A 72,089-nucleotide genomic window follows, 5' to 3' on the forward strand; every position below is an offset into this window, starting at 1 on the left:
ATTTAATAAGGAGTAAAGTTTGAATGTTATAGGGTCAGTCAGCAGCTTTGAATACGTTGAGGGCTTAGTCAAGGCTGTTTACTCCATTCAAACTTAGCTAAAAATGTGTAATTTCGTGTTTAATTATTCAGCGTGTGCCGATATATCGCAGCTATAGGGGGCGATATATCGCAGCATGTAAATACGAAAAACACGAAATGATGCACGGTCGCCTCGGGCATACTGGCCCAGGCGATATATCGCCTATAGGGGGCGATATATCGCCTCCTCCAGTATGTTTTCAAACGTTTTTGAATTCATTTCCTTTCAGCCATTCAAACTCCTTCAACAGTCCAGCATCTTTTGAATGAGTCTTCAGCCTCTGCTGAACGATTATTCAAATGATTTTCACCTAAAAAGCCATTATTTTTATTCAAGTAAAATCAAGATACTTTCATTCCCAAACTCTATAAATAGGACCTAGTACCCAGCCATTATTCACCTTTTGCTCTAAGTTCAGAAGCTGCTAGTGTTAAGTGAGTGTGAGAGTGTAAACACCTGGTTTGGGAAAACTATAAGCTTAAACATCATAAGCTTATCAAACACTTTGGGAAGTGAGTTCTATAGTATTTCGGTGGAGGTGTAGATTGGTCTTTCAAGTCTTTGAGGTAACCAAAACTCTAGTTCCTTTCTGTATTATGTTATTTTCTTTCTCATAGTCTTCTACTCAATCTCTAACCTTAATCTTCATTTTGGTTAGGGAATCTAAGTTCTTGAGCACATAAGTTCGGTAAGCGTGTTTCTCAAATGGTTTAGTCTTTCCATCTCTTTCATTTCATCTCCTTTCTTTAGACTCACTCTTTCTTATGGTTTTAGGAGTGTTCCAAAAAGTCCCAACTCAGTCCATTATATCCCGATAACTTTGGTAAGGAAAATAGGCTAGAATCAATATGTTATGTGCTTATGTTATCTATATGTTTTATGTTATTAATGTGTTATGATATGTATGTATGTTTGTAGGCTTGGGCATATGACCCATATGACTAACAAGACCCCAAATGGATTATGGGCATATGACCTACTTAGCTTGTAGGACCCCACTAATTCCATGGGCATATGCTTGTTTAGTCTATGGGACCCCAAGTAATAATGGCCATTATAATAAGTGTATGTTATATGTATTATGTTAAGTCTTTATGTTTCTTATGAAATTATGTATATGAATATGTGTTAGATTTTCCTTGCTGGGCATTAGGCTCATTCCTTTCTGTTTTATGTGCAGGAAAATAAGCTTTAGAGGCGGTAAGATTCGTGACGCTTAGAGGATGTGTATCGATGGTGAATGGAGTCAAGGGGCCGAGCGTTATTCGATTCGAGGATGTAGTCTCATTTTATGTTTTTATGGTTTTATGTGTATTTTCCGCTCCAATTATGTAATGTCTTTTATTTAAAATCATCTTTTGTTTTTAAAGACAATGGGATCCCATATCCTTATTAGAATTTTATTTATTTGTAAGTAACTCTTATTTTACAAGTTACTAAATAAAATTGTGGTATTTTCGTAAAAATGTAAGTTTATGTATAGTTTTGTTAATGGTCCAAATAGTCTAGATTAGTGGGTCATTACATAGGCTTAAATGGCTATGCCATGTGCCCAAGCAGATGCCGAGTGTGCCGAAGCAGACCCGCTCGCGCATCCGAAGGATGTGTCCGAGCAGTCGGGGGGCAGCATCCGAGCAGCTGGAGCTGCGTGTCCGAGCAATGGGGCTGCGTGTCCGAGCAGTGGGGCTGCATGTCAAGCAGTGAGGCTGCGTCTGACCAGGTTTGCGCTGCGTCCGAGGGGTGGCGTGCTGCGTCCGACCGGGTGTGCGCTGCATCCGAGGGGTGGAGTGTTGCGTCCGACCGGGTGGGGTGCTACGTCCGAGGGGTGGCGTGCTGTGTCCGATCGATTGACTGTGTGTCCAAGGCAGGGATGTGTCTAAGCGGCTAGAGCTGGCATGTCCGATCGGGTAGCGCAAGTGACCGAGTGGATTGGGCATGACCGAGTGGCTTAGGCATGCATCTAAAAAAATTGGTGGTGACCATCCGAGCAGCTTGGGCCATACCCATTGTCCAAATGGTTAGAAAAAGTAATGACCAATTAACTATAAGGTCCAGAAGGACAATAAATCTCAAGGACATGGGGCACAAACATATTTTCTTACTCATGGGATACTACCACAAGATCAAAAAATAGAATTTGAAGAAATCAAAAGACAAGTTCACTCGTGGGATTACGTGAAAGTTATCGACCAAATGGAAGCTTTTGGATGACCTCAAAAGCATTTTGCTAAAAGAAAAGTTTATTATGTGAGTATATCATATAATAAACTTGGGGGGCAAATGTTATCCCCAAAAATTGGAGTTCGATGACGTGGCAATAGAAATGACAAATGGTAAGGAATGGTTGGGTGATCTGGCTTAGGAGTGACCTGGTAGACCAATGAAGAATTTTGACTGGCCTGAGAAGTGTCATGACTGACCAAGCATGACCTTGTCCACCCAGTCACATGTTTGTCTGCCCAGGCATGACCTTGGCCGACCAGACATGACCTTGGCTGACCAGGCATGACCATGTCCGACCATCCAAGTGCATGTCTGCCCAGTCAAGTGCATGTCTGCCCAGCCAAGTACATGTCTGCCCAGTCAAGTGCATGTCTGCCCAGTCAAGTGCATGACTGTCCAGTCAAGTGCATGTCTGCCCAATCAAGTGCATGACTGCCCAGCCAAGTACATGTCTACCCAGTGAAGGTGTGGTCGACTAGCTTGAATGAGATATGGATCGATAGATAGAGCAAAGCTACGCAAGAGATCCCAAAAACAACTTCAACAAGAATTGGTCTTGGCTTGCGCGAGAATCTCTCATTTATCCCACGAATATAGTGTACTGTTATATTTTGAATATTATTGTAAATTAAATATAATGAGAATAACAAAATATTCCGATTATGGGGGGATATCATCTGTACGATCCTAAGCCTATAAATAGAAGGCTTATGGCATCATAAAGGGGACTTTTGGAACTTTTGATTCAAATTCTGAATTTTCTAGAGAGAGAGAGAGTACTTGTATTTGAGAGAATTCTTGTATTCTTGTAATCTGCACTGAAGAAACTCAGTTGACTCAAGTTCATCTGATCTTGATTGCAGATCTATAATCACAACTCTAAGTTTATTAGGCTATTACCAACACATTGGGGCTGAACCACTATAAAAATCGTCTGTGTCGTTTATTTCTCTTGAAGGTTTTTGTCGTTTTTGACGTCTACACGTCGTTGGCCAAAAACGCGGTCAACACAAATGATAACTCAAATGTACAAACAAACCAAATTCCTCAAGTGTTAAAATGCTAACAAAACTAAGATTTGAATGTTATTTCGATGAGTGTGTGAACAGTTTTTTCCAATCAACCCCAAATCCCTAGATCAAGTTAAATAACAATCCTAAGGTTCAATTCATACTTTCATATGTTGAACTCGGTAACCCCTCTCCACTAATATAGTTAGCTTAGCAATCTAGATCAATAGGTCTATATTTTTTGTTGTAATGTAGGCTAGGCTAGAGATATGGATGAAATGGACATTTGCAAATTAAAACCTCAACCTAGCTTGCCTTGTACCTCACAAACATATTGTTTTCTATCCCTTTTTTTTATAATCAAATTACCCCTCAAAATCACCCAATAATTCAAATTTTCCCACTTCTTTGAATACAAAACATATGCTCAATTATTACAAATACAAACTATATAAAATCAACTTATTTATTTACAACACGCGTATATATTTATATATATATATTTCTTCTCTCTTTTTTTCTGTTTTTTTTTTATTTTTCCAAAAAAAAAAAATTGGGTGAAAAATGAAAATAAAATAACAAAAATATTCTTAACTAAATAAAAATTGAGCATATGAATGTATATGAATAACATTGATAAACAAGAAGAAGATAGCCCAATTTTTACTCCCCCAAACTCACACAAAATAATGTCCAAGACAAACTAAGCTTATAGTTTGGTGAATTGGTGGAGATAAGAAAAGAAGATATTCAAAAGGAATGGGCTTTTATTGCATGGGTTATCAACAAAAAGATAGGCCATTAAGCTCAAAGTGGTTAAACTAGGGGTAACATTCAATAGGGTAGGCTCAAAAGGCTCAAATGGTCCAACAAAATTGCCTAAATCATTTCTAAATTACTAAGCCTTCTAGGATTTCGCCTCAAGGGAACTATCGAACCAATTCTAAAAACTTGAACCTTCATGCAAACTCAACTTTTCCTAGGACTTTGGAATTTTCAAGGTTGAACTATGTGCATTGCTTTGGATTCACACTTTCACTAAAGTTCGGTTAACATCAAAAACTTTAAGTACTAAAGACTCATTCACACACAAAAGATTACATTTTTTATCAATATCTTTGAAATTTTATCATCGAGCCCTCCCCCAAACTTAAGCAAAACCATTACAAAAATTGATTCCAATACAACCTAGACTCTAGACTCTACATAAATCACCCCTAAGCAACATCTAAAACTTAAGACAAGAAATTGCAAGAAAGTAAGACGACACAATATCAATTAAAAACAACACTCCCCAAACTCAAGAGAAAGCAATGTCCTCATTGCTACCCAAAACAACACAACAAATAACAACAGCAACAATAAATGACAATAACAAGAAACAGTCCAAATAAAAGTAAAAGACAAAGAAAACTCCCTCCGCTCACTCATCGCCACCATCGACGTCTTCATCGCTAGTCTCTTCAGTGTCTGCGATGCTAACTCCTCTCCATGGTGCGAGGGGTCGGGTCGTGGAAAGAGCTTCTTAAAAAAATATCAAATCTCGCCTATCTCCAATGCTGCAGCATTAATAAAGAGCCTAACAGCATAGCCGTAACATCACTCCCAAACTTTCCAGAATTCAAATTATCAGGAAACTAGCCATAAATACACCCAAGGCTTGACTTGAAATCTGCCCAAAATTGCTTCCATTGACCCATAAAAACACAAGAATCCTCACAGCCACCCCATAACATTAACTCATTCAATTCCACAACATAGACAATGAAGGAGGGAGGTGAAAAACACGAACAAAAACAAAATATTATATAAACTATATATATAATAAATTTGTTGCTCTCCTAGTATATCTTTAACGTCAAGCACAGCAGCTCAACACATGACTTTTCAAAGATTAAGTGAGGTGGTCGAGGTCTTGTGTGGCTTAACCTCGTTACCCCCAAACTTATATTCTTTCCCATTCACCTTAAACTTTCTTCCTGAATTCTCATCATGCAAATCCAATAATGCACCACAAGGATAGACTTTGATTATAGGGAATGAATTGGAGAAGCTTAATTTTAGATGTTTTGAGTTTCCTTTCATCTGAGGATTAGAGAAAAACACCCGCTGCCCCACTTCAAACATTTGGGAGTGAGCTTTTCTATCATGCTTCTTTTTCTTCTTTCTATGTGGCTCTTGCATGTGAGATGATGCCTTTTTTACACTTCTCCATGGCTCATTGTCTTTCTTAATTTTTTTAGGAGGTAGCTTCATCTTCAAACTCTTGTTATACTTTGTGGGTATATCTTCCTCCATATTAGACTCCATGACATGAATGACCAAACACTCCCCCAACTCATCTGGAGAACGTATAGGATTGAATACCTTGAACGTTACTTGCTCATCTTGAGCTCGCATTGTGAGTTCCCATTTTTCCACGTCGAGCAAAGTTCTACCAGTAGCAAGAAATGGCCTCCCCAAAATAATAGGCACCTCTATATCCGCCTCATAGTCTAGAACAATAAAGTCAGAGGGGAAAATGAATTCGTCAACTCTTACCAACACATCTTCAATTTTTCCATTAGGGTGAGCGAGGGATCTATCAGCTAGTTGAAGAGTGACTGTTGTAGGTCTAACCTCTCCAATCCCTAACTACTTGAACACAGACATTGGCATCAAGTTTATGCTAGCGCCCAAATCACACAAAGCCATTCCACAATAAGAGTCTCCAATAGTACATGGAATGGTGAAACTTCCTAGATCTTTCATTTTAGGAGGCAACTTGTTCTGCAAGAATGAGCTACACTCCTTGGTTAGAGCTATAGTTTCAAACTCCCCCCAACCTTCTCTTCTTTGTAAGAATATCTTTCAAAAAATTTGCATAGTTGGGCATTTGTTCAAGGGCTTCCACAAGTGGGATGTTAATACGCACCTGCTTCAAAACATCTAGAAATTTCTTGAATTGAGCATCTTGCTTTTGCTTCTCAAACCGTTGGGGAAATGGAGGTGGCTGCTTTGAAATTGAGTTATCTAGGTGACTATGCTGCGGCATTCCTGCAGCATTCTGGGCAGAGGCAAATTTTTGTACACTAGGAATTTCAGCATCTTTTTTAATTTCCTCATTTATTTGGATTGAAGAGGGCTCACCCTCATGCCCAGAATTTGTCTTGTTATTCTTCAACTCCTTACCTGTAACGACCCAACTACTCTAGACTTTGGACCATTAATGACTACTATACATAGACACTAATCTTTAAGAAAACATACATATGAAATAAACATTACTTCATTAAAACTTGTAAAACAAATGTTAAACTACATAAAATTCAAAGAGGGATATGGGATCCCATTGTTTTGAAAATAAAAACATAACATGACTTAAATAAATGGGTTACAAAATTAGATGCAGAAATACATAGAAATCATAAAAAGACTTAAAAACTTCATTCTCGAATCCGTACACGCAATCCACCGATTCCATCCTGCCTTAATACACATCCCCAAGCTGCCAAGAACCTTCCCGCCGCCAAAACTATTTGCATGCACATATAAAACATAAAGGAATGAGCCTAATGCCCAGCAAGGAAAATCTACTACAAGTATGAAACATAATCATACACATAAACTATAAACTATAAACTTATATCTATAAAGACGTACATCATATAAGACTATGATATTAATGGCCATTAAAACATGTGATAAACTATCTACGTCCCCTTTCTAATATCTGAGGTAGGTTACATCACATGGTAGGTTTATGATAACCCATCTACGTCCCCTTTCTAATATTTGAGGTAGGGTAAATCATAACCATGAAACATAAGAAAACATAGCATAACATATTATAGCATAACTTATCATAACATATAAGCATATAAAACTATCATATTTTCCTTACCAAAAGACCAGGATGATGAGAACAAAGTCGGGATTTTGGAACACTCCTAAATACCATAATGAGAAGGTGAGCATTTCTAAAAGAAGAAGAAGAAGAAGAGAATGAACTAAACAATTTGAGAAAGATACTTACCAACAAGAACCTCAAGTTCAAGATCTTAGATGCCTAACCAAGAATAAAGAATAGTTAGGATTTGAGTAGAGAAAAACTATTAAGAACTAATGAAACAATACAGAAAGGAACTTAAGCATAGGAATACCTTTAATGTATTATGACCGAACTATACCTCCAAAACCGAAATACACTATTATCCTTACTTCCCAAGTGTTTGATAAGCTTATAATGATCAAGCTTATAACCCCAACCCAAGTGTTTAACACTGTAAAGTAATCCTAGCAGCTTGTAGGCTCTGAACTCAGCTTGATGAATGAAGAAATGGTTGGGTACTATGTCCTATTTATAGAGTTCAAGAATGAAAAGATCTTCATTTAGCTTGAATAAAATAATGACTTTTTAATTGAAAAACATTTGAATAATCGTCCAGCAGAGGCTGAAGACTCGCTCAGAAAGATTCTGGACTTATCAAGAGGTTAAGGATTAAAATGAACTCGGTTTCAAAATCGTTTGAAAACCATGGACCACAGCCGATATATCGCCCATGCTAGGCGATATATCGCCTGTACTGATGCTCCCGAGGCTCGTCGAGGTGGTCGTGCGAAGCTACGTGTTTTTCGTATCCCCGTATGGCGATATATCGCCCCTAGAGTTGCGATATATCGACATACGCTGAAATATTATACACGTAATTACAATTTTTCAACCTAATTTGAATTGAGTAAACAGCCTTGACTAAGTCCTTTAACGATTTCAAAGCTGCTGGCAGACCCTAGGATGTTCAAATATTACTCTCAATAAACTTATTCCTCAAAATTCTTAATTTCTTATTAACCACACACATGACAAGTGTTAATATCTTATTGGGTCTATCTAAATCTTATAGTATAATAATTATCATTTCCATAATCAGTCATATTAATCAAACCTTAGGTTATAATTAATATTCTTAAACTATAGGTTAAACTTATAAAATCTATAAGTGTTACTACGAGTGTCCAACTAAGTCCCGGCTTGAACCAAAATCCACAGTAATAAACATTCTACAACCACTACTAGCTATTACTATTACTACTACTATCTAACTAGCTAATTAAAGTTCTTGGACTCTACATTACCACTTCTCAAATTGATTGCTTTGCAATGTTCCTTGCTCACATTTCTTGGATTCTCGGTATCACTTGATAACGTACCATGGGGTCTATTTCTAAGCTCATTAGCTAGTTGCCCAACTTGGTTTTCTAAGTTTCTCAATGATGCTGCTTGGCTTTGGATCATGACTTCATTCTTCACTAAATACTCCTACAACTTGTTCACAAGAGAGTTATATTGCATTGCTTGTTGTTGTGGCATTTGTTGTGGTGCTTGCGGGGGATAACCTGGTGGGAAATTTGGTCTTTGAGGCATAGAAGAATTGCTAGGGCTAGTCCCTTGATTACTCCATGATAAGTTGGGGCGATGCTTCCAAGTTTGATTATAAGAGTTTGAATTAAAACCACCCCTGTTTTGATTTCCCATGTAGCAAACTGAAACAGGATTAGATGGACAATTATCAAAAGTATGGCACTCTCCATAGTAAACACAAGATACCTCTTTAAATTGACCCATAGTTGGGGAACCCATTTTTTGCCCAATTTGATGACCCATATTCATATTCTTTAACATGTTAGAAATTGAAGAAACTTGAGCTGCAAAAGAAGTAATAGCATCTACCTCATGAACAACAGCCACTCTTCTCCCTGCAGTAGCTCTAGTAGTGCCACTGATAGTTGTTATTAGCAATCCTCTCAATGATATCATAAGCCTTATTATAAGACTTAGCAAGCAAGGCCCCATTATCCGAAGCATCCACTATCATTCTTGTGTGAGCATTGAGACCATTATAGAAGGTCTCCATCTGAATGCAATGAGGAATCCCATGATGAGGGCATTTTCTCAACAACTCCTTGAACCTCTCCCATGCCTCATATAAAGATTCTTCCTCAAGTTGCTGGAAAGAAGTAATCTCATTACGGAGCTTGGCATTTTTAGTGGGAGGAAAATACTTCATCAAAAATCGACCAGCCAACTCTTTCCAAGTAGTCACAGAATCAGATGGCAAAGAGTTCAACAAAGCTCTAGCTCTGTCTCTCAAGGAGTATGGGAACAACTTTAGTCTCAGGGCATCCTCTGTAACTCCGGGCAGCTTGAGAGAGTCACTCACTTCAATGAACAATCGAAGATGAAGGTGAGGATCCTCTGTTGGCATCCCACTGAACTAGCCCACAGTTTGAAGCATCTGGAACATGACTGACTTCAATTCAAACTGTGCGGCCTGAATTTCTAGTTTAACAATGCCCGGGTTAAGCTCGTTGAAGAGGGGGACAGCTGTTGCGAATTTTCCTAAGTGTGTGCAAGTGTACACAATCGTTGAACAAGTAATATAATGAAAGTAATTTTTATCGTCTCCTCAAGGATTGCCAAACAAATGTTGTAAAAATCATCATCAACCGATTTGGGATACAATTAACTATCCCCTTTTTTTTATGACTTAATCAATTGTTAGAACAAAAAGAACTAAACAAGAGAATTAAAATAGGCTTTTAACAATATAGCTAGAAAATGAAAAATTATGATTACTATGATGATAAAAGTTAGGCATATCAAATCACCCTAATTTGTATTTTTGCCCCTAATGTTGCAACAAAGTTCATTGCAAAGTTCTCTTGTAACTAGGATTTCCAATTTAATGCACATGCCATTTTTCCAAATGCTCATGTTAAAGTTCCATCAATTAGATTCACATATTCCTATGCGAAATTTAATTTCAAGAACATAATTCCAAGCATCAATCCTTCAAGTTTGCAAGGTGAATAAAATATTCCTAAGTTATTCACTAATCAATAACAAAAGTATCAACATGCATCAATCAAGCATTTCCACTCATTTTTACCCTTCCGGAATTAAAACTAGCTTGTTTCTCACCTAAGTTGATCATTCTCAAGCAAGAGATTTGCACAATAAAAATAGCTCAAATGAACAAGAGAAAATTTTCATAAAACAGTCAACACTTTGGGGAAAATTGCAAATTAGGGTTCATCTATATCCCTAACACAAACAATTTAAGTCATAGTAAAAATACCCAAGTCACCACAATAAACATTCAACATTATCTCAAGAGTTCAAGGAAGAAAGAAAAAGAAAATAAAATTATATGAAAGTAGAGTTTAGAAAAACAAGCCCAATTGATAGAGATATTCTATTCTTTGTCTTCTAACTCTTAATCTTCTTCTTCTTCTAGCTTCCTTCTCCTTCCTCTTCTCTTCTTGATGATTTCAGCTCAAAAAATGCAGAAAAATATCTTCAATGGAGCATGGGCGGCTGGTTCTCTTTTCTTTTTTCTTGGAGAAGGAGATGATGTCTTTTTGGGCTCACAAAGGGTATAAACCCTCCCCTTCTCTCTCTACACGTGGGGGACCACATCCTTTGCCTTTTCAGAATTTTGCAGCTCCTTTCCACCTCATCTAAGTACATGACAAGTGTGCAGACTTTATGTTGCTGGCTGCCCACACTTTGCTGCAGCAAAGTTAACTGATGTTGCAACAATTGCCAGAATTTCAGCTCCAATATGATTTCCTTACACATGCTTCACTAAGCTTTCCAAGAACCTTCTCGCTATGCCTTCAAAATAGATACCACATTTTTTTTTAGAACATAATTCCATTATTTTCCACAATAGTTATCATTACTTAAAACAAATTACACAAACAAAGTTAAGAGACAAAATGACTAAAACCACATAATAATAGCACAAACACTCTATTTCACTTAAATTTTTAAGTCCAAAAGCTCAATTAATAACTCTAAAGTATAGAGTTATCAACAGCATATTTTCTAATGGCTTGGTCTCTGTCATCAGCCATGATCACTGCATTTTTAGCTATTTCTCCTTGAACTTGCTGCTCCACATTATGATCATCCATCATTACTATCCCCTCTTGAACTCGTTGTGCTCATCTTCTTTCTCGAAATGTGCGTTCAATTTCAGGATCTAAAGGGAATAGTTATGGATCAATAAGGTCTTGATTCTCGTTCATTACAAGATTGCACCTGTTAAGCATAATAATCACCCAAATGAGAACAAATAAAAATAAAACAAATTGCAAGATAATTAATTTCACATTAAAAGACTTTTATAGTCCTCGGCAACGGCACCAAAAACTTGTTCCGTAAAATAAAGCTAAGTGCAAGTGTACACTGTCAACAACAAGTAATATAGTAGCAAGTACCAGATATCGTCTCCACAATGACTATTTTTATGCTTTTAAATGTGAAAATAAATACTTGAAAAATGATTCAAAAGTACGAAAAAATTAAATTGATGATAACTAAACTAGGCAAAGAGAACTAATTAAATGCATAAAAATAAAAAATAAAAACCAACTAGAAGAATAATAACACGAAGTTCCAAATATGAGATGTTAAGCTAGAACAATTTCCCCCCTAATATGCAAAATACTAACAATAATGCTGGATCAATCCTACAGCAACAGGGCGTTTATTAGTCAAGAATTCCAATTAATTTCATAGGCTTTCGTCGAAGTCACTATGGTTTCAATCCTTTAACTAAATCACATATGTCTATGATAATTTAATTTCAAGAATACAATTAACGCATCAATTCTCTAAGACTATGATTGGTAATAATATATGTCTATATCACTACAATATTGAAATAGAAGAATTCAAGCAATGCACCATTCAAATTGTGTGTCAATTAATTCCAACATTTTCAGAATTGAAAATTAACTCAATTATTTACTAAAGGTGATCAATCAATAGAAAATATTAAACAAGATTAATATTTGAATGAATAAATCTTATATTTCATTAGCATTAATATAAAAGTGTCAAGACAATCACATATTAGGGTTCCAATTATCCTAGCTAATTAGAATTTAGCTCATAATCATAATCTCAAAAACACCCAAATAATAACAATCCATAATCTAAATCTTAGAGTATAAATTAAAAGAAAATAGAAATAAGGATGAGAAGTTCAAGCCAAATTGATGTCTCAAGTGACTTTGTCTTCTTGCTTTTTTTTCTTCTCTTTCTCCTTCCTCTCTTTTTCCTTTACGTTAATGGCTCTCCAAAATTAGGTCTGAATAATTGCCTCAGCTGCTGCCCCCTTTTCAAGTCTGGTTCGTGTCCCTCCTAAAGGGGAAAGATGATGATGTATATAAAACTTAGGGAATCTCCTTCTTGTCATGTGGGCATTGTCCACTCATCCTTTAATTGAATTTGTCTTTTTATCACCAATGGATACAAGGCAAAATAAAGCACAATCATCTATTATTTATTTATCATTTAGCCCAATTAAAATAATTCCCAAAGTGAGCTGGAGAAATAAATAGTAGCTTCCAACGTGGGTCATCCAAATAGATTAGTTGGAAGAATGCGATGCTGCTGCAATGTTGCAGCATTCCCTCCTGCTGAGACCATTTAAAACTTCAATTTCTTTCCAAATGTCCAAAATTCTACCAACCATCTGCCAAGGCAAAATTTCACAATTTAGGGTATAATTTCCAGCATTATACTAATATTTAATATTTGACAAAACTAAAATAAAGACACTACAAAACACTCCTAAACCACTCTTTCTTGATAAAAAAAATATAAGTTTAAAAACATAAAAATAACTCTAATTCCTAGAGTTGTCAGGAAACTAGCCTAGTCTGTGAGTTTGTGAATGTGTTTCCAGAAGATTTACCAGGGTTGCCACCACACAGAGAGATTGAATTTGTGATAGTACGGCACCAGGGACGAAGCCAGTGTCTAGAACACCTTACAGAATAGCCCCAGCAGAATTAAAATAATTGAAGGTATAACTGCAGGAGCTGTTAGACTTAGGTTTTATCAGACCTAGTTTCTCACCGTGGGGTGCACCAGTTCTGTTTGTGAAGAAGAATGATGGTTCTCTGAGAATGTGTATTGATTACAGAGAACTGAATAAGTTAACAATTAAGAACAAGTATCATCTGCCAAGGATAGATGATCTGTTTGATCAGTTGCAAAGAAAAAGGTTATTCTCTAAGAAAGACATTCGATCTGTTTATCATCAACTGAGGGTCAAGGAGGGAGATATACCGAAAAATACTTTTCGCACTAGATATGGGCATTATGAGATCTTAGTTATGTCTTTTGGTTGACTAATGCCCTAACTGCTTTTATGGATTTAATGAACAGAGTGTTCAAGGATTATTTGGACTAGTTTGTGATCGTCTTCATCGATGATATTCTGGTTTATTCTCAGTCAGAGTCAGAACATGAGCAACATCTGAGGTTGGTTCTACATAGACTGAGGGAACACAGATTGTATGCAAAATTCAAGAAGTGTGAATTCTGGTTATCTCAGGCAACTTTCCTTGGGCACATTGTCAATAAGGAGGGGATTAAGGTAGACCCAGCTAAGATTGAGGCAGTTAGAGATTGACCAAGGCCAAAGAATGCTTTAGAAGTTAGAAGTTTTCTCGGATTGGCAGGTTATTAAAGGCGTTTCGTGGAAGGGCTCTCAAAGATTGCCACTTCATTAACTGAACTGACACGCAAGAATCAGAAGTTTGTGTGGTCAAAAAGGTGTGAGAACAGCTTTCAGGAACTGAAGCAGAGATTCATTACAGCCCCAGTTCTGAGTCTTCCAACAGATCAGGAGAAGTTTGTGATATACTGTGATGCCTCACATGATGGTTTGGGTTGTGTTCTGATGCAGTCATGGAAGGTGATTGCCTATGCCTCACGTCAGCTGAATGGGTATGAACAGAGATACCCCACTCATGATTTAGAGTTGGCAATGGTGGTCTTTGCATTAAAGGTATGGAGGCATTACCTTTATGGGTAGAAGTGTGAGATTTATACTGACCACAAGAGCCTGGAGTACTTCTTTACACAGAAAGACCTGAACATGAGACAAAGGCGTTGGCTGGAGTTAGTAAAAGATTATGATTGTGAAATTATGTATCATCCAGGAAAGGCCAACGTGGTAGTAGATGCTTTAAGTCGAAAGGGTCCGAGACAGATTTTCAGTGCGAGGCTAATAGCCAGAGAATTAGTCGAGGATATATGACCAGAGCTGGCATAGAGTTGCTAGTGGGCCAGTTAGCCAACATTACACTACAGTCTACGCTGTTGGAGAGAATCAGGGAGGGTCAGTTGGGTGATCCACAACTGATCAAGATCAGAGAGTATGTTTAAGCTGGAGTATCTAGAGACTATACAGTGTCAGAGTTGGGCTTGTTGAGATACAAAGGTCGGATATGTGTTCTGTTAGACACTACTATGAGACGGGAGATTCTGAATGAATCTCATACCACTCCTTACTCTTTGGATCCACGCACCATGAAGATGTATCAGGATGTGAGATCACTATATTGGTGGCCTAGGATGAAGAGGGATGTGGTAGAGTATGTGGCTAAGTGTTTGACATGTCAACAAGTCAACGATGAGCATCAGAGGCCAGCAGGACTATTACAGCCTCTAGACATCCTATAATGGAAATGGGAGGACATCATGATGGATTTCGTGGTGGGGTTATCCAGAACTATGGGTCAACATGATTCAGTATGGGTTATGGTGGATCGATATACTAAATCAGCTCACTTCCTACTAGTGAGGACTACATATATAGTTGACCAGTATGCAGATCTATATGTAAGAGAGATCGTACGCCTCTATGGAGCACCGAGGTTGATAGTGTCAGATCGGGACCCCACTTTTACTTCCAAATTTTGGAGAAGTTTGCAGAAGGCCATTGGAACACAGTTGAAGTTTAGTACTGCTTATCATCCTCAGACAGATGAACAATCTAAGAGGATGATTCAGATACTAGAAGACATGCTACGAGTGTGTGTGCTGGACTTTGGTGGGTCCTGGAGTAAGTATCTACCTTTGATAGAATTTTCCTACAACAACAGCTATCAGTCAACCATTGGGGTGGCACCTTATGAGATGTTGTATGGTAGGAAATGCAGATCTCTCATTTATTGGTATGAGATAGGAGAAAGGAGTACTTGGGTCCTGAGGCAATTCAGAGGACCAATGAGACCATTGAGAAGATTAGAGCTCGGATGCACGCTTCTCAAAGCTGACAGAAAAGTTATGCAGATCACAAACGCAGGAACATGGAATTCCAGGTGGGAGACTATGTTTTCCTTAGAGTCTCACCATGGAAAGAGGTGAGAAGAATTGGGAAGAAGGGCAAGTTGAGCCCTAGATTTGTAGGTCCATTTGAGATCCTAGAGAGGATTGGTCAGGTGCCCTATAGGTTGGCCCTACCACCGGCATTGTTGGTCGTGCATAACATATTTCATGTTTCAGCTCTTCGGAGATATGTATCAGATGTGACTCATGTTTTGAGTTACGAGGATCTAGAGCTTGAGGCAAATCTCTCCTATGTGGAACAGCCAATCCAGATATTAGACAGAAAGGACAAGGCCCTGAGGAATAAAATTATACATTTGCTTAAAGTATTATGGAGGAACAGCAAGGTTGAGGAAGCGACCTCGGAGCTGGAGTTAGATATGCAGAGTTAGTATCCCGAGCTGTTCATGTAAATTTCTAGGACAAAATTTATGTAAGGAGGGGATAGTTGTAATGTATCAATTTCCCTAATATGGCTCAATGCCTGGATTAGGGGGTTAGGAGGACCATAATTGATTTAATATGCAATTATATGATTGTATGCATGATTATGTGAATTATATTATGATATGATGATAATTGCATGCATGTGGACCCACTTCTTATTGGAAGAGCATTTTCATAATTTTGGCATTAAGAGCATAATTGTATATTTATGTGCATGTTTGTGATTTATGGGTGAGACCACATTATTATGTGGATTTGTTCGAGCTATTCGGCATGAGACGATCCTATGTTGCAAGTTAGCGGTTTTGTCATAACAGGATTAATTACCACGCTTGGGGTGAGTCTAGGGGTAATTTGATGCTTAGTACAGTACCGATAATGAATGGGTAATGGGATAGGATTTTATAACTATTTGAGGAAATTGGGAGTAACGGGAATTGGAGGTTATTAATTATGATTAACGGGATAAGTGGGAAATATTAGTTTTTCCCTTGTAAGCTTTGAAGGAATTGAATGACCTTGGGGGCATTTTGGTTTTTTAGCCATTAGATGTACTTAAGGTTAGAAGGTTGTGGAATTAAACCAAGGCAAAACAGAGCTTCCTTCTCTTCACCTCTCGATCATCTCTTTCTCTTTCTCTCAGGTTAGAATTTTGAAGCTAAACTTGAGGATTCAACTTGGGAATTAAGGCTTGAGGGTTTAGACTTGTGATCAGCAACTGAAGGGGGTTCATTTTGAAATTTAGGTAAGTTTCTTTAGCTCGAAATTCTGAATATTTACTCTGTTTTGAGGTTATGTTTAGTTTGATATTTTGGATTCTGTAATTGAGAGTTTGATGAGGTTTCAAGTGGTTTAAGGCTTGGGTTTTGTTGTTAAACTAGGGGTGATGTTGTGTGAATGTTTGGTTGTGAATTTGGGATTGATTTGATGAAGATTTGATTGAAGTTTAAATTGAGAAATAGGCAGGGGAGATGGGTTCGTGACTGAGTTCATGCAAGTTGCGACTTGAACCCATTCCAGAGCCTCCCCTGGTTGTTGTCTAGCAGGCACGCCGTGACACTCTGGGTCAAGTCGCGGCCCGCCCCTGGCACCCCAGATAGGGGCTCTCTATCTTGGAGCCACATCGCGACCCCTGGGAAGCAGGTCGCGGCCCGCCCCTCCCTTATGTGCCAAGATGGGTTTTTAAGAGTTTTACGCGCAGATTTTCATTGCTTAAGGCTCAGGATCAAATCTACTAACCGTTTTAGTAGGATTCGAGGTCCCGAGAGCAGGGTTTTAGACCATGAACCTTTTATTACTCATTTTATTGATGGAATTTCATACTTGGTTATGATTAGGTGACCACTAAGGGGCTTAAGGACCGATCGTTCTCAATGGTAGTTATTTTATTATTTCACGCTCGAACCAGATGTAAGAAAACTGCACCCAGTATGTGAAATGCATGGTTATTGATGAGGCATGTTGAGTGCTATATATATATATGGACATTGATTGCATTGTAAATGCCTAGCAACTTTCCGTATTTGTGAATGGCACTAGCTTATTAGTCAGAAACGACATCGGTGTTAGTACTGGTCTTGAAGTCTTGACTTATCAGTCATGATCGACAGTAGAACTGAGCACTAGTCGTATGGTATCGACTTATGAGTCAAGAGTGGCATTAATGTGCTTAACGCAGGCCAAAATGGTTAGATCTAATCAATATGAGCATTAAATGCTTGACTGGCCTATTGGTCTAAGAAAACTAAAGCGCTTGTATAGTCTAAAGGCTAGTTACTTAGAGTCAGGGCCAAAAGGCTTACGTGACTGAAATATCACATGGCTTAGGGCGCAGGGCCCCAGAGAGTGACTCATTAGTCACCTACCCAGAAAGTGACTCATTAGTCACCTATCCAGAGAGACTTATTAGTCATCTACCCAGAATAACTTATTAGTTATCATCTTATTAAGGCTACAAGCCCCAGAATCAATTATTTATAATGTATACATGTAGTAATAAGTTTTCTTGTTGAGCCTTGGCTCACGGGTGCTATGTGGTGCAGGTAAAGGGAAAGAAAAGCTCACCCAGCCTTGAGTGGAGAGCTTAGGTGGCGATGTGTACATATGTGGCCGCTTGACCACCATGGCCAAGGTGTTTCTCAGGGGAACTAGGGTTTAACCCTATTTTTACCGCTTAGGTCAGCGGGTTGTAACTTTTATACTGTAATGATCATTTTGGATTGTAAATAACTTTGTAAACACTTTTATGGGCCCATGTACAGTTTAACATTTTAAATAAATTATATACATTCCTTTTGATCAAGATTTTTACCCTGGCCTATTAATTACACCTAGATGCACATTTATAACCTAATGACTCGTTTAGCGAGTTAAGCACTATTTAAAGTACACAAGGTGACGGTCTTGGGTAATCCAGGGCGTTACAACTTGGTATCAGAGTGTGTCAAGGTTTAGGGGTTCCTATAGACTGGCTGGGCATGTACACTCGCCACTGAAAACAAGCTCGACTCATGGTTTGGAAACTATTTATGTGGTTATGTGTTTAACTGCTTAAATAGAATATAAATGTTTTACATGCATGCATATGAAACATTAATAAGGTTGAGCCTTGACTACTGCATGATAAGCAAGAACGTGCTTATTAGCACTGATATTGCAAGAACATGCTTATTAGCATCGTTAATTGTTAATTGTTGATTACTAAATGTTAATTGCTATGATCATGAATCATTATGTTTATCAGTATAATTTTGGAACATGGATGAATATCTCTGCTTGATCTTGGACCGTGAGGTGGCAAAAGGTTTAGTTATTACTACCTAACTGGTCATATTGATTGTTGCAACATAGTATAAGTTGATAATATGATTCCAAGGCAGATAGATTCATCAGCTGGCCAGGATGATCAGGGCCAGAATGACAGACAGGGTCAAGAGAATAACCAGAGTCAAATTCCACAGCCAGCTCCTGAAAACTGGCATCAGTTGCTTGTTGATTTACAAGCCAGAGTTAGGAGGTGTTGGAAGCCAATAAGTCCATGGAAAAATCCCCACTTTCGAAGGAGATCTAAGAAGAACCTCTCCCATCTCACCCCAAAAAATCGTACACGACATCTCGAGGAGGGGAATGCCTCTCGCAACAATGCACCTTCCCTAACTATGCGACACCCGCTAGGAGCCATGTTGATGTAAAGCAAGGCAAAAATGAAAGCCTGAAAAAGTATATCCAGCGCTTTAACGTGGAGGTAGCCATAGTGGGAGGTTTATCTAAAGACGAGTTGAGAATGGCCATCACCGCAGGGGTACATCCGAAGGGCGAAATGTAGGGAAGTGTGCTCAAGAGAGAAATAGAGGACATAGGCGACTTCTATGAAAGAACTTTAGAATGCATCCGAGCAAAGGATACGAGCCTGAGAGGGAATATTGAGTAAAGCTCAATTTTTGGTATGATGAATCAAAGAGGTTACCTTAGTTAACCTCCCAGAGTAGTTGTAAGTCCTCCCCTCAGAGGCAGCTATGAATTAAAGGGGTCACCTAGTTGCCCTGGTATGAAGTAGACACATTGTTACCATGAATACCTATGTACTTTACTCACTCTTAATAAATATGTTTTTTATTGGCATGTCACACTCCTTATTTACGCGAAGCACATATTTTCCTCTTGTATACCAATTGCCAATTGAAATTATCAAAGTACATGAGCAAAATGATCAAAGTGTCTGACGAGATAAATCTCGCCAACCACTTGCGGGCAGAGTATATAGTAAAAAAATAGAAATAAAGAAGAAAACCTTGCAAGGCACCTTTTGAGTTCATGAGGGTTAGCTCCCCTTATGGATATCGAGGGAGTCAAAAGGTCCTACAGGGATAACCTCACAACAAAGGCTAGACACCTCTGCGAGGGGTATGGTCTCAATGAGGACATCCGCTGATAAACCTAGAGCACTTCTTGAATTCATAAAGATTAGCTATCATTATGGATGTCAAGGGAGTCGACAGGTTCTACAAGGACAACCTCGCGATAGGTTAACACCTCCACGAGGGGTATGGTCTCAAGTGGGGCATCCACCAATAAGCCTAGAGCGGCCACTAAGCCGTCTAGCCAAAAAGGGTCCTGAAAGAGACCATTATAAAAATAGTACTATGCATGTGACGAGAAGGACACTTTTCACATAAAATAACAAGTGCGCGTAATAAATATATAAAATGATAGCAAGAACTCAAATGGTCAACATACCCTTACAAGCAGCCAAGGTGCACCAACAGACATATGCCAAACGCAGTAAAGAGGTCCCAAAGGGAACCCTTTATGATTAAGGAAGTGCTAATAAGAAGCCTAATCAGATAAAAGAACATAATAGTGTTCCATCACAAAACAAGAATAAACCATGAGGACTTGTCAAAGTTCACCGTGAGAAGCAAATGACCTGGAGAAACCTCATAGGCACAATAATTAAGTAGCGTTACAACCAAGTCAAAATAAGTAAATATAAACTTCCCATGAAAGGGGGCAAAAGACAGGGCTTAAAAAAACTTCATGGTTTCCCGCCGCGAGCATTCCATTCGGCAACCTTAACAATAGCATGATCACCGAATGAGGAGAAATTGAAGCTAGGATTTTGTTTCCACACACCATAAAGGGTACGCTCCACCGATTTATACTCAACCTCTGCCAATTCTGCCTCAAGAGCAACGATCCTCTCCAAGCCGCTTCTTGAGCTCCTAGATTTTAGCGGTCAATCAGCATTTTTCTGCCTCGTCTGAGGACAAATATCTCGCATAAATTGTTAAGTGCTAAGCCACGAGAGAAGTCTGCAAAAGAAAAGGGGTGCACATATAAGAGGTCAAGATTTAGGAAATATATGTATAAGGAAGCACACACACAATAAAATATTGCAAGATGCAAACTTACCCAAGTTGTGGACTGCATAAGGGCCTGCCCCAGCTCGGTCATGTTAAAACCCTCAAGGCTCCTCCACTCGGTCTCTGCGATATCCTCGGCAGCACGGGTAAACCTTTGTATGTAAGGAGCCAACGCGTGATTCTCCCATGGTACCTCACTCGAACCAGGGGCACCTGGATGGATAGGTATAGATGACCCACTATATGAACAAGGCGGAGGACCTCCATAAAGTTCGTAGCTAGGGAAGTGGGTGGGGGCAACATTAAACTCGTCATAAGAGGGCAAGAAGAAACGCCCTGGATTGGGAAGCGTAGCTCACGAATGACATGTTACATCAGGATCCGCAGTAGCAGGAGACGCGCGGGCTGGCCGCTTGGACATTCCTGAGCCACTCTCCAGCCTCAAAGGGGTCGGTTGTCCCTTCAAAATTTAGAACGTGTTGCTTACGAAAACACTCGTAGACTGGCTCTATATACTGAGCTGAATAGGGCGCGTAATTTTCCATCAGTCATCCCTCATAGGGATATCCTCCATTCTTCCCTTGCTGGGGTGCTTGATCCGCTGGCTAAGGCTGCAGTTGAAGCTGTCGCTGTGACTAAGGCTGCGGCTGAGGTTGTCGTTGTTGCTACAGTAATTCTTCTACTTGTTGTCGTAACCGGATAATCTCAGCATTATTGTCAACCGAATAATCTCAGTGTTTTTGTCAACCGAAGGTGGTGCATTTCTATTAGCGGCAGCAGTGGCAATGTGTATCCCCCTTCTTCGGACTGGAGGGGCCTCGTGAGTCTCGTTGGCAGTGCTGGGGGAATTTCCATTAGTGCGTGCAGACCTTCGAAGCAACATCTTCAGCAAAGTTCTAACAATCGAGAAAAACATGTTAGAACTTACCCTAATAGTTTCTAAGACAAAACTTAGTCTAAGCAAACATAACTTAGACCTATCAGTTATGATTTCTTATGAAAAAATATGTCAGCCATCTTTTTAAATTAGGGTGTGTTTCTATACTTAGACTATTAGGTCATATTTATTATTTTCTAAATTTGTTTCTAACCACCCTATATGACTTAATACTCAGGTTCGAAACTTATCGCTGTTCCAAAGTTAACATTTATTATTTTCTAAGTTTGTTTCTAACCACCCTATATGACTTAATACTCAAGTTCGAAACTTGTCGATATTCCAAAGTTAACCATATTGAGGGAGGACTAGGATTAGTAAAATCGCTCCCACTACTATGGCCCCCTAACCTCTCAATACAAAACCCAGTTCATTGATTTGTATCCACCCTCATCGAACGCAATCATTATTTATTGAATTTATTCTAAGTGAATTATGAGTATACAAATAAATTAAATTCAAAACAAAAAATCCATACATGCCATTCAAAATAATAACTTTATTCATTTGGAAAAAAAAATCACTTATTACAATAATAATTCAAAATAAATAAATATACAATACTAACAATAATTAGAGTAAAATTTCTAAAAATCAAGATCTTCTACATCTCACCATTCATCTAAGCATATCATCAGTTATTTCCTCATAATCATCAATATCATAAGCTTCGAAACTACCATGGGGAATATTCATTAGGATATTATTCTTTTGTGCATTAGTGAATTTAATCTCAAACCTATAATGTAAACCTAAATATAAGAAAATAATATCTAATAGCTACCGGTAAGTCATCTTCATTATCCATAGTTTCCCATAATTCTTCCAATTTCGAAACCACAAAAGGCAAATCCTTAAATAGCCTAATTACTAGGACATATTGTACCATGGCTCTCATCATAATTTGCCTAGTGATTCGAAGGTGAACTATCTCCTTGTGAAATTTGATCAATCTTTGAGTGATTCTTTCTAGCACTCATATTGTATCCCTTGGCTCTCTAACTCTTTTCAATGCCTTAATGGCACAGATATCTTGATAAGTCATAGCTCCATTTATTTTTTCTAAAAACATAATGACTAGAACGTTAGATTTTAACATAAACATAATATTCATAACATAAATACTTACATTGGTGGTTAGATTTTGACCTTTTGCGTGTGTATCAAGGAGAACTCCATGCATATGAACCGTGGCTCTGGTACCAACTGTAAAGACCCGACTAACTTAAAGACTTCGGACCTTTAAAAACCACTAAGACATACTACTATCTTTTGGATATATATATACATAAAATAATAGAACTTTATTATAGAAAACCTAAAATACGGGATCTCATTGTTATTACATAAAATCATAATAAAAAAAAACAAAACATTTAATTAAATGTTCAAATACTAAATGCGAAAATCATAAATACATAAATAAAATACTCAAATGTCAACGTCATCCTCGATCGATTTTATCGGTCCATTCCTTTAGTCCTCTCCCAAAATACATGCCAAGACACCTAGGATCCATCCCGCCTTCCATGTTCATTTACCTGCATCATCTAAATAAAAAAGAATGAGTCTAATGCCCAGTAAGGAGAAACTACTAAAGCATAACATAAAACATAAAAATTGACTACAATATTAATGGTCATTAACTCTTACCGTAGTATGTGATAGAAACCAATATAGTCCTATTTCTACTAATTAAAGGTAGGTTTAAACACAACTATAGTCTACGATAATGATAAAAATCTCGGGATTTGCCTATTTGCTTTCTAAGCAACCATATTTCTCAAGCGACTAAAAACATAAAAACAACATACATACACAAAGCACATAGCATATAATCATAGCACATAAAATCTAACTTATTTTCCTTACCAAAACCAGGGTATTAGAGACATGTGCAAGATTGGAAACTCCTAAAACCAAACAATAAAGCCATAAGTTTCCTAAAGAAAACAAGATCTAAACCATCAAGATAAGAACTTACAGAAAACCTTAACTTTCAAAGAAATCAAACACTTAACCAAAAGTCATTATAACAAATTAGGATTTGAGGTCAAAGAAAAGAATAAGAGGAATTGTATTGAACTAAACTTGAGGATTAAGAGTATCTTAGATAGCTTAGAACTTCAATCTTCACCTCAATACCGAAATCACACTTTAGCTTACTTTCCAAGTGTTTAGAAAAGCTTAGATTTGAAAGCTTTCAACCCCAAAACCCTAGTGTTTCTCTCTTTAAATGAATTTAGCAGCTTGGAGGCTTTGAGAAGTGTTTGAAAGATGATGCAAATGGCTAAGTGAAGAGTCCTATTTATAGAGTTCAAGGAATAAAACTAACTCCCTTTAAAATGAATAAATAAATTAATAAAAATGAAGTTTTCTGCTCAACAGATGCCCAGAACTCGATCAAAATCATTCAAGAGCAAATCCAAGTTGTTGAGAGCTGTTTCTAACTCGGATTCGACAGAGTTTCAAAATATGCAAGTGGAGCTGATATATTGCCCCTATAGGCGATATATCGCCTGCCCCATATTCACGAGGCTCTGTGGTTTCGTTCGTGCGAAGTCGACGTGTCTTTCATATCAACATAGGCGATATATTGACCCTTATAAATGCGATATATCGGCTTACGCTGATATATTAAACCACGTTTTCGCACACTTTCAGCACACTTGAAGTTGTTTAAACCACTTTGACTAAGTAATACGAGATCCTAACATCTGAGGGAAGGTTCTAGACTTCCTAAGTTTATCCTTGATTAATTTATTAATCTAAAATCCTTAAACATCTTTAATTATTCTATCTAAACCTTTGGTTATAATAAATAATATTTCTAGGACCAGCTTCAATAATCAAACCTTGTGATAAAATTAATATTTCTAAACTATAAGTTAAACTAATAAAATCCATAACTATCTCTGAGTTTCCAAAAAATTCTCGGCTTGAACCAATAACTACGAAAACTAAAACACTACAGCACACACTATTACTATCTAACTAAGTAAAATTCTGAGACGCTACAATTCTCCCCTACAAAAAAGAATTTTATCCCCGGAATTTACTTAACAAACAATTCCAGATACAATGCTCAGATGTCTTCCTCTAATTCTCACATTGCCTCCCGTTCTGTACTATTACTTCATAAAACCTTGACTATTGGAATACTCTTAGACTGTAATTCCTTTACCCCGTTCTCCAGGATGCGAACTAGTCGTTCCTCCTAACTTAGGTCTTTCCGAAGTGCTAACATATCATACTTGAGAACGTGGGATGGATCTGACACATATCTATGCAGCATCGAGATGTGAAACACATTGTGGTTGTTTGCTAGAGCTAGCGGTAGGGCTAATCTATATGCTACTGGTCCCACCTTGTCCAATATCTCAAAAGGATCTATGTATCGGGGACTAAGTTTGCCTTTATTCCTGAACCGCTTCACTCCTTTCATTGGAGATATTCTTAAGAAGACTTGACCTCCGACCTTGAATTCCACATCTCGTCACTTGGCATCTGCATAACTCTTTTGTCGACTCTGGGCAGCGAGCATAAGCTTTCTAATCAGTTCCATTGCATCTTGAGCCTCTCTAACAGCCTTGGGTCCAAAAAGTTGTCTTTCTCCTACCTCGTCCCAATGTAACGGCGACCGGCATTTCCTTCCATAAAGTAGCTCATAGGGTATCATACCGATCGTTGCCTGGGAGTTATTATTGTAGGAGAATTATATAAGTGGCAAATACATACTCCATAATCCTCTGAAGTCTAGTACACAAGCGCACAATATATCTTTTAAAATATGTATGGTACACTCGAATTGTCCGTCGGTCTGAGGATGAAATATTGTACTGAGACTTAGTTTAGTACTCATGGCTTGCTGCAAGCTTCCCCAAAATCTCGATATGAACACCGAACCTGTGTCGGATACTATGGTCTTAGGGATTCCATGCAGTCGTACAATTTCTCGAACATAGATGTCTGCGTACTGGTCCACAGTGTACGTAGTCTTGACATGCAGGAAATGAGCTAACTTAGTGAGTCTATCCACTACAACCCAAGTCGAGTCGTGTTGCTTACTTGTTCGTGATAATCCTGTCATGAAGTCCATAGCTATGTCTTCCCACTTCCATTCTGGTATACTAAGCGGTTGTAATAAGCCTGTGGGTCGCTGATGTTCTGCCTTTACTTTCTGGCATATTAAGCATTTGGACACATACTTTGCTACGTCTTTCTTCATTCCCGACCACCAATATAATGCCTTAAGGTCTTGAGTCATCTTGGTAGACCCCGGGTGAACTGATTATTGAGTAGTGTGTGCCTCTTCTAATATCTTCATCTTAATCTCATGGTCATTCGGCACGCATACCTAGCCTTTATAATTCAAGAAACCCTATCTTAATATAGAGAAATCTGTAGTCTTGTCTTCTTTGATTGCAGCCATATGCGATAATAGTGTGTCATCATGCCCTTGCCCCAAGGTATCCTTCTTAATCTTCTTAATTGAGGTCCAACAAATGGCTCTTGAGGACCTTGTTCTTCGTCATCGAGACTGCCAACCATATTGTCAATAGTATTACAGCTTTTGTTGCCATCAACTATTTCTTAAGTTCGATCATCACCGATTGGAGACTTATTCTCTATATCTCCAACATATTCTATTACATCTCTGCCATAAATCTCTAGAAGAGAAACTATATACAAGTTGATTGGATATATTTTCAAATTAATAGGCTTTGCATCTTTTTAAATATCTTCTATATTTTGTCTTCCATTTGAACTTCGATCTTTCACTTTTTAGGAATATGACCATATATACTCTACAGCTAAACACTTTTAAAAACGGTAGTAGAATATATATTTTCGTGTCCAAAACTTATTTGGAACATCACCATTCAATGGAGTTGAATGAGATAGGTTGATTAAATTAGTTGCAGTCATCAAAGCTTCACTTCAAAGGCTTTTTTCTAGCTTAGCATCAAACAACATTGTTCTAACTTTTTCCACTATTAATCTGTTCATCCTCTCAGCTACTCCATTATTCTGAAGCGTTTTAAGAACAAAATGTTCAATTAGTTTTGCAGTAATGTATGAACGATCTCGATCTTCCTAGTGATGTGCGGGACAAACATCGTTATAAGTTGTCCAAGTTGCCAAGAAATAGATCCTGAAGCGTTTTAAGAACAAAATGTTCATGTCTAATTCCATTTTTTGCAGTAATGTATGAACACTCCCATATATTCTCCTCTATTATCCGTGCGAACGCATTTCAAATTTATGCTAGTTTCTCATTCGACACTAACATGATACTAGTTGAACACTTTAAATTTCTAATCTTTTGTCTTGAGCGCATACACCCAAATCTGAACACTTTAAATTTCTAATCTTTTGTCTTCAGCGCATACACCCAAACCTTTTCTAGAAAGATCATCAATAAAGGTAATAAAATGCACAGCACCTCCATAAGTACTAATGATCATTGGACCACAAACATCATACTGCACCAAATCTAAAATATTGGGTATTCTATGTGGAGCCTTGTAATGAAAGAAAAAGATCTATGTTACTTTCAAGCCAACAATGAATACACAATTTTAGAAGTGTATCTTTTGCTTTAACACCAATTAGTCTCTATATTTGGTTAAATCATGTAGTCCTTTCTTACTCATGATGGGTCATTTATGCTACAATTCAATAGAAGAGCATTCACGCACCCATCACTGATTTTGGCTTCTATCATGTAAAGGGTGTTTATCTTCTTGCCTTGAGCTATCACCAACGAATTTTGAGTTAACTTCCACTTTTTATCCCCAAACACACCTGTATAGCCTTATTCGTCTAGTAAACCTATGGATATTAGAATAAGACGTATGTCATGTACATGTCTCACATATTTCAAAAATAAACGACAACTAGTATTCGTTTCCAGGAAAACATCTCCTCATCCAACTATCCTTGATAAATTATCTGTACCCATCCTCACATAACCAAAATCACTACTAGTATATGATTTTAAAAAATCCCTTCAAGAAGTTCCATGGAATGTATCTCGTGATGCCAAATTAACATGATTATCATCATAGACAAAGATCACTTCATCTCCATTAGAAATGGTAGTGCCTACGTTACTCGCAACATTCACTCTCCATGTGGCCTTTCTTGCCACAATGCTAACATTCTACATCATTTCTTGTCCTCAACCGATATTTTAGACAAATATTGTGATTTCCATGAATTTTTTAAATTTCCATTGATATCTCTAATATTTTTATAAAATTATAAGTTCAGATATTTTCGTACCTGAAACATATATGGAAGTTGTATCACTAAAAGTGAACTAGTGATAACAATAATAACCTACAAACCTAGTGATAAAGAAAAAAAAAATAACAATCATTGTAAATATTAATTCTTTATTCATTTTACAATTTAAATGAAGAAAAAAAACCCTTAATAGTAACAAAGAAATTTTGATGTAAAATGTTGGTCATAACAAAGACCATAACAACAAAAAAGTTCTCTTTTAACGAATTAATGAATTACTTTCATCTCAAATTACTCCAGTAGTCTCTCTGTCCTCCTCTCTACATTAAGCGTGATGAAAATCAGCTCAAATAATATATGGGGATGGCTTATATATAAAAAAATAAGAATAAGAATCAAGAAAAGAATTCAGCAAATTATGATAAATGATGCTATGTTACTTAATATTTATCTCCAAAAATATAAGATGAACTAGACTAATGCTGATTTACTATTAATATTTCTTCTTTTTTTCTTGAAATTTACTTTGAATATGTCAAATGAAATTTCTCCGTTATTTAAACTAAGGGTTCTTTTATTGTCTTCATCAAAGAATCATTAAGTTGTTAGTGTTTTTACACCTTTGATATCCCTAGAAATATAGGAATGAACTTCAAATCTATCACCTTTAGCTTTCCCCATTTCAATAGGGTCTCAAGAATGCTATTTTAACCCAAGAGAAGCAGCTCAAACAACCAAGCCTATGGTTTGTTCTAACAAGATTTGAGGTTTAAGTTCCTACTTACATGACAATCGCTATAGTTTCATATTCCTCAAATATTATACAGTTAGGTGGAGCCCAGTTTCGAAAGAAAGTTAGTTTAAGGTTCAGTAGAATGTCAGTCAATATAAAAGAGCATCAAAGGGTGCATACCTTCTCTCCTTGTTTCCTTAAGTCCTCAAGATTAGAGCCACAAGAAAAGTCGTAATCTTTTTCCTTCTGACAAGTTTTATTCTTGTGCAGGGATTTGTGCTTATTACAATCCTTAGTTGCTTTAATCTTGCTATTGAGCCTTTTGCGTTTCTTTTCCTTTTCATTCAACTCACTCTTAAGCTTTGCCACAGTAGTAGGAATCCCTTTCTCTGCCTGTTAACATCACAATAAGTTGAATGTATTATAGCTGGTGAGTCATACCCAATATAGGGAGAATAAAATCCATTCAGAATTCATCGAAGTACATATTTAGTGTCTTACAAGAGAAAGGTTAACAGAAGTGCCATCCCTCATATGAAAGGCGTCAGCTAGGACGTTCAGATTAAAAGGATGAATACATGCATCTCTTTTTCGCAAAAATGCGCCATTTTCAAAGAGCTGATCAAATTCCATCCCTTCCCCTTTACAGATTTCAAGGTTTCCAACCACATTATGTAAATACTGGGTCCCAGATATTGATGGAGGAATGGGCATTCTGCAAAAAAATTCGTAATGAGGCCTAAGTTTGTACTGATTTATGAGATCAACAGCACCACCAAGTTCCCGCAGCCCTGACAATCATTCGAAGATTTTATAATGTACCATGATTTCAATTAACACTCTATGTATGCATGGTTCAAGATAACTAAAATTGAATCTAAAAGAAAAGAAAGAAACAGTGTTCTAAGTCACAGCAAATAGGAGTCAGTTCAAGATAACATTGTTTAGTTTATCTTTTGACCCTGCATTATTCTTGCACCCAACAGCCCAAATTACTACTTTCCTCGAGCCAAAAATACCGAGTAAGCATTGTTCAATCTCTTAACCATTTGAAGAAACTGAAAATTTCTGCAAACCCATAATGAAGTGTTGATTCAACATGATCAAGACCTACAATAGATTTGCTAATATAGCCAAAAATACCGAGTAAGCATTGGCACCACATTGTTGCATGCAAAAGAACCTCATATGCTCGAGAGATTGGTGCCAAATCAGCACATCCTAAAGAACTTTTGTCTCAAGCTTATACGCATGAAATATAGGGACACATATGACTAGGTATGCAATGTACATGACCCCAAACACATAAGCCAACTGCTTTATTCATGCATCTCTCCAACCATTTCCATCTTAACGTAAACTCTTAATAAAACAGAAAATGACAATGATATTTCACAACCATATTTTAAATCATAGACTTAAGGAATAGAATTGTCCAACCATTTAAGCATTAAAATTGTGTATGTTTGAGCAAGTTCCTTCCATGGACTTTTCCAGATGATCATTTCACGATCAAGTGGGTTATATACAGCTCAGTTTGTTTTATCACTGCGTTTAAACCCCATGAAATACTCTCCAACATGGAGATCTGATCAGTGACACAATAAGCAGACATTTAAAATAATACAGATAATATTGACAGAATATAACTGCCTCCATTCAAAAGGACAGCAACCACAATTGGCATTCCCCCACCACCCAAAAACAAGAACAACTAGAACAAGGACAAAAGCCTAGTCAAAAAATAAACTCACACCCTTCAAAATTTGGACCATAAATCAAGTATCAGTTATTTCAAAATTGTAAATCTACCAAACATTAGTACAATAAACAATCAAATAATCAGTATAGCCTATTACCACGTCCAAAGCTTTTGGCTTCAAGATCCATTTGCTCTTTGAAATGTTAGATAATGTCCCAACTTCACCTGCCAAAATTCAAAAATCACACAATTATGAATTCAGCTTATTAAACCTACATAATCTAGAGAATATAATATAGCCTCAAAAATTATGTCACTTGAAATTCAAAACTTCAAAAAATAATAACTTAATTGACAAAAATGGTGGAGATGTGACCAGTAACAGTGAATTGGAATTTAGAGGTAAGGGTTATAAATTGCTTGGCCCATGTCTAAGAGGCCTTCGTACTGTCATTTGAGTCGACCTTGAAAATAATATCACCTAGGGCTATATTTTTTCTAGAACTTAAATCTTCATTTTAATACTGTTCATGATGTCTGTGTATTTCTACATTAAAATAACATTTGTAAAGCAAATGGTCCATTCTAGAAATGTGAGCACCAAAAATCAATTTTTCTTTTCAACCTTTGCCATTTTTGTTTTGACCTGATGCCTGATACTTGAAGCTTTGGTGTGAATATTCAAATCACTAGTTTGTTTACAATATGTCCAATTCCTTGTATCTCCTTTCATATCCTTGATCATCTTACTTCACAAGACTGAATGCACTCCAAAAGCACGAAGTAATATGACAAAAGAAACATCATTCTATCTAGCCCTAGAATTAAATGAGACAAGGTCTAAAATATATGGAGAAAAAGAATATCAAAAATTTTGCAAATGACATATTTTAGAAAAAATTATGAAGCCAGATCCATGAAAAATTGTCTCTCTCAAATTTATTGTGTATAATTGAAGACAAGAGATAGTTAAACAGTTTTAGTGTTGTGTTGGAAGAAAAGAATGAAAAACAAGAAAGATTAATTTGTTTATATGGTCTTCAAGTGTCAGGTGTAAAATTTTAAGAGACTAGAGAAGCTAAAAGAAAACAATTATAATACAATAAAGACAAATGTGTTTATATAGAATTCAAGTGCAAGATGCACAAAATATTAGGAGACAAGAGGAGCTAAAACAAATTAACAACAAAATCAAAAGAGAAGCTATGTAATAAAAAAAAATACAATGCAATTTATTCAAATTTCTGGAATGCAATCAAAATTACTAGATTGCGACCCTGGATCAACAACTGGGCTGAAAAAATGCCAGCTTGAATCATGGAAAGCGCCATAATAATCATCTGAAACTGTCTTAATTTTGAACTCATCCGTGAATTTACTAATTGAAAAGATATGCCTAGCTAATGCAACAACTGAGTTCTTAAATTGGGATGCATATTGTTCATAGTTCTCAAAGCTATTCCCAAGCAATACTATGTTTTTCAAAAGCCCAACTCTCCAATTCTCCTCTAAAAGATTGTCATACAACTCTGCTTCACAATGCGGCATGAAAAATATAGTTGGCTTTAGTGCCTTTCGCCGACCCTGCTCATCAATAGATAAGACTAAGCAACCCAGAACTTCCAAAACCTGAGATTCTGTGGTAGAAAGAACTGGGTCAAACACCTCAATGCCTCCAATCCAGCTGAACTTTCTTTTTAGCAGAAGTGCAAGACTCAGTTGCAATCGAGGGTTTTCATAGGATTCGATGCTGCCAATACCATATATTACCATCTGCATGTTTGAATCAAAACCTAAAACCTTTTGCAAGTTATGCAAAATTTCTTGAGATTGAATTTGATCCAATAAAGTAAGAAAAAACTGAGAAGTCTCAAGTTTCTTCATACACAATTCCATCTTCTGTATCAATTTGGATTCTCTAAGAGAATCAACTTCAAAATCTGTTGGAGTCCAAGGTATCGCTTGTTGCTGTGGCAGTGGTTCTCGAGTTTGAATTAAGGGATTAGTTCTTCCTCTGCGGCGACCTCGTCGAGGTACAACTATTGTCCAATCTTCATTCAAAGAATCATTCCTAGCTGTGAGAGTTTTGGCAGAAGCCGCCATTGCCAAAAAGAAGAACCCTCCTGTCTCCTTTATCTCAAAAAACTTCTCTTTTGTGGGTTGCACTACAAAGAAAATCTACTTTCTCTTAATTCCCATACACAATAAACTAAGCATTGTTTTTACTTGAAGATAATTGTTTCCAAACATATAGCACCACACAGATGCACATAATGGTTCAATCATGAACACACAAACAAGAACTATGAATTTTAATCCAAATAAAATCACTAATTCAAAGTGAAAATCTCACGTCACATCACTAAAAACATGATTAAATATTTCATGAGTAAAACTGTAATAGTGAGAGAAAAAAAAAACACTCAAATGAAGAAATCGAAACACAATAAAGAAAAATCACTAATCAACTATATGAAGGAGGAAACTTGGGGAGAAACCCAAAGTGGGTTTCATCACAGACGTAGACACACATCACGGAAAGGGCGACCTATGGAGAATTCTGGAGTGGACCACCGTGAACGTCGACACACATCGCAGAAGGGGCGGCTTGTCGAGAAGCCCAGAGTGGGTCGCCATGGACGTCATGGAACGAGCGAGGAAGGCGTCGTGGACGTTGGCTCTAAAGGGGTGTAATGCAGATTACTAAATATGAATTAGTTGGATATGCTAATTTTTGGGAGAGAATTTGACCGAAGTGGTCTTGACAAACAACTAGCTGATGGGATCATTTTACTTTGATTAAACTCTGAATCAGCGGTGACCTGACCTGAATAAATTTATAATGCAGTGTCCTTCAACTCATGTTAAATTCACTTGGTAAAGTCCTGAATGAACATGTTGAATCAACAACTTATTATGGGTTTGCAGAAATGTTCAAATTCTTGGAACCAAGCTAACAGATTTACTAAAAATTCTATGGCATGCATTAGAATCAATTAGTTTTTTACTAAATAATAACTAACAAACAGATTCAAATAATTATCATATAAATTCACATCTTCACGAAGACGAATTAGAAGTAGGCAGCGATGGAGGCAAAATGATGGCGGCGGCACACGGAGTCGGAATAGATGAGGGAGAGGAACTCGGCGATGATGGCAAAGGGCAAAGTAATCGAGAGAGAGAGAACAAAGAGGAAAGAGAGATACCGAGAGAGAAGAGAAGAAACAAGGAAATTAATCAAACTTCATATATCAATATCATGTGAAACACGGTAAAAGGTATAGAAGTTAAAACCTTCGGGAATTAGCTTAAGAGGTTCCCGGTGAGCAAACCTGGGAGGGACAATAGGTTTCTCCGCCGGTAAATCTGCCTCTGCAGGTTGTCGCGGTGGCGGGCCGGCGGGACACAGAGAAAGAGAGGGCGAGTGAGGCGTGAGGCGTGAGCCGTGAGGAGGCTCCCGATTGTGTAGCTTTAGGGATTGTAAAACACAAACTTTTATATTTATATTTTAATTTTTCAGTTTAACAGAGGTCTCCAATTTTTTTTTCAAAAGTATCGCTTAGAGCCCTGCTCATCGGTGCTCTACTTCATCTTTTAAAATACCTCTCCAAAACACACATTTTTCTATTTTACCTCTAAGTTTTACATTTTATCATACATCAGATTCTTTATTTTTTTCTCTATATCATTTAAATATTATATTTTCAAATATTTTTTATTCATTTAAAATATTTTCTATAACTATCAATAATATATTTATATATTTTAATGTTTACAATATCTACCCATATGTAATATCACATAATTATATTATAATTTAAATTTATCCAAATTTATAAGATAGACTAAAATATCAATTATTCTAAAAATAATTATAAATAAAAAATTTTATTATTCTCAAAATATATTTTGGGAGTTTTCATTGGAAATATTTAAATATAATATAATATTGTGAATATATTTTTTGGTATATTCTATGGATATTCTTCTTTGATATATATATATAATATTTTGAAGATATTTTTTGGTATATTCCATGGATATTCTTCTTTGATTATTGTGAAAGAATATTCTTAGCATATTCTTCGGTATATACTAAGAATATTCTTTTGATTTTCTCAAAACTTCACTTATAAATAATGTCATTATTTTACAAAATTTTACAAACACTTTCATTTATTTCTTTACACACTTTTTATTTTACTTCTTTCTATAGAGTTCATATGGATCCTGACTTTGAGATATTTGACTCTTCGTCATCTGAGGAGGAGGAGGAGATAATTTTAGCTCTTGCTATTGAAGAAGAACGCTTGGGTAATGAAAGAGGCTCAACATCGCATCGTAGGTCTATTCCCCGACGTGCATTCATTCGAAGAAATTCGCTTGAAGGCCATCAACGCCTCTTTCAAGATTATTTTTCTGAGTCCCCGACGTATCCACTAAATTTATTCCACAGGAGGTTTCGAATGCAACGTCATCTTTTCTTGCGTATTCAAGCCAAAGTTGAAGCATATGAACCATATTTTGTCCAAAGAAGAGATGCTGCTAAAAGACTGGGTCATTCCTCGCTTCAAAAAATAACTGCTGCAATGAGAATATTAGCTTATGGAGTCTCTGGAGATTTTGTAGATGAATACTTGCGGATTGCAGAAAATACAGCAACCAAGTGTTTGAAAAAATTCGTTAAGGCTATCATAGGCATATTCTCCCATGAATACTTAAGATCCCCAAATGAGAACGATATAGCTAGATTGTGCGCAGTTGGAGATAGTCGCGGGTTTCCTGGGATGTTAGGAAGTATTGATTGCATGCATTGGAAATGGAAAAATTGTCCAAGTGCTTGGAAAGGAATGTATTGTGGTCATATTCACGAGCCAACTATAATTTTAGAAGCTGTAGCGTCATATGACCTCTGGATATGGCATGCATTTTTTGGATTGCCAGGCTCCCATAATGATATTAATGTTCTAGAACACTCTTCTGTTTTTAGAGAGCTTGCTGAAGGACATGCTCCAAAGGTCAACTACTCAATAAATGGAAATGACTATTCGATGGGCTACTATCTTGCCGATGGTATATATCCTTCATGGTCTACGTTTGTCAAAACAATTCATGCTCCACATGGCCGTAAAAATAAACATTTTGCAGCAACTCAAGAATCAGCAAGAAAAGATGTAGAACGAGCTTTTTGAGTGCTTCAAGCTCGATTTGCTATTGTACGTGGACCGGCATGATTTTATGATCGACAAACACTTAAGGAGATTATGATGGCATGCATTATTTTGCATAATATGATCGTAGAAGACGAGCGACATACTTATCTTCGAGTAGAAGACTTTGTTTATGAACAAAGCAATGAAATAACTGAAGAGCCTATGTCCCATGAGCATACAAATGAATTTGTAAACTTCATTCAACGCCATCATCACATTCGAGATCGAGGAATTCATTTTCAACTTCAGTCGGATCTTATTGAACATTTATGGGAAATATATAGTAAATCTTAAGTATTTGCATTTTATATATTACCAAGTTTAGGCTAATATTTATGTTCTTATTTTGAGGAAGATGTAACTTTAGTTTCTTTATTTTCCTATGTTAAGCCTAATATTGTATTTTTGTCTTATTTTATTGTATTTCCTTAGGATATAAAATATGTAACCTTAAATTCAAGATATTAATCATCAAGTCAACAATATTGCCTTTTATATTAGGAAGCTTTTACAGCCAATATAAACTATTGCAATAAACATTTTATGCAAAAAAGTTTCTTTCAAGAATAAAAATTTTCATCATTCAAGTGTTCTATACAAAAAAGTTATCAAAAGTAACCATCATTGAGCTTTTGTTTTGTACAATGCAAATTTCTACATAGAAAAGCTATGGGTAATTTTCTATACAAAAAAAGAAGCTATTGGGCTGCTAGTTTATGCAAATTTATATGCAAAAAAACTATGATAAAAACCAGTAAAAGAGAATTCCCAAAAGTGGTTGCATTGTTACCTTTCAAGAATACCAAAAATACCAGCCCAAACACTCTAAATCATGGCTTTCTAGACTTTTGCTTCTCAAGTATTTCCAATTGGAGGGTACGGAAATACTCTTGTTGCGTTGGAGATAAAATTGATACATCTACTCTCGTAATTTCTAACTCCCTCCTCATGATTTCATTCTCTTCTTTCTGTTTATCAAATTCAAGCCTTTCTTTTGCAATGCGGGCATACTCTTTCCTAATTTCTCCTTTCTCAGCATTAGATTTGATTCTCTCCCCTTTTATTTCAATCACCAAATCAGTAAGATTGGAAGAGTTATCCTCTTGCCTCTTTCGCTTCTTTGCAACTTTCTTTCCAATTGGTCTCTCTAAATTCACATCTAAAGATGGTGCTGCAGTATCTTCATCTATGAACTCTGGTGCATGACCATCTCGAATTATTGATCTTCTTTTAGCTTTCATACTGCTACCCTCAGCCACAGATTCTTTCCACTTTGGATGGTGTCGTAGAATAGTCCAACAATGAAGAAAGTTGAATGAAGTGGGATGGATACTTCGGTAGAACTCTTTGGCTTTCTCAATCTGAAAAATCAAGTAAAAGAGATGAGAAATATATAATTCAAAGTGTTATAAACAATATAAATTATATTATATTATTCATGCACCTTATCTTGCTCATTAGCCCCACTTGGAGACCTTCTTTCAATTTGAGCTAAGGCCCCACAAAACTTATTTGTAGCAAGTTGGATAGTAGACCATCTATTTCTAATAGAGCATGAACTACGTTCAGAAGATATAGATTTTTTGTTTTTCTCATAATATTCATGAACTCTAGACCAAAATGAATATTTTGATTGATCAACCCCATTGATTGGGTCCATACTAGTATTCAGCCAAGCCAAAACTAGTAAGTTGTCCTCTTCTGTGCTAAAATTTCCTTTTCTAGATTTAGTTTTTCTACTACTTCCCTCTTCTGGATTGGATGGAGTATATTGCGACTCTAAGTCATTCAAAGATGGGAGATAGTCATTGTAGCTTTCTTCCCCCTCTTGTAACAGTGTAGTGAAGGAATGAACCCCATGGAGTTGTGAGTCATGGAGTTGTGAGTCCATCTTTCAAAATCTGACAAGAGATAATCATAAATTTCTTCCATATATAATATGTATGTTGCAATGCTTTAAATGCCAACTAATTCTCAATAATTTAAAAGAGAGAGAGAGGAGGATATGTGATAAAGTTAAACCAACTTTGTTATAGGTAATTAAGGTCTACTGCCCTACCCCATTCAAAAGTTTTACTTTTGACATAAATCTAGATGAAACTAATTCATCATCTTTCTTTGGTAAACTACCAAAATAGAAATAGATTAAACATGAATTTATGTTATTTTGGTTCTCACTGTTAGATTTACTATGTTTTTTTTGTATTCTTATTTTGCAAATAAGGAAACTATTGTACTGGATCTAATAACAAACTATTTTTGTATTCTTATTAAATATTTCTTTCTGTGTTAGTGAGAAATGAACTATTGTGGAGCTAACTTTAAAATATAAACATAAGCAAGGAAAAACTAAGACTACAGGGTTTATAACTAAGTACATTGAAATAGTAGGCCCATTAGTTGCATCAATGGCCAATTTAATAATACTAACTCAAATTGACCACATTCAGCTTATTTAGCTTATAGAGATTTTTATTGCAAAGGAAAAAGTACTGAGACCAACACCATGAAAGCTAAGGGCCCAAGCTATTACCATGAATGAAATATGATTCCCTTCTTTTTTAATATAATTTTCTTCATATTGTGTAATGCTTATTGTATAAATTTTTTAATTCAAGAGTATATCAACCAAATTCGAGTAGTTTGAAGTACTAGAATCATGGTATTGGCCAATACAATCAGACTCTAAAAGATGGTATCAACAAATACTAGTAGGGATTCATTGCTTCATTTCAAGCTACCAACTTTGTTAGCTTAAATCACTATAATAAGATTTTTAACTTATTCTATTAGCTTAGACAGATGATTCTTGCCCCATTTTGAGGCCATTACAGAGTAGTCTATTTATACTGTACTATTGAGTTTTGCTCCACAAAAGAAAATAATGAAGAAATCCTATGACACAATTCTCTGTCTCTTGGAAAAATGCAAAACCATGGCTAAGCTGAAACAGCTATATGGGTTGATGATAACTACATCAGTTATCAAAAACATGATTCCATTGAGTAAGATTATTGACTTTTGCGTTTCTCCCAAAACTGGAGATTTCTACTATGCAAGGTCAGTATTTAGTCAAATTGCTCAGCCTAATCACTACATTTGGAACTCTATGAGCAGAGGTTACTCTTTTAGCGACACCCCAATTGAGAGTTCGATCATGTACAAAGATATGCAGCAAATGGGTATTTTCTCATTTGGTGATTATTTGAATTATATGATAAGCACTAAAGAAATACCATTTCAGATAATATTCCCACGTAATGGTCTCCATGTGTTTGTAGAAATGCATGAAAAGAAATTTCTAAGATAATTAGGTATAAAGGTGAAATTTGAAGAGGGTAGAATCAAGTAGTTCCATAGTCAAATTACCAAGAACTTGCAATACCAATATATATATATATAACCAGTACCAAAATAAGAACTTGCAGTACCAAAATATAGATATATTATATGCAAAACTTGCAGTACCAAAATAAGAACTTGCGTGTGCTTCCATAGTCAAATTATCAATATATATATATTATATGCAAGACTTGCAGTACCAAAAAAATAAGAACTTCAGTGTGCCATTTTGTTACCTGATTGAGAGAGAGTGGACGTGTCTAAAAATCTGAGATGCTTAAGTGGCTGGTGTGGGTGTAATGAGGAGAGAAGATGATCACTGCAAGGAGGGGAGGGGAATGAGGAGCACGAACCAGACAAACTTACCCAACTCAAAAGTGCTAAAACAGTTTCTGGCGCCAATCTTGGAAGAAAACGAGGGAAAAGATTGAGAAAATGGGAAGATGAGAAAAATTAATAATATATTAGAATGAAGGATGAATAGTATACCATAGATATAGCTTTTTACTGTAGATTTAGCAAAAAAAATTTGTAAAATACCTCATCCGATGTACACTTATTTTTCTTAGTTGGAGCTACTTTTTACAGTTTTTATTGATTTAACTCACCGGATGTGAGTGCTCTTAATACTCTAAATTTCATTTTGTATCATTTAAGTCTCAAAATTTGTCTTACATAAGTCTTTTGTGTTAAAAAAACAATTTTTAGTATACACACGGAAAACAATTTATAATCCAACTAGAAGGGATTTGTGGTCCAGATAATTTTTTTTTAATTTATTTAAGTGGGTCATATATATCATTATTGGGAATTCCCTTAGGGGCTTCACTTTAAGCCTTATCAGTAGGGCTCTCAGTGTTTATAACTCGTGCATAGTTTTTGGCGCGATTTTTTTTATGACCGTGTATATTGTAGCTATTTAGAGCCTCTGCAAATTTTCAGAAAATTCCGAATAGTTTACAGTACTGAAAACCAGGTTCAAACATGTTGTTGCACACGTGACTAATTTTTTTTATGCACGTGGAAAACAACATGTTTGAACCTAGTTTTCGGTACTGTAAACTGTAACGCCCCAAACCCCAGGGATCGTTACGGTGTGCCTTGTAAACAGTGCTAAACTCGCTAACCGAGTCATTTGGCCAAAATTGTGAACTAAGTAGGATTAGCGGTTTAGGGATTAAAAACTTTGGTTAAGATGTAACGTTTCACTAGAACGTTTAGTTTATACATTGGGATCCCGAAAATAAAGTTTCAGAGTTTATTACAGAAAATATTTACAACAGGCCGAACTAAGCGGCAAAACAGGGTTCAACCCTAGTTCCACTTTAAACCTCGGCCGTGGCGGACGAGCAGCTGCATATGTACACATCATCACCTAAGCTCTCCAACTCAAGGATGGTCCAGCTTCCTCTTGCCTTTACCTGCACCACGTAGCACCCGTGAGCCAAAGCCCAGCAAGAAAACACAATAGAGCATGATATAATATCAACAACGATCATAATAACCATTCGGGACTATCAGTCCAAGCCAATAGGTGACAATTGCCAAAAGTCACAATAATGAGCATCGCTCCCTCTAGGCATGTGACAATAGGGTCACCAGGGCTTAACCGATAAGTGATTCTTTCTTAAGTTTGATTAGGACAGGTGCAAGGTGATTAGTCACCAATATAACCTTCCTCACGACTCTAGAGTCGAAACTATGGACAACGTCCCTTAGCCATGTGACAAACGGTCACCGGGGTCATATACCTTGGCTGAAAACATCTGGTCTTAGACCAGGCAAGCGCTTATAGTTCTCATTGACCTTCCGGTCGGTCCAGCATTAATACCCCATATGAGTCATTCAATGCCGACCTCGATTAGATCTAATCTTTACTTGGCCCGGCGTTCACAACGCACTGCCACCTCTGACCCTTGGGTCGGTAAAACACGACCAGTGCTCAGCCCGTGGTGAACTTAACTAATAAGTCACAGCTTCACAGACGGATCTGACACCATTGTCGATTCTGACTAATAAGTCAGCGCCATACACAGGTAAGCCATGCCACCAAACACATATTACATGTCCAATATCTATAAACAAGGTATTCAGCATGCTTACTTAACAGATATTAGTACAATTAGGACTATGCATTAACACAGAGGCCCAAGCTCTGAGCGATATCACACCCAGTATACAAAGCATGTCCTAATCACATGTTTCTTATGCATCATACGCAATATATCCACAAATCCAACATGCACCAATAACAGTCGTGCATGTCACGTTTAGTAGTCAACCAACATGCATCAAGAACAGCCATGCATGTCATGCATAATAATCAACCGACGTGTATCAATAATAGCCATGCATGTCACAAATACACAGGGTGCAGTTTTCTTACCTCCGGTTCGAGTAGAAGTTAAAACAAGAACGACCTTTGAGAACGATCGATCCTTAATTCTTTGACGGTCACCTAGCCATAACCAAAACGATCTCCAATTAATGAAAAATTACCAAAGATAAGGTCTTAACCCAAACCCCACTCTCGGGACCTCGAAACATGCCCTCACAGTGAGTAGATTCGATCCCGGGCCTTAAGGATTGAAACCCCAAGCCAAAAGCCCTTAAAAACACCCAAAACAGGGTTCTGAAGGAACAGGGAGCGCTACAGCGCTGCCCTTCTAGCGCCCCAGCGCTCAAGACAGAGTCACAAACCGCCCAACTGAGCCCTGTGTAGCGCTATAGCGCCCTCTGATGGGCGCTGTAGCGCTACCCCCAGACAACACCATCCCTGAAACTTCCTTCTTCGACTTTCTCAATTCTAACTCGATTCTAATGCTTCCAAATCCCATTTTTGGTGCCAAATGACCCCAAAAACCATCCCCACATGTCCTAGGGACCACAACTCCAAGAACCCTAGCCAAAACTCCAACCAATTCCCAAGTTTCCAACTCAAAAACCAGCTGAAACTTAACATAGAAAACAGAGCAAAACCAAGAGTTCTAGTGGCTAGAAACTCACCTTAATCTCAACAACACACCCTCTTCAATGGTGGAGCATAACCCTAGCTTGGCGAAGCTTGGCTCCTTGGCTTAATTCCTCAAACTGAGCTTGAAAATCCAAAGAGAAAAGAGGAAGAAAATCTATCGGGAGAGAAGGAAAAGAAGCTCTGTTTTTGTTACTCTTCTATAGCCTTAATGGCTGATTTATATCTCTTAGGGTAAAAAGACCTAAATACCCTTAGGTCTAAAATAAAACCTTAGCAGCCACCAAGGGCAAAACCGTCCTTTCGCACCTATTTCATTAATCACAAATAACACCCTCCAATTCCCGCTATTCCCAATATTCTCAAACACCAATAAGCCATATCCCATTACCCTTTACTTCCCGGTAATGCATAAACCATTAAATTCACCCCAAGACTCACCCCGAGCCCCGGACTTAAACCCGTTATGACTAGACCGAACACTTACATCTCATGATCGTCTCATGTCGATAGCTCGAACCAATCCACCTTATAATGTGGCTATATTAATTAATCACAATCATGCACCCAAAATATACAATTACGCCATAGTGGCCAAATTACCAAAATACCCTCACAATAATAAATTCTCCCATACGCATGCACTCACCGTCATATAATAATATAATCCACGTAAATATGCATATATTCATGAAATACTATAGTAAATCAATTATGGCCCTCCCGGCCTCCTAATCAAGGTCCCAAACCTTATTAGGAAATTTGGGGCATTACATAAACTATTTGAAATTTTCTAAAAATTTGCAGGATGCTCTAAATAGCTACAATATACACGGTCATAAAAGTAAAGTCGTGCCAAAAACTATTCACGGGTCGAAAAACACTGAGAGCCCTACCGGTAGGGCTTAAAGTGAAGCTCCTATAGAATAATTGTCCTATCATTATTACGGGCATTCTAAAAATGATTTTCCAAAGACTTGTGTGAAACACAATAAAATTTGAGGATCTAAATGATATTTTTCAAAATGATTAAGGACTTCTATTAATATAAACTTTATTTTTATTTAAGCGTAGTTTTTTCATATTAAAAAGAAGGTAGATAATTATTTAGTACCCTGTGTTTTTGTAAAGTATCGACTTTGTACCATATATTTACAATAATGCTCATCTAATACCCTCTATTTTGTGTTGACGCGATTCTTCGCCAACAGGTAATTAAGAAAAGAAGAGAAAGGGATTAGTGCTAATGTTGAACCGAAGCAGATATATGATCTTAGAAATGAAAGGGTGACACAAGACACGTTTTTTAAGTAGTTCGAAGGTTAAAATCCTTCTACTCCACTAGTCAATATTATTGGTATATACTGGGTATTTGATTACAAAGTCTTTCTTACAAGATATCATCCAACCCCTATTAATTCCCAGGGTCTCCATATTTATAGGAGAAGGCACCTGGGAGTTGGTAAGAAGGTCATCCCGTGACCTTCTTACCTATCATATCAACTTTGTGACATTCATGATTAATTCATAAACCTGACACATAAGTGTGGTCAAATCAATAGGTAAGGAGATAATGGGTCGCACGGCCCAACCCAGACGTGGGTGTCTGAATACGCACGTTCCTACTGCGTGTCCGAGAAGTCAGGGGGATATCAGACACGTGATGTCTGATATGTGCACGATTACCTTGCGTGCGTTGACTTTACAAAAGGGTCATAGCTTCCATATCCAGCCCGTACCGCGAGCTGGAGACTCGACTCGACCTTCGGCCTTCAGAGCCTGGGCTCAGTCCTTTACAACCTAAGGTGAGCACCTGGGGTTATCTTGAGCTAAGGAGGTACGATCTTATGAAGGCAGCTCCGGTTTGGGGATGTCCACGAGATAATCATGATTGAGTCGCAGCTCAGCCCGTGGGAAAATCAGGGCGTACATCTGCCCCCCAAGCCCCTGCTCGTGGTATACGACATTGGATAAGGCCACAGTAGGGACTTTTAGGCTTCTCCATGAACTCTTCACATTCCACATCTTACGCAGGCGCCTGATACGTGGAACATCGTGGTTGGTGACGGTACGTCTTACGAGAACCGCATTTAATGGCCTAGCCTATGCCCAGCCGTCGTTTCGTATTTCAAGTGGAGGGCCTTGGATCCCACATCAGGGTCATCCAACGGCCCTCCATACGTGACCCTTCACGTATATAAAAGGGGTGGCCACCCTACGCATGGGCCACCCTTACATTGGAAATTTCTCAGAACTTATCTCCTTCTTCTCTCTTCATCTCAGAAGAAAAAGAAACCCTCCTCTTAGCGACCTCCATTCTCAGTTGTCCAAGAAGCTCAGGCATAAGGACTCCTTCAAAGCTTTGGGAACAAATATTCCGACGAAGCTCCCACCTAGGCGACACCTTCATCCACCTCCCAGCCAAACACTGTAAGTCTCCTGACCATGCGTGCTTTGAAAATATTTTTTAATGTAGCTTAGGTAAATGTTTACTATAGCCACATACAAGGGTTTACTAGTTTTTGAGGGTATGAAGGGTGAAAGCCTTTTAGGTTAGGGTATTTTTGCTTGTAGGAAAATGTTTGGGAGTACAATTTACAGGATACATTTTCTGGGGAAAATTTCTGGGTAGGAATTTTGGTATTTTAGTTCAAAGATATCCAGGATTTAGGTGCAAAACCGGGTAGCTTAGGAGACACGCCTCACAGGCGGTTTTTCCTTCCTTGCCAAATGAAACTTTCCCCCCAAGACAAATTCTATCCTGACCCTCCTGACACACAAATTCCGAGTAATCTGGGATCTGTTGGGAGCACAGACGCGTGTTCATAGAACCGCGTGGTCTCACTCTCCTCGGGCTGGGCTTACCTCAGCTCGTGCAAATAACACTTTGATTCTTCCTCATGCTTAGGTCGCCTTTTCTAAAATCTTTTCTTTTGTTCGCTAGGCGACCAGATGCCACCAAAGAGGAATGCCCCACTGAAGACCGTCGGCAACTCGGCCTCCCAGCAGGATAAAGGAAAAGCGGTGATGCCTGACTCCCCGATCCCCCGCTTTGGGCCGGCACTGGAGAAGGAGCTCGAGGTGGCTCCTGATGCGTTTTTTGAGGCGGAGAGGATCATCTCCAAGATCACCGACCAGACGAAGATCAATAAAATATTCATCTCCCACAACATCGGGCTGGGGAAAGCATCAGTGGTGGCCCGACCTCCTGCAGAGGGCGAGCGGAGCTGTGCGCCGCTCGAAGATTCGTTCGCGGCCTGGAGCGGCGAGCATTTCAAGGCAAGGGCCTTCCTCCCGTTGGATCAGTATTTTGCTGACTTCCTCAATTATGTGGGGTTGGCCCCATTTCAGCTCCCCCCAACTCCTACCGCTTGCTGGCGGGGTTGAAATACTTGTTTCAGAAACATGAGTGGGAGGTCCCCACTCCTGCGGACATTTTATATTTTTTCTGCCTCAAGGCCAGCCCGGATCAGCGGGGGCGAGGCGACGGATTTTATTACTTAACCTGGTTTCCCAATACGGCTGCGGTCATCGAGCTGCCTAGCCACCCCAATGACTTCAAAGATCAATTCTTTATGTCAACGAGGTTCCGGAGCTGCGAGCATCACTACTTCAATCGCCCTCGTAAGTTTTCTCCAACTTTAGCTCGGACATTAAGTATCATACAGTTCCTCATGTACCCCTTTCTGACTTAGACTAATCTTGCAGCCATCTTCGCGAGGACAAAGAAATCTGTGACCCTCGGGGCCCAATACGAGACATTGGCGGGCTTGCCCCCCAGTGAGAAAGATTATTGCGTGCTCGTGACAGACGAGACGATGGTGGCCTGCAAGCTGATTTTCCCAAATCAGACTTTGAACCTAAAAAGGCCTCGGGGGCCTCCCCCAGCTCGCGACACCAGACCCAACATCGTGGAGGAGGTTGCGGGAGATGAAGATGAGGAGGACAAGGACAATGAAGTTCTGCTCGTGAGGAATAGGAAGCGGGCTTTGGAAGTCGTCCCGGGGACGGGCGAGGAGAAGACCCAGTCCGGAGCAGCCGTGGGTCCTTCTGGCCAAGGTAACCCTTACATGTTTAGGAGTCTAGATAGGGCCACAACAGACCCCCCACTGGCTAGGTTCAATCCTAGGCAGCTCGTCCATCATCACCGAAGTGATCCGGACCTGAACACAACCCTGCTCCATTGTGTCGACCGGCTTGTGCTGGACTACCAAGATAGCCGGCCTAGGGGTACCGTAGTAGTAGATAACACCCTAGCCTTTAGGTCGATCCTATTCGAGGAGTATGGGACCAACCTTCGTACATGGCCATCACTCCGGAGGGGTGTCGTAGCTCCTGGGCTTAGGCAATATGTAGAGGAATCTAGCCCTGAGTCAGACTCGGACCCAGAACTTGCGCCAGCTCGGGAAGTAATCGTCTTAGATTCTTCTTCTAGCCCGGGCGGTAGGATTCCCTTTAGTATACATATACTTGACTTTCTCTACCCCTTTGTTTTTGTTTTTGTATGGTTGCTAACCCGTACTAACCATGTTTTTGTTTCGACAGAAGAGATGTCTCAGCCTGAGGAGAGCCTGCGAGGTGCGGTCTTCGGGGGGAACCCCTCAGCTGGGCCAAGAATGAAGAGGCTCCGGACGTCCAAGCACGCCGTCCCACCAAGTCTCCTGCAAAGGAGAAGGAGCAAGCCCCAGCTGCCCAGGTCGCGGGAGCAATTCTCTTTGCTGCAGGGGGAAGCAACATGCCTCCACCCCCTCCACGAGCTCCGGCCGCCGCCCGGGACGCAGGAACGGAGCTCGGGACTTCAGCGATTGTACCCTCCGAAGTACGCATCCCAGTCAATACCTAGGACCTGGGGAAGATCCCCGAGGCCTTCCGGGGAACGGTGTATGAGTCGGTGAACTACGCCGTCAGCCACATATACAAGTTCACCGAGAAGGAGCTCCGGGCCATTGAAACAATGAGCCCGGTGGGCGTGCTGGAGTCTTCACTGGGCATGGCCATGACAGTAAGCTAACTAACTTTTTTGTGGTTTTTATCATTACACTTTGCCCTGCTTTTCTAAGGCAATTGTCTTTTCACCTTCGCAGAGCGCCATTGCCCTTCACCGGAGCATCGCCAGGACCAAAACTCAGCTCGAAGACATGAGGAGCGAGCACCAAACTACTCTACAGGCGGCTAAGGATGCCTTGGCGGCCTCGCAGGTTGAGTTGGAAAAGACCCGCTTGAAGGTCCAAGAGCTCGAGACCTCCCTCGCCACCTCGCGGACAGACCTAGATGCAGCGAAGATTGAGATCCAGGCCGCCCAGGCTGCCCTAGAGGCCGAGCGGACAACTTCGGAAAAGTCCATGGAAGATCTGTTCTATCATTGCTGGGCCTACAATCCAGACGCTGACTTCTCCTTCATGTCAGCGAGTCTCTGGGAGCGCTTGCTGGTGAAGTTCCAAGCTCGCCTTGATAAAGAGGCGCCCTCTGAGACCGGGGAAGGATCTGGCGCAGCTGAGTAAGGCTAGACAGCGACCTCCAAGGGGCCATCTGGCGAAGCTTAGGGCATTTCTTCTCTTATGCCCTTCACTATTTTTTAATATTATATTTTTTTTTATGTAACCCTTGCATGAGGTGCTTCCACCTCGAGACAATTTGATTCGATGCTTTCAATTGATCCTCTTTCTTGCCTTTACGCGTTTTGGTTACAATTTCTTGAAAAACCTAGTTCGCGCTAATCTTTATCCATATCTCGAGCTCTTTAGGAAGAACAACGATCAATAGATTTAAATCAACTTCTAAGTTTTATGACCCGGTTAGGACCAGGAACTTAATTTTAAAACTTAGTTCGAGTTAACTTTTATCCATATCTCGAGCTCTTTAGGAAGAACAACGATCAATAGATTTAAATCAACTTCTAAGTTTTATGACCCGGTTAGGACCAGGAACTTAATTTGAAAACTTAGTTCGCGTTAACTTTTATCCATATCTCGAGCTCTTTAGGAAGAACAACGATCAATAGATTTAAATTAACTTCTAAGTTTTATGACCCGGTTAGGACCAGGAACTTAATTTGAAAACTTAGTTCGCGTTAACTTTTATCCATATCTCGAGCTCTTTAGGAAGAACAACGATCAACAGATTTAAATCAACTTCTAAGTTTTATGACCCGGTTATATCCAGGATACGACTTAGTTAGCGTTAATCCCTATCAATATCTCGCATTTTTTAAGAAAAACAACGGTCAATCGATATGAATCAACTTCTAAGTCATTAAGGAGACCTAATTATATCCAGGCACCATATGCCCCCCCAAGTAACTGGGAAAGGGTCTTTCATGGTTACTTTAGATCACACTTGAAAACATGTACAAACAAAACTGATTCTCATTGCTTATTACATGAAAAATGGCCTTCCAGGCCTTACAAGTGAATCATTGATAATATTTCTTTAAATGGATGGCGTTCCAAGTCCGCGGGACTGTCCTTCCATCAAGCCGAGCTAACTTATAAGTTCCCTCCTTAATGACCTCGATGACTTGATATGGTCCTTCCCAGTTTGTTCCCAAGACTCCATCTTTGGGGTCCTTACTGGCTAAGAAGACTCTCCTTAAGACCAGGTCGCCAACGCTGAGGGCGCACTTTTTGACTTTGGAGTTGAAATAGCGAGTGATCTTTTGCTGATAGTGGGTGAGCTGGAGTTGCGAATCAGCTCACCTTTCATCAACTAGGTCAAGGGAATTGCACAGTAGCTCGTGGTTGCGGTCCTGGTCGTAAGACTAGATCCTATGCGAAAGCACCTTAATTTCCATGGGGAGGACTGCCTCACTCCCAAAGGTCAAGGAAAAAGGAGTATGACCCGTAGGAGTCCGATGCGAGGTCAGGTATGCCCATAGGACCTGGGGGAGCTGTTCTGGCCAGACCCCCTTCGCTTCATCTAATCTCTTCTTGAGGCTCGCCTTTAGAGTCTTGTTCACAGCTTTGACCTGGCCATTCGCCGGAGGATAGGCCACGGAGGAGAAACTTTTCACAATTCCGTGCCTTTCACAAAACTCAGTGAACAGGTCGTTGTCGAACTGAATGTCGTTATCAGAAACGATCTTCTTGGGCAGGCCGAATCGACAGATAATGCTTTTAACCACGAAGTCAAGCACTTTTTTGGACGTTATCATTGCCAAAGGTTCTGCCTCAGCCCACTTAGTAAAGTAGTCGATGGCTACCACGGCATAACGGACCCCGCCCTTCCCAGTGGGGAGGGCGCCAACCAAGTCTATCCCCCAAATGGCAAACGACCATGGGGACGAGATCATCTTTAGCTCGACTGGAGGAGCTCGGGCAACTGTGGCGAACCGCTGGCATTTGTCGCACTTATTCACGTATGAGATCGAGTCTTTGGACAGAGTTGGCCAGTAATATCCTTGCCTCAGGACCTTTAAGGCCAAGCTCTGCCCCCTAGTGTGGTCTCCGCAAAATCCTTCGTGCACTTCCTGCAGGATGGCCTTTGCTTCGTCTGGAAGAACACACCGAAGGAGAGGTAGGGAGTGCCCACATCGGTACAACACCCCATCGACTATCGTATACCTAGGAGCTTGATACAGGACTCGCCGTGCATCATTACGTCCTCTAGGCAGCTTGCCCTCGACGAGATATTCAAGGATGGGGGTCATCCAGGTCGGCCTGGTATCGATCATCTTGATCTCCGTCCTGACTCCCTCTATACTTGGTTTTTCCAAGAATTCTATTGGTACTAACCCCAAGGTCTCCGTCTCTCTAGAGGTAGCGAGCTTGGCAAGAGCATCTGCATTAGCGTTCTGCTCCCGAGGTATCTGTTCGATCGAGCCTCGCTCAAACGCGGACAGCTCAGCTTTTACCTTTGCCATATAGGCGTCCATCTTGGGCCCCCGTGCTTGATACTCGCCCAGAACCTGATTTACCACGAGCTGGGAATCACTGAAGCACTGGACGGAGTTCGCCTTCAACTCTGGGCTATCCTCAGCCCAGCCAGCGAAGCTTCGTATTCGGCCTTGTTGTTGGAGGCCTTGAACCCGAATCTCAGCGCCGAGTGGAATCTATGTCCCTCGGGGGATATCAAAATGATTCCAACCCCAGAGCCGCTCTCGTTGGATGAACCATCCATAAAGATCCTCCACAACGACTGGGGCGAGGTGACTCGGGGTGAGTCTTCTACGGGATCCTCCTGGGATCCCGTGCATTCTGCCATAAAATCAGCCAGGGCCTAACTTTTTATAGCAGTTTGCGGAGTGTAAAAAATCTCGAACTGACTGAGTTCGACTGCCCATCTCAACAAACGTCCCTAAGCTTCAGGTTTTTGCAAAACCTGCCTTAGAGGCTGATCGGTCATGACGTGTATTGAGTGGGACTGGAAGTACAGCCTGAGCTTTCACGAGGCCGTGATAAGGCAGAACGCCAACTTCTCCATCAATGGGTATCGGGATTCCGCCCCGAGAAGTCTCTTACTGATGCAGTAAACTGGCTTCTGAACTCGGTCTTCTTCCCGGACTAACACAACACTAGCTGCATCCTTAGTGACAGCTAGGTAGGGAAAGAGAGGCTCTCCTGCCTTTGGTTTGGATAGTACGGGCGCTCGGCCAGGTGTGCCTTCAGGTCGAGGAATGCGCTTTCACACTCTTTTGTCCATTAGAACTTCTTGTTTCCTCGGAGCAGCTAATAGAATGGCAAACACTTATCGGTGGACTTGGAGATAAACCGATTGAGGGCTGCCACTCTTCCTGTCAGGCCTTGGACATCTTTTCGCGACCTGGGCGAAGGAAGCTCACGCAGTGATCTGATCTTGTCGGGGTTCGCCTCGATTCCTCGGGTATTGACTATGAACCCCAAGAATTTCCCTGACGCGACTCCAAAAGTGCATTTTTGTGGATTGAGCCTCATGCCATATTCCCGTAGTATCTTAAAACATTCTTCCAAGTCGGAAACATGGTTATCGGCAGTCTTCGACTTGACTAGCATGTCATCAACATACACTTCAATGTTTTTTCCGATCTGGTCTGCGAACATTCTATTTACTAAACTTTGGTAGGTAGCTCCGGCGTTCTTCAGCCCGAACGTCATGACCTTGTAACAATAGACGTTAGTTGGGGTCATGAAGCTGGTGTGTTCCTGGTTCGCTGGATTCATTGCAATCTGATTGTAGCCTGAGTACGTGTCCATAAAGGACATGAGCTCGTGCCCTGTCGTGGCATCCACCAACTGATCAATCCTTGGCAATGGAAAGCAATCCTTGGGGCAGACTTTATTCAGGTCGGAGAAGTCGATGCAGGTCTGCCATTTCCTGTTAGGCTTTGGAACTAGCACGGGGTTGGCGACCCAGATCGGAAACTTGGCTTCACGGATAAAGCCACATTTTTTTAGCCGGGCTACTTCTTCTTCTAGGGCTTCAGCCCGGGTTGTTCCTAAACGTCTTTGCTTCTGAGACTTGGCAGAAACGCTTTTATCCAGATGAAGTGTGTGCATGATGACACTCGGGCTAATTCCCACCATGTCCTCGTGTGACCATGCAAATACGACCAAGTTATCCCGTAGAAACTTAGTCAGCTCCGCCTTCCTCTTGCTACAGAGGTTTTTTCCGAGCTTGACCTTCCGACAAGGGTTCTGCGGATCGATACTCACCTCCTCGAGCTCCTCAATAGCCTGGAGCTCGGATCTGTCCTCCCCTATTCGGGGGTCAATATCCTCACTTAAGACGACATTTTCCCCCTTGGCGCTTTGAGGTTTTTCAATCTCAGGACCAGCTAAGGGTTCCTGAGATTCCTCTTCACCTTGAATGGCCATTGCCAGCTGCCCGGGTTTAGATTTTCCCTTCATGGAAATGCTGTAGCATTCCCTGGCAGCGAGCTGATCGCCATGGATAATATAGATTCCCATCGAAGTAGGGAATTTCATCGCGAGGTGGCGAATGGAAGTGACGACCTCGAAAGCTATGAGCGTAGGTCGCCCCAAGATGGCGTTGTAGGCAGCGGAACAGTCAATGACCATGAACTCGAGGAGTTTAGAGACTGTCCGAGATCCTTCTCCTAGGGTGATCACCAGCTCGATCGTCCCTATCGCTGCTGATCCTTCTCCCGAAAAACCATACAACATCATGGAGGTTGCCTTCAGCTCGGCGACAGTCAAGCCCATCTTCTCTAAGGTGGATCGGAATAGGAGGTTCACCGAACTCCCGTTGTCTATCAGCACCCTCCTCACTCTTCGGTTGGCAAGCTGGACTGCTACAACCAGAGGATCATTGTGAGGGAACTGGACATGGCCTGCATCTTCCTTTGTAAAAATGATTGGTTGCCTCTCCAATCACTGCTGCTTTGGTAGGTGTTGCTTCGGGACAAATTCTACTCCGTTATGAGCCTTTAGTTCATTCACGTATCTCTTCTGGGCGCCTCTGCTCGTGCCGACCATGTGCGGACCTCCAGAGATGGTGGATATCTCTCCTCTGACCACGGGAGGAGGGACATCCTGATCTATCCGAGGTCCTGGCTGACTGGCCGGGACTTCTAAAGCAGGTCGACTCGCTGGAACCCTGTTCCGTGCGTATTGAGCCAAGGGGCCGGCTCGAATGAGAGTCTCGATCTCATCTTTTAGATGTTTACAATCGTCGGTATTGTGGCCAACATCGTTATGAAAATGGCAAAACTTGGAAGTGTCTCTCTTCCCCTTGTGGTGCTTTAATGGCTCCGGCCTCTTCCAGGGGACTCGAGTAGAGTTGGCTAGGAAGATATTCTCCCTAGACTGGGTGAGCTCGGTATAAGTGCGAAGACGGGCTTAAACTTGTCTATGGACTTATTCTTCTTTTGACCGTGTTGGCTGCCTTCACCATTCCCTTTTCTTTTGCCTCCGCCGAGTTGGTTGTTCTGTGTGACGTTCTGGGTCGCTGCCACGACCTCCGTCCCTACTCCAGCGGGCTGCTCAGGGACCTGGCTGGTTCCTGCAGCAGAAGCTTCGGCTTCTTCCAAGTTGATCCATTCCTGGGCTCTGTTAAGGAATTCATTAACTGAGCTGACTCCCTTCCTTTGTATATCCTTCCAGAGATCTCCTCCGATGAGGATTCCAGTTCTCATGGCCATGAGCTTGGAGCTATCATCCGCGTCTCTAGCTCGAGCAGCAACATTCGCAAATCTGCTCAGGTAGGCCTTCAGAGTCTCACCGGGATGCTGCCTCACATTAGCTAGGGAGTCGGCCTGAACACGGGCGGCCTGGGAGGCTCAGAATGCCCTTTTGAAGTCAGCTGAGAAGGTTTTCCAGGAATTGATTGACTGTCTTTTGCCTTGCTTGAACCACTGCCTGGCTGGTCCGGTCAGTGTGGAAGGGAAGATTAAACATCTAAGCTCGGGGCCAATGTTATGGGCCATCATGAGGGTGTTGAACATCCCTAGATGGTCCGATGGGTCTCCGTCCCCATTGAACTTTGACAAGTGCGGCATACGGAAACCAGGTGGGTACGCCGTTGCCGCTATGCTGGGGGCGAAGAGCTCCATCTCGTCCCCAGAATCATATTCATCTTTCTCCTTCTCCGATAGGAGCTTCCTCATTAGCTCCTCCATCTGAGCCAGACGTTCGAGGGTTTGGTCCTGATGTTCTTGGTTATTCCGGGGCTGTTCAACAGCTCCGGATCCATTGTACATATTTGGTGGGTTATTGCCCCTCCTATCTTGAGATAGGTTATTTGGGGCATTCCCCCCGTTATGTACTTCGGACAGGGCCCCCCCTGAGCGAGCGTGGCTATCTCCCCCCACCTGCTCCCCTCTATGAGAGTTGAGGCGATCTTGCAGGTCACCTCCCTGGGTGGTTTGATGACTCTGTGCCAAACTCAAACGCTGATGTAGGTCTCCCCCAGAGAGATCACTCCGGCGACTGCCGGTCCAGTGGCTCCTGCTAGATAGGCTGGGAGTCCTCCTTTGACGGTGAGGATCTGGGCTTTCCCTCGGCGCCCTGCTACGCCGGGAATGTCTAGCTGATGAAGGATCTCGCCTGCTACTTCCGTAGGCAGGAATGTCTCGAACGGGCCGAGGAGGAGATGGATATCTGATTGGAGACGAAGGATGCCTGACTGAAGAGGCGATCCTGGTTCCGTTTGGACGGATCAAGTTCAGTGGCGGCCTTTCGGCCCTGCCAATCTGCTGGTCCCGCGGCTGGCGACCTGGACGAGGCATAGGACGGTTGTTGGGGACGGGCTGATGTCGCGAGCCCTCCCCGGATCTCCTTCGGGAATTTCCTTGAGCTCCTCTGGGCGTTCTCGAGGATGGTTGGGAGCTAGGAATCGACGTCTTGACCGAACGGCTGTATTGCTGTTGTCCGGCCCTAGGCATTTCCTTGAAGTTCGCCTCTTGATGGTGTGATGAAGGGGTGGAGTTGGCTGTCTAAATTCTGTCCGAACGGCTATGCCTGGACCGGTTACCCCGGCGAGACTTAGGAGCCTCACCTTGCCTCTCTCCGATGTTAGCGTCGGTTGGGAGAGGGGGTAGCCGGGCCAGCACATCCTTGATTTGTTGGTTAGTTGTTGCTAACTGGCTCCTCAGCTGAGCGTTCTCCATCTCCACCGTAGTATAATAACATGGGTTTGGATTAGGTGGCCGAGGCACCGAACTTCCAGTGTCATCTTGGCCCGCCCGCTGTTTTCCTAGCCGCTGCTGGACTTCAGGAACTTGTTCACCAGGGATGGCAGTATGATGAGCCTCCTGCTCATCATGTTGTTCTGTCTCGTTACCATGCCTGGACCGAGTAGTCACCATAGTTGAATGTTTGCAACAGCACTAATCGAACTTGCTCTCAACGAAAGCACCAAACCGTTGACGCGATTCTTCGCCAACAGGTAATTAAGAAAAGAAGAGAAAGGGATTAGTGCTAATGTTGAACCGAAGCAGATATATGATCTTAGAAATGAAAGGGTGACACAAGACACATTTTTTAAGTAGTTTGAAGGTTAAAATCCTTCTACTCCACTAGTCAATATTATTGGTATATACTGGGTATTTGATTACAGAGTCTTTCTTACAAGATATCATCCAACCCCTATTAATTCCCAGGGTCTCCATATTTATAGGAGAAGGCACCTGGGAGTTGGTAAGAAGGTCATCCCGTGACCTTCTTACCTATCATATCAACTCTGTGACATTTATGATTAATTCCTAAACCTGCACATAAGTGTGGTCAAATCAATAGGTAAGGAGATAATGGGCCGCACGGCCCAACCCAGTCGTGGGTGTCTGAATACGCACGTTCCTGCTGCGTGTCTGAGAAGTCAGGGGGATATCAGACACGTGATGTCTGATATGTGCATGTTTACCTTGCGTGCGTTGACTTTACAAAAGGGTCATAGCTTCCACATCCAGCCCGTACCGCGAGCTGGAGACTCGACTCGACCTTCGGCCTTCAGAGCCTGGGCTCAGTCCTTTACAACCCGAGGTGAGCACCTGGGGTTATCTCGAGCTAAGGAGGTACAATCTTATGAAGGCAGCTCCGGTTTGGGGATGTCCACGAGATAATCATGATTGAGCCGCAGCTCAGCCCGTGGGAAAATCAGGGCGTACATTTTGAAATCGTACATATTTAGTACCATGCATTTTGAAATTATATATATTTGGTACCCTAAACTCGAATTTAATTAATAAAATTTTACCAATTTAATCAACATGCTTTCAATTATGTGAGTTCTAAAATCAAATTTAATTATTTAATTGCATATAACTTATGACAGTTTGGTCATATTTGTAATGCCCTGAATTTCCTAATAAGGGTTAGGACCTTGATTAGGAGGCCAGGAGGGCCATAATTGAGTTATGATGTTATTTAATGGCCATATGCATGTTTATGTGAATTATATTATTATATGATGGTAAATGCGTGCATATGGGTGTATTTATAAATATAGGGATATCTTGGTAATTTGGCCGTTGTGGGCGTAATTATGTATTTTTGGTGCATGGTTGTGATTAATTAATATAGCCATATTATAAGGTAAATTGGTTCGAGCTATTTGGCATGAGACGATCATGAGATGTAAGTGTTCGGTCTAGTCATAACGGGTTTAAGTTCGGGGCTCGGGGTGAGTCTCAGGGTCATTTGATGATTAGAACATTATCGGGAATTAAAGGGTAATGGGATATGATTTATTGGCATTTGAGAATATTGAGAATAGCGGGAATTGGAGAGCGTTAATTATAATTAATGGGATAAGCGGGAAATGACGGTTTTACCCTTGGGATGACTTTAGAAGCCTTTATTTGACCTAGGGGCAATATGGTCATTTGGCAAAGGATATGTATCATTTAAAGGTTGTAGAAAATGTATGAAAAGAAAACAGAGCATCATCATCCTCATCTTTCTTTCTCTCCCGTACTTATTCCTCCTCCTTCTTCCTTTTGATTTTTGAGAGCCAATTTGAGGTAGCAAGCTAGGAGAGCAAGGCTTGAGGGCTTAGGACTTTGGTTCAATCATTGAAGGGTATTTAAATCAAGCTTGAGGTAAGGAATTCATCCATGGAAACAAGCCATACTCTATTTTTCTTTATAGTTTTCAGCTTATAGTTTTAATGTGGATAGTTGGGAATTAAGGGAAGTTTTTGTGTAAATTGATTGGGTTTTGATGAGGGTGTGATATAGATGATGATTTGGGGTTGAATTGGATGTTGGGTGATGTTTGGGATTGATTTGGAGGGTTGGATTTAAGAGAAATCGCAAAGAAGAAGAACCAGAAAGTTTCTGGTCTGTTTTTGGCGCAGCAGCTCCATTCAGAGCGCAGCAGCGCTAGGCAGGGCAGAGAGCAGGGCTCTCTGACTTGGAAATAGGGCTGCAGCGCCATTTAATAGGGCTGCATCGCTGGTCCATTTTTCAGCAAACCTATTTTAGGGCGTGGAATGATCCTTAAGGCTCGGGGTTTGGTTCCTTTGCCCTGTTTGAGCATATTAAGATTCCCGAGAGTGCGGGATGGATCCCGGGAGTGTGGTTTTAGATTATAAACATTTTTATGATTTATTTTATTGATGGGATTCCATATTTGGTTATGACTAGGTGACCGCTAAAGGATCAAAGGGTTGATCGTTCTCAAGGGTCATTCTTTTACTAATTCTTGCTCGAACCCAAGGTAAGAAAACTGCACCTTGTGTATATGTGACATGCGTGATTATTCTTGATGCATGTTGGTTGATTATTAAATGTGACATGCATGGCTATTATTGATGCATGTTGGATTGTTAAATATGATGCTTGTGATGCACGAGAAACATGTGATTTGGACATGCTTTGTATATTGAGTATGATATCGTTCAGAGCTTGAGCCTCTGTGTTTGTGCATGGTCCTAATTGTACTAGTACCTGTTAAGTAAGCATGCTGAATACCTTGTTTATGGATAATGAACATGTGATATATGTTTGGTGGCATGGCTTACGTGTGTATGGCACTTACTTATTAGTCAGAATCGGCAATGGTGTCAGATCCGTCTGTGAGGCTGTGACTTATTAGTTAAGTTCACAACGGGTTGAGCACTGGTCGTGTTTCACTGACCTGAGGGTCAGAAACGGCATGAGCGTCAAGGATGCAGGGCCGAATGAATATTAGATCTAATCGATATCAGCATTGAATGGCTCTATGGCATTAATGCTGGACCGATCTTAAGGTCGATGAACTTATAAGCGCTTAACTAGTCTTAGACTAGCACTCAGAGCCAGGGCATAGGGCCCCGGTGACTGTCTATCACATGGCTAGGGAACGTTGTTCCATAGTTACGACTCTAGAGTCGGGAGGAAGGTTATGTTGGTGACCAATCACCATGCACCTATCCTGTTGAAGCTAGTGAGATGCTCACTCGTTTGTTAAGCCCTAGTGACCCTACCGTCACATGGCTAAAGGGCGTTGTTCCCATATTCATGGCTTTTGGTATCTGTTAAGCTCTGGTGATCCTATCATCACATGGCTAAAGGGTGTTGTCCCCACATTTGTGACTTTTTGTGATGGTCACCTATTTGTTTGGACTGTTAGTCCTGAATAAGTAATGCAATCACTGTTGATATTATATCATGTTATACTATGTTTTCTTGCTGGGCTACGGCTCACGGGTGCTATGTGGTGCAAGTAAAGGCAAAAGAAAGCTGGACCATCCCTGAGTTGGAGAGCTTAGGTGATGACGTGTACATATGCAGCTGCTCTTCCGCCACGACCGAGGTTTAAAGGGGAACTAGGGTTAAACCCTGTTTTGCCGCATAGAACGGCCTGTTGTAAATATTTTTCTATAATAGACTCTGAAATTATGTTTTTGGGATCCCAATGTATATATTAAACGTTCTAATGAAACGTTATGTTATATTATTTTATAATATAATGTAATATTATATTATTTTATAATATAATGTTTTAGATTAAATAAATGTGACATAGAGTGTCACATATTGTAACATATAATAGAGAGTTACATTATTTGGATATATGTGAAATATCCAAACATGTAACATATTTGGTGTTACAAATTCATCACAAATTTGTAACTCCTAAATATCACCCATTATTGTTACACAATATTGAGATGAATTTCTTAAAGCCATATGAGAAATGGCTGATAGAGATGTGATTTTAACTCCCATATTGTGTATGGAAGTTACAAAATCAAGTGGGAATAAATTGGAACGTTTTGGAAAAAACTGAAAAATGTGTTGCTGAAATTGACTGAGGGCCGCGGCGTCTGGAACTAGCGTCGCAGCCCTAATGCCTGACAGCTTCTATAATTTCAGTTTTTTATCCAACTTTGAACGATTCCAACAGCTTAGTAACTCCCAATTCTCTATTTTAATTCCATAAAACACCCAATTAATCATTGGTAACAGCCATGGGGGTTGATGGAATTTGAAATTCAAAGGGTGTCTCTAAACTCTATAAATAGGAGCCTAATGCTCACTTGTAAGACACACCATTTCTATCCACTAGAGCACTTGGCTAGAAACACCTTGAGGCTTGATTATTCCAGAAAGCATTTCCAAAATCTGAGAGAGATCCCTTAGTGCTTGAGTTAGGGGGAAATAAGCTTTTGGACAAAGGTTTTAAACCTTGTTCAAGTTGGTGATCCCCAATCTTCTTCACTTAGGTTGTGTAAGTGAGAGTTTGTTTGTGGTTTATGTTCTTCCTTTTATTCTATTGTTCTTCTTCTTATTCTCTTATTTTATTTACTTGTATATTTTGTTTAAGAGTTGTAATCTCTTCATTTGGTCCAAACACTTTATTTTATTTGTAACTTTTGTTTTGAGTTGTACTTTACTATTCTCTTCTTCTTCATCATCTTCTTCATTTCCTTTGTTTTATTTGTATTTTCAGTTATAGAGTTGTAACACTTTATTTAATCAATCTTGTCCATTGTAATATTTTGCATAGAGTTGTAACATTATCTTACCATTTCCATTGAGACAATATTATTTTTCCTAACACATGTGTAATATGTTAATAACATACATACTAACCTGAGTTGTTTTACCACTACCATACATACTAACATACATACTAGCAAAGACCACTGTCATCCTTTTTAATATATACTGAATCCTTTTTAATTTAATAGACCACATGTATTAATAACTCTGTAAGTTTGAAGACTTCCCTAAAGATTTGAAGACTTCTCTAAAGATTTGAAGCTCCTTCAATAACTCTGTATCACATTATCCCCTCTTCTCTCAAAGCTAGCTTTATACAATCTAAAACTATTGATAAAACTTTAAGTTTGATAACCAAACTAAAGGGCATAATTACAGCATTGTGCCCTTGATCTAAGAAAAATTAAATATAACTCTTTTATTTATAAATATACATATATAAACACATGCACACACAGAAATGTACCAAGTAAAGAAAAATCAAACAATGTTTATTTGAGTTGAAAACACTTACATTTGTTCTATTACGTAAAAGTTTCCCAAGAATGCTGGCAAAGTCTCTGAAAAGTGATTCAAAGTTTATCTTCCTACAAATATTACAACAATAATGTTTTAAGGATTAATAAAAACGAACAAAAAAAAAAGTTAAAAAGGTTAACTGAAAGTCCATACAAATATGTCAAGAATTTTGAAGTTGTAATTTCTTTTGGAATCGTTCCTTGCAGCTCCAATCTTTGCACTCTCCTGTGAAAATATACAATCAATTAGCCTATATTATATTGACATTTCATCAAACACTTTGCAAGCAATTCTTAGAAGAAATAAAACAGAAAAAGTCCATTGTGTAAATACCATACATAGACTTTTCTAATTCTATAAGCAAATGAGCCCAATTATATCTCAAACTCTCAATCACTCCTCTGACGCTGAAACAGAAAATCAATATAAGAAAACGAAAACCAACTTTTGAGTTGATTATAAAAAGTAGCTTCAATCTCATCAAATAAATATAATATAGATAAAAACAACCATAAGTAAAAACAACCATTACCAAACGAAAACAAGGAATTATATTAATTAATCTAATATTGTAACATGGGAGGTCATTATATTAATTAATTGTCTTTTAAAATGTATATGGGCTAACGTCAGTTGTTAGTTTTGTAGGCCTAGCTCTACTATATATGTATGATAATAGTAAGATTATATTATTATCATCATTATTTGAGAAGTGGTTGATCTTAATTATCAACTTGGTACATCAGCGATCAAGGAATCCATGCCACAGTCTTGACAGGTAATCCTTATTCCTTTCCTTCTCTCAGTATTTCCTTTCTTTTCTGTATTTTCTTTTTTCATAAGAACCCAAAACCCCCCTTCTTACAAATGGTTAAGCCTCACACTCACAGCCCCTCTCTTTTTCTTTTTCCTCACTCTTCGAAACTTTTGGTAATCTCCTAAACTAAAATTTTAGAAAAAAATTTGCAGTTTATTTTTAAATAAAAAAACATTTTAGGGGCAGGAATATAAAAGTTTCTTTGTTCAACTCAAAACACCACAAATATAACCTTAGTATATAATTTACCAGAATTATAAACTTCAAACCAACAAGAAATCACAATGGAGAAGAGATATGAGAAACTAAGAGAATGATATCAATCAACAATACGCTTGAATCAATAATTTATATATATATAGAGAGAGAGAGAGAGAAATCACCGGAGTTGAGGAGAATCCGTATTACGCTACAATCCGTAATGGGAAGGAGCTGCTGCCGACCAGAGTTGGGGAGGGGGAGTCGCTGCAGTTTGGGTTACTGGCGGAATGAAGAAGACAAGAAGAAGAAAATTTCGCGGGGCTATACAGTGAAGAATAAGAGTATGCCCAGTGAAGAGTGAAAAGTGAAGAATAAGAGTATGCGCGGGATACTTAATTTTATATGTGCCTTTTTTTCCTCCCTAATTTTAACATGATATGTCAGTCCAATAGCAACCGATATATGATGTAGCATCATAAGTCATTTCTAGAACCGACGACTTATGCTGTTAAAACTAAATATATAATTTTAACATGGTAAGTCAGTTAATTAGCAATCGACCTATGATGCAGCATGATATGTCTGTTCTAGAACCGACTTATGATGTTAAAATTAAAAAATATATAACTTTAATATGTTAATATTTTATTTTAAAATTATAAAATTTCCAACTTATTTAGTTTATTTTTTTTCTAATATTTATAAATATGTCATTTATAAATTAAAATATTTTCTTACTAAAAACTAAATTAAATTTTTTTAATTCCAAATAATAATATATATAATATTATTTTTATACTTATTGCATTCAAAAATCAATTATATATATATGTATTGTTTAATAAATTAATATATTTAAAAATTCAAATAATACAAAAACAAATTAGACTATTTTTAATATATTTTTATAATGACATGATAAGTCAGTCCATAGAACCGACCTACCATGTCATTTAAAAAAATATTAATTAAATACATTAAAATACTTATAAAGTTTTTTATTTTAAATTATAAATATTATTCAATTAAAATATTTTTTCATTATAAAATAAAATTATTTTTATATATTATAAATAATTGATTAATTTTATTCATCTATTTATATGTCAAAACATTATAATGTAGATTAATAAATATAAATTTTTTACATTTATTTCATACACTATTAAATAAATTATTGTATTTTAAAATTCAAATAATGTAAAATAAATAAAAATATGACATGATAAGTCGGTTCATATAGTACCGACCTACCATGTTAGAAATGTAGGACATGGTAAGTCGGTCCACACAGAACTGACATACCATGATTAACATGGCAGGTCAGTTTTGCAGGAACCGACCTACTATGACATCTTCAAGCATGGGAGGTCGGTTCAATGTTAACCGACTTACCATGTCCACATGGTAGGTCGGTTCCTGCATAACCGACATCCCATGCTCACCTTTGTTATACATGATAGGTCGGTTCTGTGTAAACCGACTTATGAACATGTGGTAAGTCAGTTTAAGCGGAACCGACATCTCATGACCGATGACTGATGTCCAGATTGTAGTAGTGACATTACATCTTAACCAAAAAAATTTAATCCCTAAACCGCTAATCATACTTAGCTACACAATTTTGGCCAAATAACTCGATTAGCGGGTTTAGCACTGTTTACAAGGCACACCGTAACGGTCCCTGGAGTTGGGGCGTTACAACTTGGTATCAGAGCGAGCCAAGGTTTATGGTTCCTAAAGACAAGTCGGGCATGTACACTCATCACTGAAGATAGCTTCACTCATGGGATGGTAACTATTTATGTAGTTATGTGCATAGCTGCTTAAATAGAATGTAAATGCTTTACCTGCACATTGTATTAGGGAGCATGAAATTCTGATAGAGCTTGGCTCTTGACTACATGATTATATGCTCCATGAAAATGTTTATGAACATGATCATTTGATTACCTGCTCCATGATAAATAATTGTGATATTGAATGCTGGAGTTGAGGCATGGTGTGAATGTTGGAAGAGCAGGGAGTATGAGTGATGTATGAATGCCATGGGCATGTTTGTAGCACTGCAAGTGGTTTATGATTGTGGTGTGGTAATATTTATCCCGTGGGGGAAAGCCCTTGATATGCTTATTGTGATGAATGGATCAAGTTATTGACTGCAGATTGAATCAGCAGGTTCATATTCAGGGCAGATAATGAGGCCCGGTGGTGGTTATACAGGGGTTGGGAGTTACAGCCAGGGTATCAGTTCTTCGTCTGGATCTATGAATGTTCAGCAGACGCTTACAGATTTGCAATTAAGATTGCAGAGGCAGGAGGAAGAGATCAGGTATCTGAAGCAACAGCGGAATCTGTTGGGGAGTACCTCTTCCTTTGCTATGCCAGGGGTGGCATCAGCTTTAGCTCAGCCTAGGGTTGAGAACAGATGGGAATTTCTTAGTGGAAGATTCCAGGAGTATTACCCTCCAGTTTTTTAGGGAGGCCTAGATCCATTTAGAGCTGGGCAATGGATGGGCATGATCAGTTCCATTCTTGATAGTATGGGGCTGGTAGGTCACGATAGGGTGATCTGTGCTACATTTGTATTGCGGGATGATGCCCAGACGTGGTGGGAAGTGATATCCCAGACACGAGACACAGCTGTGATGGATTGGAAAGAGTTTAGGTAGCTGTTCAATGAGAAGTATTACTGTGATGTAGCTAAGACTGCCAAGATAAATGAGTTTCTAAATCTCATTCAGGGAAAGGCATCAGTATCCGAGTATGTTAATAGATTTAATGGGTTGACTAAGTTTGCTTTAGACATGGTACCCACATATGTGGCTCGGAAGGAAAGGTTTATTCAGGGGTTGAATCCTGGAATAGCTCAGGGCATTAGAGTTACCCCAGTACATGAAGTCTCTACCTATGCTCAGGTGGTAGGGAAGGCTCTTGCTGTTGTGAGCGCAGGACATCAGATTGGGCAGCAGAGTGCTGGAGAGCACAGAGCTCAGATAGTGGTATCTCCACTTATTGGACCAAGTAAGAAGAAAAGCTGGAAGCCTTACCCAGAATGCGCTCGGTGCAAGAAGCATCATTTGGGAAAATGTCGAGCAAAGGCATGTTTCGCATGTGGTATGGTTGGGCATATTGTGAAGAGGTGCCCTGTGTTAAAGGATGAGAAAAAGGGGATAGACAGCTCGATTCCAACTCGAGTGTTTATTCCAGAGCGGTCAGAGTCAGAGACCGAGACTAGTTCCTCGGGGGTGACAGGTCAGTTTATTTTTAGTTCTCAGTTTTGAATTATGCTGTTTGGCTTTGGTGCCATGCTATTCTTTTGTTGGTATGTATATAGAGAAGGGTATAAAGATGGTGTATACAGATCACATGGTTATGTTGTGATGGGAAATGTAATACGGTATTGGCAATCTAAGAGATGAGTTGGGTTATGATAAAAGGACTCATCAGTAGATTTCATGAGTTAGTTATGACTGGCTTTGGTTGATCCAGGGTATGGATTGGTTAGGTAATTGTGGAATAATCGTGAATGGCAAGGAAAGTATAGTAATTCTTGGGCTTGAGAGCGGAAAACCTTGTGTTAGTCGGTTTGGTACATGGTACTTTATGTTTATGATACTTGTAGTGAGAGCTAGAGTTGTGCAGGGAGATGCATGGAACTCTTAGCTAGCGTGGTGAATATCACTTGGATCGTACCAATGAGATCAGGACAGACCGGATTAGTCTGTGGGTTCTGAATGTGCTGCCAGGTGGTCTGCCAGGGCTCCTTTTTATGAAAAGAGGCTAGAATGGTGATTGGATTAGTGCCAGAAATAAAATCAGATGTAAACACTGTTTTGAGTGGCTCAGCGAAGTTATAAGAATTAAGAGTTTAGCTGCAGAGTAGGATGGAATTCTTTAAGGTTGATCTTGGATCTGGTTAGGACCAGTTAGAGATCAGAGAGAGGAAGTTATATAAAGGATTGTGTTAGTATCGGTTTGGAGCACTAAGAGTGTTGTATATGTCTTGAGAATTGGTTTGATGCCAAGTATTTGTGAATCAGATGAATAGAGCATTCAAAGGTTTATATGAATGAGATTTGTGATCGCCTTGGACGATGGTATTGTGGTATTTTCTTTGTGGAGATGTGCCAAAGTTGGAGAGTGCCTTGGGAACAGGAGTGTCCATGAGTGGTAAAGATATTCCAAGTGTGTTGGGGAAGGTATTTTGGGTCTTTTATGGACCAGGATCAGTTAGTGGATTGCTATGACATCCCAGTAATAAGAAAAGTGATTACCTACGCAACATGTTGATTAAAGAATTTGACCAGGACTGGAGTAGAGTTTCTGGTGGGACAGGTGGCCAGTTTATTGTTTGAGATTATTATCTCAAGAAGGATAAAAAGGAAAGATAATTAATTGAACCACAGATAAGAAGGATTGGATAGAAAGTCTTAGCTGGATTAGCTAAGAGTTGTGCGGTATCAAATATGAACTTGTTATGGTATGAGGGTCGAATTTGGAATCCGATGGACATTGAGATTATTTGGGAGATTCTAGATGAATCTCATGCTATTCTTTTATTCGCTTCATTCAGGCATCATGGAAAGGTAACAGGATATGAAATTTTTATAGTGATGGCCTGAGATGAAGAGAGATATAATGAGATGTGTGAAAAGTTCTTAACCTGTTAGCAGGTCAAGACAGAGTATCAGGAATCAGTAAGGCCATTACAGCCTTTGGGTACTTTACAATGGGAATAAGAGAGCATCGCGATGAGTTTTGCGGCGAGATTCCCAGGTTGATGGATCAACGTGAGTTGGTATTGGGTCATTGTGGACCAGTTTGTCCAAGTGAGTTCATTTTATCGGTAAAGATAAGCAAATGGTACAGTTGATCGGTATTCAAATCTCTTTGTAAAAGAGATAGAGTGCCTTCATGAAACTCAAGGTCTATCCTATTAGATGAAGACTTTATTGTGACTTCCAAGTTTTGGAAGGGTTAGAAGGCCATGAGAATAGAGATAAAACTCAGTATAGTTTATTACTCTCAGACTGATGGCAAATCAGAGAGAGAGGGTTATCCAATTATTATTGGAGGAACATCTTATAAGATGAATGCGTTAATGTATATCTGAATCCTGAGGTGGTTCAGGGGATTTATGAGATTGCTGGAGCTTGAATCTTGGTTGCTCATTTCTCAGAATAAATGGAAAAGTTTTATTGAATTGGAAGGCAGAAATGTGGAATTCAAGGTAGAAGAATGTATCTTCTTTAAAGTGTCACCATGGGAAAAAGGGCGAGAAAATAAGGCAAGTTATTCCCTATACCATTTCGGCAGTTGAGTCCTGAATAGGTCTGAATAGGTTGATTCTGGATCAGTTGTATCTTAGCACTGGCAGTTGTATACAGTGAGTTATGTACTTCCATGCAGTGAACATGGGTTAAAAAGAATTTATAAATTGAGTTGTAAGAATCTGAAGGTTAAGGTTAAGTATTCCGGTAAGGAATAGCCAATTCAGAATGTGATAAAAGTATTAAGGTTCTGCTGGATAGAGTGTACCTTGGGTTAAGGTAATGCTATAGAGATAGTGAGGTCAAGGAATGACCTGAGGGACCAGAGGTCAATTGTGCGGAATTCTTGCTCCGAGTTGTTTGAGTAAATTTCGAGGACGAAATTTATGTAAGGAAGGGATAGTTGTAATGCCCCGAATTTCCTATTAAGGGTTAGGACCTTGATTAGGAGGCCAGGAGGGCCATAATTGAGTTATGATGTTATTTAATGGTCATATGCATGTTTATGTGAATTATTTAATTATATGATGGTAAATGCGTGCATATGGGTGTATTTATAAATATAGGGATATCTTGGTAATTTGGCCGCTGTGGGCGTAATTGTGTATTTTTGGTGCATGGTTGTGATTAATTAATATAGCCATATTATAAGGTGAATAGGTTCGAGCTATTCGGCATGAGACGATCATGAGATGTAAGTGTTCGGTCTAGTCATAACGGGTTTAAGTTCGGGGCTCGAGGTGAGTCTCGGGGTCATTTGATGATTAGAACATTACCGGGAATTAAAGGGTAATGGGATATGATTTATTGGCATTTGAGAATATTGAGAATAGCGAGAATTGGAGAGCGTTAATTATAATTAACGGGATAAGCGGGAAAGGACGGTTTTACCCTTGGGATGACTTTAGAAGCCTTTATTTGACCTAGGGGCAATATGGTCATTTGGCAAAGGATATGTATCATTTAAAGGTTGTAGAAAATGTATGAAAAGAAAACAGAGCATCATCATCCTTATCTTTCTTTCTCTCCCGTACTTATTCCTCCTCCTTCTTCCTTTTGATTTTTGAGAGCCAATTTGAGGTAGCAAGCTAGGAGAGCAAGGCTTGAGGGCTTAGGACTTTGGTTCAATCATTGAAGGGGATTTAAATCAAGCTTGAGGTAAGGAATTCATCCATGGAAACAATCCATACTCTGTTTTTCTTTATAGTTTTCAGCTTATAGTTTTGATGTGGATAGTTGGGAATTAAGGGAAGTTTTTGTGTAAATTGATTGGGTTTTGATGAGGGTGTGATATAGATGATGATTTGGGGTTGAATTGGATGTTTGGGTGATGTTTGGGATTGATTTGGAGGGTTGGCTTTAAGAGAAATCGCAAAGAAGAAGAACCAAAAAGTTTCTGGTCTGTTTTTGGCGCAACAGCTCCATTCAGAGCGCAGCAGCGCTAGGCAGGGCAGAGAGCAGGGCTCTCTGACTTGGAAATAGGGCTGCATCGCTGGTCCATTTTTCAGCAAACCTATTTTAGGGCTTGGAATGATCCTTAAGGCTGAAGGTTTGGTTCCTTTGCCCCGTTTGAGCATATTAAGATTCCCGAGAGTGCGGGATGGATCCCGGGAGTGTGGTTTTAGATTATAAACATTTTTATGATTTATTTTATTGATGGGATTCCATATTTGGTTATGAATAGGTGACCGCTAAAGGATCAAAGGGTTGATCGTTCTCAAGGGTCGTTCTTTTACTAATTCTTACTCGAACCCAAGGTAAGAAAACTGCACCTTGTGTATATGTGACATGCGTGATTATTCTTGATGCATGTTGGTTGATTATTAAACGTGACATGCATGGCTATTATTGATGCATGTTGGATTGTTAAATATGATGCATGTGATGCGCGAGAAAAATGTGATTTGGACATGCTTTGTATATTGAGTATGATATCGTTCAGAGCTTGAGCCTCTGTGTTTGTGCATGGTCCTAATTGTACTAGTACCTGTTAAGTAAGCATGTTGAATACCTTGTTTATGGATAATGAACATGTGATATATGTTTGGTGGCATGGCTTACTTGTGTATGGCACTTACTTATTAGTCAGAATCGGCAATGGTGTCAGATCCGTCTGTGAGGCTGTGACTTATTAGTTAAGTTCACAACGGGTTGAGCACTGGTCGTGTTTCACTGACCTGAGGGTCAGAAACGGCATGAGCGTCGAGGATGCAGGGCTGAATGAAGATTAGATCTAATCGATATCAGCATTGAATGGCTCTATGGCATTAATGTTGGACCGATCCTAAGGTCGATGAACTTATAAGCACTTAACTAGTCTAAGACTAGCACTCAGAGCCAGGGCATAGGGCCCCGGTGACTGTCTGTCACATGGCTAGGGAACGTTGTTCCATAGTTACGACTCTAGAGTCGGGAGGAAGGTTATGTTGGTGACCAATCACCATGCACCTATCCTGTTGAAGCTAGTGAGATGCTCACTCGTTGGTTAAGCCCTGGTGACCCTACCGTCACATGGCTAAAGGGCGTTGTTCCCATATTCATGGCTTTTGGTATCTGTTAAGCTCTGGTGATCCTATCATCACATGGTTAAAGGGTGCTGTCCCCATATTTGTGACTTTTTGTGATGGTCACCTATTTGTTTGGACTGTTAGTCCTGAATAAGTAATGCAATCACTGTTGATATTATATCATGTTATACTATGTTTTCTTGCTGGGCTATGGCTCACGAGTGCTATGTGGTGCAGGTAAAGGCAAAAGAAAGCTGGACCATCCCTGAGTTGGAGAGCTTAGGTGATGATGTAACGACCCAAATTCACTAATAAGGCTTAAGGGCTTTGATTAGTGTGCCTGGAGGGCATAATGGGAATTATGTGTGGTTTTAATGATTAAGATGCATGATTATGATTTTAAGCATGTTATATGACTATGTGTATTATGTTATGTGATAATTATGATATGTGATTTGTACCACGTGGGTGTGGTGTTATCAATGTGATGCACGTGCCGAGACGGTCCTAGAAAGCTAGATAATGGTAACTGGTGATTTGGTAACTTGTGTAACTGTTAGTAACCATAGGGAGTAACATGTTTTGTTGGGGAAGTGGTAGAATTGTAAAGCTAGTAAAAGGACAAGTATGCCCTTGAGGTTTAGTTAGGAAGGGATATTAGTGGAAGGCTAAGGTAGTCTTTTGGCAGTGGTTTAGTTAAGTTTCAGCTGAAGGAAAATGCAATCAGGTATAAACACTTTGGAAATGGATTTATGCTGAGTTTTGGAGACCTAGAGATAGAGTAAGAGAAAAGGAGAAGAAGGAAGCTGAATTTGGCTCTTGGAAGGAGAATCAAGGGGTTTGAAGTTATCAAATCAAGCCTAGGCCAAGGTTATTCAGAGGTAAGGATTAGAACTTTGTTCTGTTGAATTTAAGTTTGGATTTTCAGAGATTGAATATGGGAACTCAAGGATAGTTATGGCTGTTTGTGGAAATTCAGCTTGTGGGGTTATAAAGCTTGACTTGGAGCTGGAAGCAAGGAAGCTAGAGGTTGGACTCTTCACTCAAGGTGAGGATTCTGTGTAATTGTAAAGCTTGTTTCTGTTATGGATTAGGGAATTTGAAGTATGGTTTGGGTTTAGGTTTAAGTTTTTAACTTTCTGGTTTGAGTTACTAAGGCATGGAACTTAAGAGTGAATTTTGGGAATAATTGTATAATTGAGCTAGGGTATGACGTTTCTAGGTTGTTGTGTGGTCTATTAGGGGTTTTGAGTTGGTTTTGGGGCTTAGGTATGAGTTTGGAATGGTTTGGGTTCGGGAAAAACGTAAGAGAAAACCCAAAATTCTGGGCTCGCGAAGGAGCGCCGCGGCGCAAGGCTGTTTCTGGGCAGAGTGTGTTCTCTGACTTGCTGGGCGCTGCGGCACTAGGGAAATTTCAGAACATGGGATTTTGCAATTTTGAGCCTTTGCTCCGGGGGTTCGGGGGATGTCTTCGGTGCATTGTTCTAGGGATTTGGGGAATTCTGAGAGTGTGGGATTGGTTCCGAGAAGTAGTTTTGGATTGGTTAATGACAAAGGATGTTTCATTTATGTTGTGATTAGGTCTTCGGAGAGGCTTGGGGTAGAGGACCGTGCTCGCGGCTTCGTGGCATCAGAAGTTAGTGTATTGAAAGGTAAGAAAATCGCACCCGGTTGTATGGTTTTGATGGGACTAAGTGCTCCCGAGAGTTGCATCGTGTCAATGTTGGTATTACGCCATGGGACATGTAAAAGCGGTCTAAGGGTGTCGTACATGATTTTAGCGCACAGGGCGCGGATTGGCCACTGGGAGCCAAGAACAACGGGATAACAGAGGGAGCATCCTGAGGGTGCTAGCCCTAGTTATCATTTGTGAATTGTGTATATTATGAACTAAAATGCCTAATATGTGGAATACTCGATTATACAGACTGATGATATATCTGAGTTTATGTGATGCTATGTGAGATGTTGACTTGTCTGTTAGTTGTTCATGCTCTGTTGTTGTTGTGTTTTCTTGCTGGGCCTTGGCTCACGGGTGCTACGTGGTGTAGGTAAAGGCAAGGGCAAGTTGGACCATGCCTGAGGTGGAGAGCTCCGAGGTGAAATGTACATAGCCAGCGGTTCGACCGCCACGGTCGAGAAGAGGACCAGGACAAGGATCACCTAACTGCTTATTTTGCCTTAGTATGGCCGGTTGTTGTATATAAACCTTGTGTCTTTTGTAAATGGTCTTTGAACTTAATATTTTTGGGATCCCATGTAACAGATGATACTTTTTAATGAAAGTGTGGCTTTTGAGACCAAAACGTTTTTAACCCTAGTTCCTTTATAGTTTCAATGACACGATTTTGTTTAAATGACTTGCTTAGCAAGTCTGGCACTTTATAAACACACAGTGTAATGGTCTTGGCTATCCAGGGCGTTACAGATGACGTGTACATATGCAGCTGCTCGTCCGCCACGGCCAAGGTTTAAAGGGGAACTAGGGTTAAACCTTGTTTTGCCGCATAGAACGGCCTGTTGTAAATATTTTTCTGTAATAGACTCCGAAATTATGTTTTTGGGATCCCAATGTATATATCAAACGTTCTAATGAAACGTTACATCTTAACCAAAAAAAATTAATCCCTAAACCGCTAATCATACTTAGCTACACAATTTTGGTCAAATAACTCGATTAGCGGGTTTAGCACTGTTTACAAGGCACACTGTAACGGTCCCTGGAGTTGGGGCGTTACATATTGATAAAATTTTATTTATCAAATATGAGTTTATGGTGCCATATATGTATGATTTTAAAATACATAGTACAATATGACCATTATTGAAGAAGAAAAAAAGGTACAAAAATGATACTTTGCAAAAACAGAAGGTACTAAATGAGTAAATTCCCTTAAAAAGATTACATATATTTTTCAAATATGTATTTTTCATGTATTAGTTTATGTTTGACTATAGAATATTGTTACTAAATTTTAAAAATGTTGTTGGAAACATAGATTATTTTTCAATTTCAAAATTGATATGACTCGAGAATCTTCCTATTTGTTTCTTTCTTGCTTATTTTAATAATAGAATGTTATCTCCAAATATGCTGATTATTGGATCTAGGAGTGGAATTTTTTCATACAGATGGTAGAGGTGTGCATGGTGTAGTTTGGGCGGTTTGAACTCTTTTTAATACACCACACCACAAGTGCGGTGTAGTAGTTAGAACACACCGTGTGGTGTGATTTCGTTGCACCAAATCGACCAAACCAAACCATTTTTTGCGGTGTGGTTTGGGTGGTTTTCCACGTTGTGAGTGTGTTAAAAAATGTGTGAGATATAGATGGTGATAGGGAGGAGGTGCAAATGATATGAGAGAGGAAAGAGTTGTTGTTGTGTATGATATGTTAGAGAATAAGGTTATACCCTAATTTAAGTGGGCTCCTAGTTTCATATTGGGTTACTAAAAAATGG

General features: G+C 39.4%; 3 protein-coding genes and 1 non-coding gene across 14 annotated transcripts; 2 read left to right on the forward strand and 2 right to left on the reverse strand.

Annotated features, from left to right (window-relative positions):
* The first annotated feature begins 9,224 nt into the window (after positions 1–9,224).
* On the forward strand, positions 9,225–9,331 carry LOC133802684 (small nucleolar RNA R71). Its single transcript, XR_009877429.1, has one exon. It is a non-coding gene; the product is annotated as a small nucleolar RNA R71 (small nucleolar RNA).
* Positions 9,332–23,020: 13,689 nt separating this feature from the next.
* On the reverse strand, positions 23,021–33,916 carry LOC133801401 (protein SENSITIVITY TO RED LIGHT REDUCED 1). Of its 11 annotated transcripts, none has more exons than XM_062239594.1 (6): positions 33,720–33,914; positions 31,048–32,600; positions 30,580–30,647; positions 29,222–29,511; positions 28,901–29,113; positions 23,021–23,276 (listed from the first exon to the last, which is right to left on the reverse strand). In XM_062239594.1, the coding sequence occupies exon 2, from the start codon at positions 32,523–32,525 to the stop codon at positions 31,659–31,661; it is 867 nt and encodes a 288-aa protein (XP_062095578.1). In that variant the 5' UTR covers positions 32,526–32,600; positions 33,720–33,914; the 3' UTR covers positions 23,021–23,276; positions 28,901–29,113; positions 29,222–29,511; positions 30,580–30,647; positions 31,048–31,658. The 11 variants fall into 11 exon arrangements, with proteins under 11 accessions (XP_062095578.1, XP_062095579.1, XP_062095586.1 ...); XM_062239595.1 differs by having other exon boundaries at positions 23,021–23,285; XM_062239597.1 differs by lacking the exon at positions 23,021–23,276 and adding an exon at positions 28,096–28,307 and having other exon boundaries at positions 31,048–32,587; positions 33,758–33,914.
* Positions 33,526–35,617, forward strand: LOC133799469 (uncharacterized). Its single transcript, XM_062237484.1, has 2 exons — positions 33,526–33,686; positions 34,642–35,617. Exons 1-2 carry the CDS (start codon positions 33,526–33,528, stop codon positions 35,615–35,617), a joined length of 1,137 nt encoding a protein of 378 aa, XP_062093468.1.
* Positions 35,618–36,191: 574 nt separating this feature from the next.
* LOC133801711 (glutathione S-transferase T3-like) lies at positions 36,192–37,529 on the reverse strand. The gene is made up of 2 exons (XM_062239968.1): positions 37,083–37,529; positions 36,192–36,999 (listed from the first exon to the last, which is right to left on the reverse strand). The coding sequence occupies exons 1-2, from the start codon at positions 37,527–37,529 to the stop codon at positions 36,469–36,471; spliced, it is 978 nt and encodes a 325-aa protein (XP_062095952.1). The 3' UTR covers positions 36,192–36,468.
* Positions 37,530–72,089: the final 34,560 nt, after the last annotated feature.

This window comes from Humulus lupulus, chromosome 9, assembly GCF_963169125.1.
Source record: "Humulus lupulus chromosome 9, drHumLupu1.1, whole genome shotgun sequence".
Lineage (NCBI taxonomy): Eukaryota > Viridiplantae > Streptophyta > Magnoliopsida > Rosales > Cannabaceae > Humulus > Humulus lupulus.

Bases quoted from the DNA above. Each gene is read 5' to 3' on its own strand.
- LOC133801401 (XM_062239594.1), bottom strand. From the start codon at position 32,525: ATGGCGGCTTCTGCCAAAACTCTCACAGCTAGGAATGATTCTTTGAAT.
- LOC133801711 (XM_062239968.1), bottom strand. From the start codon at position 37,529: ATGGACTCACAACTCCATGACTCACAACTCCATGGGGTTCATTCCTTC. The intron at 37,000-37,082 runs GTGCATGAATAA...TTGATTTTTCAG, and splicing joins GGGCTAATGAGCAAGATAAG to ATTGAGAAAGCCAAAGAGTT.
- LOC133799469 (XM_062237484.1), top strand. From the start codon at position 33,526: ATGGCGGCGGCACACGGAGTCGGAATAGATGAGGGAGAGGAACTCGGC. The intron at 33,687-34,641 runs GTGAAACACGGT...TTCTTTCTATAG, and splicing joins ACTTCATATATCAATATCAT to AGTTCATATGGATCCTGACT.